The sequence below is a fragment of the Dipteris shenzhenensis genome, chromosome 12 (genome assembly GCF_047967505.1).
Source record: "Dipteris shenzhenensis isolate YYH24624 ecotype China chromosome 12, Dip_SZ_1.0, whole genome shotgun sequence".
NCBI classification, from domain to species: domain Eukaryota; kingdom Viridiplantae; phylum Streptophyta; class Polypodiopsida; order Gleicheniales; family Dipteridaceae; genus Dipteris; species Dipteris shenzhenensis.
In genome coordinates this window covers 22434565-22506653 of record NC_141607.1, presented here as the reverse complement: position 1 = coordinate 22506653, position 72089 = coordinate 22434565, and the positions used below count along the sequence as shown (strand labels likewise).

Sequence of the window (72089 nt, the reverse complement as noted above, 5' to 3'; positions counted from 1 at the left end):
TTCAGCTGCAATTTCTAAAATTATCAAGTTATATGCTTGCTGGCGTGCATCTGAGCATGCGAAGCTAACGAATTTGTGCAGAAAGGGATAAAGCAATCCACATGAACGATGGTGATTTGCTCGCAAACGGGTATGTGTACTTACGAGTGAAGATGTAAAGGAAATTTCCATTGTGGACATCATTATATCTGCTATATTTTGTAACGAATCTTTGTTGTGATGCATTAGGGCAATGCAGCTATTAGCAACTTTGATACAGAAATTCACAAAAAAGATCAAGTACGAAGCCGACAAAAAAACAGCTCAGATTCTTGCTTGTACTACCGAGACCATCCAGAACCGCTATCAGGAAGTTCAGGGGCACATCCAATCAGATGTGTAAGTAGGATAGCATTATACTTCTTCGAATCCAGTCTTGTTCATTCAGTAGGCTATGCCATTAACTGTCTGTGTGCTTGCAGTGAGGAATGCGTAAAGATATTCAAGAAAAGATTTGGACAGCTACAGTCGCAACTACAAGGTGAATGTGAGGGAGAAGAGATGGGGAGGGTTGCTATGAAGAGACGAAGGGAAACAAATGGGGAACCATGGAAGGGATGTAGTTCGTCTTGATTTTGTCCTTACAAGGAACTTGCGGTCATGTCTGTAGACGAACATGAGAAGTTGAAAGGCACACAGCAAAAATGGAGGGACGAGTTCAATCACCACCTTCAGCGTTTCAACGAGATCTCTTCTCAAGTTGAAGCCACCCATAGCCATCTAAAGGGTGTTTCTGATAAGCAGAGTAAGAAAACGCGAACTTGTGACTCGCGCATTCGTTAACTGCGTCTGTCTCATGAAAGGTCTCATGGATTCTATCGATTTTGTAGAACTTGCTCAGCGAAAACTATTCGCCAGTATAAGCGAATTTACAGAGCAGCAACTAGCAGACGCTGAAAACAAGCTCTTTGCTTTGCAAAAGGTCAACTCCCACTCACTCCAGCCCCTTCTTGGTAACTCTATTAACTTATGAAAATTCCTGATCGTACCCCTTTGCGTGCAGGCCGCGAAAGGTGTCCGTAAGGAGGTTAAGGGAGCATTGTTAGAAATTTTATGATTATTAGGTGTAGACACATTACACAGTATTATCAACCTATTTAAGGTCAATTCAGGGGTAAGCTCATCCCCTTAAGTACTCGTCTCCTTTCAAAGACAGTTCTCTCCACGTGGAGAACTCTTTCTATGAATATTGAATCTCCTTTTAAAAATTCTCTTCCCTGCCCCCCTCCCTTCCCGCAAACACACACCATAAACAAAATTTACTGTACTGTTTAGAGCTACGTCAATAGAGTTATACAATAGATGCTTTACACTCCAAATGTGCCCATCATACAAAGATACTTATTAGCATTGCCTTCCAAGGTGCGGTATTGAGATAGAATGGCTCATTCTTTGTGAGAAAGTTAAGGGGTGTTTGCCACATGTTTGGATGTTAATTGTTTTGAAGCTTTTTTTTGTGTGTCTCCCTTGAAAGTTCAAGATAGTGCTAAGGGGGCACCCACGATCCCATACGAACATAAAGAAGCTGGAAGCACTGAACAATACTATCATTGAGAGCCCACAAGGAAGGAGCCAAGGGTCAAGACTAATCACGGAGGGTTGCACATTTGTATATTTAGATTCCTCTCTCTCGCCTTGCCCTTTGCCCTCGATCCCCCTCACCCTTCACTTAATTGTTCTTGTCTGTTTGTTGTCCCTATGAACATTGTGCACATGCATGTATGCATGTGTGTGTGTGTGTGTGTGTGTGTGTGTGTGAGTGTGAGTGTGTAGAGAGAGAGAGAGAGAGAGAATGGCAAGTGGGCAATATCTTGTGAAGGCAAGACTTTAAACTAGCTAGGACACCATTGTAGATGTGCAGACACTCATTTTATAACCAATGTAATACATAAGTCTTTTAAGACATATTCGCCTTGGGTGTCGATGCCCACTTAGTGGCTTCAACTATTCATTATTTTTCTCCTTGTATATGGTTTTTTCAGTCTCATAGACCCTTCAATCTATCAAATGAACTTTCTTTTTCTCTCTTAATGCCAATGTGATTGCAACACCTCCCTCATACATGCAATTGCATGCACTCCCTCATACATGCATTTGCATGCTATTAATTAACATGATCTACGCATAAACTAAGATCATGACACACCCTACTTCAATTTTCAAGTGAAAGATGTATGTGAGAGTACTAACCAAATTACATCCTCACAAATCCAAGAAATAATGAAAATTTAGCAATCTTTGTTTTGCAGTATAATCATACAATAAATCACCTCACTTAACTAGCGTGGCATATTGTTAACCAATCTGTTAACATGCCCCCCTTCTTGATCTTGATCCAGTCCATTGGATTGGGAAACATTCATGGTTGTGGGAGTGTTTTCAATGAAGATCATGCAAAGTAGTCTTTCTTGTGCACTGGGATGAATCTTCTTTTGGTCCATTGCAGCGGGATGTATTGACTCCTTGTTATGGAATGATTGCTTGAAGTATGGATGAGTCATTCTTCTGGAACTAGCACCTCAAGGTTTGAGTGAGCCGAGTTGAGTACTTGTGACCATTCAAAGAAGGAATAAGAAAAAGGAAAAAGAAATCTGAGGGGTAAATTATTAGGAAGAAGGTGTTAGTAGATATTGATGTAAGATCTTAGTGGAAATAGTTTTAGCAGAGCAAGTAAAGTGCATTCTCATGCTCCTCTTAGGTCCCATATTTGATTTGAGTGGGACTTCTAATGGATTCTCATCAGACTACGTTTTTTTCATGCCATGTTTGAACATCCAGTGTTATGCACAACATTTTGTCTTGCTTCTCTAAATTGAAGTTCCTTTAAAATCCATTTCATGGATTCTATTTCATTGAGGCCTTTGCTTGGAAGTATTTGAGCCCAATAAGGTTGTGGCACCATGTGGAGCTTTACTTGTCTGAGTCATCAAATCGAGAGGAGTCTGATAATACACCATGCAAACCCCTAAAATGAGGACTATGGTTGAAGAGGTTTATAGAATATGGATTCTAGGAGAGGCTTCTAAGGTATAACTGAAAATCAAGAAAAGAGGATGAGTAGAAGTTAGATAGTTAATGGTGATGTTAGTAAAGGAATGTGGAAAAAGCTTTGAGGGTCACAAGAAACTCATCCAAACCCATATTGGTGTAATTACCTTCACCCTCGAGTTGAATGCATCCTTGAGAGATGCTAGTGGAGAACTACTTGTCGTTCCATGTGTGAACTCAAATCCAAGACGATGACTTCGGCATAAGTCAGTGCCCTCTTCTATTTTGGCTCTACTAATGGGATTTGTTGTTCATAATTATTGGTGTATTGAATCTCCATAGTGTTTCTAGCTTATCTTCTTGACCGAGGAGCCCTTGGGCTAATGTAGTTGTGATTTGCTGAGTGCACCGTGCTGAGAACCTAAAGAGAACTGACCTCCTATTTTCACCTAGTCCTATTTTCGCCTAGGACTTCGACATGTGACATATTGCCCAATTGTGACCCAGACCTAGCAAGAACATCATTTTGTAGACCACCAGAGGAATACGAATTGTATAGCTATTCGGGACCTCATGTAAGTCTGATAATCACTTCAAAGGAGAATCACTAAGACATCACTAGAGCTCTTTGTTGATGAGCAGTTGTCTGGCAACAATGTTGCTTGACGTTCTTTAAGATCCTTGATTGCACCAGTAGGTTCTTGTGGAGCTACTCCTTTTTTTGGAGTAGGTTATTGTGGATCTACTATTGGCATGTTTCTTGTTGTTACCGTTGCACCATTGAACATTGTGATCTCCCACATGTACCACTTCTATGATACTCATCGTAATAAAGTTAGAAGTTAGATAGTTAATGGTGATGTTAGTAAAGGAATGTGAAAAAAGCTTTGAGGGTCACAAGAAACGCATCCAAACCCATATTGGTGGTGTAATAACCTTCATCCTAGAGTTAAATTCATCCTCGAGAGCTGCTTGTGGAGAATTACTTGTCATTCCATGTCTGAACTCAAATTCAAGACGATGACTTAGGCATAAGTTAGTGCCATGTTCTGTTTTGGCTCTACTAATGGGATTTGTTGTTGATGCTAATGGGTGTATTGACTTTCCATAGTGCTTGTAGCTTATCTTCTTGACCAAGGAGCCCTTGGGCTAATGTAGTTGTGATTTGCTTAGTGCACTGTGCTGAGAACCTAAAGAGGACTAACAGCCTAGTTTCACCTAGTCTTATTTTTGCCTAGGACTTCCACATGTGACATATTGACCAATTGTGACCCAAACCTCGCAAGAACATCATTTTGTACACCAACAGAGGAATAGGAATTGTATAGCTATTCGAGACGTGATGTAAGTCTGATAATCACTTAAGAGGACAATCACTAAGACATCACTAGAGATCTTTGTTGGCGAGCAGTTGTCATCCCGTTGGCAACAATGTTGCTAGACGTTCTTTGAGATCCTTGATTGCAATAGTAGGTTCTTGTGGAGCTACTACTTTTTTAGGAGTAGATTATTATAGATCTACTATTGACATGTTTCTTGTTGTCACTGTTGCACCATTGAACATTGTGATCTCCCACATGTACCACTTCTATGATACTCATCGTAATAAAGTTAGAAGTTAGATAGTTAATGGTGATGTTAGTAAAGCAATGTGAAAAAAGCTTTGAGGGTCACAAGAAATGCATCCAAACCCATATTGGTGTAATCACCTTCACCCTAAAGTTGAATGCATCCTCGAGAGCTGCTTGTGGAGAACCACTTGTCGTTCCATGTGAACTCAAATTCAAGATGATGACTTAAGCATAAGTCAGTGCCCTGTTCTATTTTGGCTTTGCTAATGGGAGTTGTTGTTGATGCTGATTGGTGTATTGACTTTCCATAGTGTTTGTAGCCTATCTTCTTGACCAAGGAGCCCTTGGGCTAATGTAGTTGTGTGATTTGCTGAGTGTGCCGTGCTGAGAACCTGAAGAGGACTGAACGCCTATTTTCACCTAGTCCTATTTTCGCCTAGGACTTCCACATGTGACATATTGACCAATTGTGACCCAAACCTAGCAAGAACATCATTTTGTAAACCATCAGAGGAATAGGAATTGTATAGCTATTAGGGACCTCATGTAAGTCTGATAATCACTTCAAAGGAGAATCACTAAGACATCATTGAAGATCTTTGTTGGCAAGCAGTTGTCATCCCGTTGGCAGCAATGTTGCTTGACGTTCTTTGAGATCCTTGATTGCAGAAGTAGGTTATTGTGGCTCTATTGTTGGCATGTTTCTTGTTGTCACTGTTGCATCATTGAACATTGTGATCTCCCACATGTACCACTTCTATGATACTCATCATAATAAAGTTAGAAGTTAGATAGTTAATGCTGATGTTAGTAAAGGAATGGGAAAAAAGCTTTGAGGGACACAAGAAACTTATCCAAACCCATATTGGTGTAATCACCTTCACCTTGGAGTCGAATGCATCCTCGAGAGCTGCTTGTGGAGAACCACTTGTCATTCCACGTGTGAACTCAAATTCAAGACGATGACTTAGGCATAAGTCAGTGCCTTGTTCTATTTTGGCTCTACTAATGGGATTTGTTGTTGATGCTGTGATTGGTGTATTGACTCTCCATAGTGTTTGTAGCTTATCTTCTTGACCAAGGAGCCCTTGGGCTAAGGTAGTTGTGATTTGCTAAGTGCGTCGTGCTGAGAACCTAAAGAGGACTGACCACCTATTTTCAACTAGTCCTATTTTTGCCTAGGACTTCCACATGTGACATAATGACCAATTGTGACCCAGACCTAGCAAGAACACCAAATTGTAAACCAACAGAGGAATAGGAATTGTATAGCTGTTCGCGACCTCATGTAAGTCTGATAATCACTTCAAAGGAGAATCACTAAGACATCACTGGAGATCTTTGTTGGCGAGTAGTTGTTATCCTGTTGGTAGCAATGTTGCTTGACGTTCTTTGAGATCCTTGATTGCAGCAATAGGTTCTTGTAAAACTAGTCCATTTGTAGGAGTAGGTTCTTGTGGATCTATTGTTGGCATGTTTCTTGTTGTCTATGTTGCAGCATTGAACATTGTGATCTCCCACACGTACCACTTCTATGACACTTATTGTAATAAAGTTAGAAGTTAGATAGTTAATGGTGATGTTAGTAAAGGAATGTGAAAAAAGCTTTGAGGGTCACAGGAAACGCATCCAAACCCATATTGGTGTAATCACCTTCACCTAGGAGTTGAATGCATCCTCCAGAGCTGCTTGTGGAGAACCACATGTGTGAACTCAAATTCAAGACGATGAAGTAGGCACAAGTTAGTGCCATGTTTTGTTTTGGCTCTGCTAATCGGATTTTTTGTTAGTGCTGATTGGTGTATTGACTTTCCATAGTGTTTGTAGCTTATCTTCTTGACCAAGGAGCCCTTGGGCTAAGGTAGTTGTGATTTTCTAAGTGCGCCGTGCTGAGAACTTGGAGAGGACTGGCTGCCCATTTTCACCTAGTCCTATTTTCGCCTAGGACTTCCACATGTGACATATTGACCAATTGTGACCCAAACCTAGCAAGAATATCATTTTGTAGACCAACAGAGGAATAGGAATTGTATAGCTATTCGGGACCTCATGTAAGTTTGATAATCACTTCAAAGGAGAATCACTAAGACATCACTGGAGATCTTTGTTGGCGAGTAGTTTTCATTGCGTTGGCAGCAATGTTGCTTGACGTTCTTTGAGATCCTTGATTGCAATAGTAGGTTCTTGTGGATCTATTGTTGGCATGTTTCTTGTTGTCAGAGTTGCACCATTGAACATTGTGATCCCCCACACATACCACTTCTTTGATACTCGTCGTAATAAAGCTAGAAGTTAGATAGTTAATGGTGATGTTAGTAAAGGAATGTGAAAAAGGCTTTGAGGGTCACAAGAAACTCATCCAAACCCATATTGTTGTAATCACCTTCACCCTGGAGTTGAATGCTCCTCGAGAGCTGCTTGTGGGGAGAACCACTTGTCATTCCATGTGTGAACTCAAATTCAAGACTATGACTTAGGCATAAGTCAGTGCCGTGTTCTATTTTGACTATGCTAATGGGATTTGTTGTTGATGTTGATTGGTGTATTGACTTTCCATACTGTTTGTAACTTATCTTCTTGAATAAAGGGCCCTTGCGCTAATGTAGTTGTGATTTGCAGAGTGCGTCATGCTGAGAACCTGAAAAGGATTGACCGCCTATTTTCACCTAGTCCTATTTTCGCCTAGGACTTCCACATGTGAGTGTTGGAATATGAAGCCAAAGTGAGTCAAAAATGAGTGTTCTAGGTGTCTAGGGGGTGTTTTATAGTCTAGTGAGTCCTAGACATGCCATGCATCATATTGGGAGTTATCCCATATACACTATGGATTTCTAGAGTCTAGTGTCACACTATATAGTGTTGTACTTGTCTTGAGTCTTTTTCATATTAGTAAATGTCATGCTCTTTTGGTATCATGTGAGTACTTGTCCATTGCTTTCATTTTCTTTCCATTTCATTTCCATTATGCTTGTTATCTTTCCTTTCCATTCCTAGTGTTAGCTTGCTTCTCTCCCTATCACTATGATCTTTCATGTGCTATCTGAGCCATGTTCCTAGCCCTGCTCTCTCTTTCCCTTTCCCTTCCAAGAGGTTGAGGTGAGGGAGGCCAATGAAGCTACTCTATCTCATCCTCCTTGGAAGGCTACCCTCTTCTCTTCTCCTCTACCCAAGCCTCATCGATGGGAGCTGATTTACCTCGCCAACAACTACCCCTTTGTAAACCAAAAATGCCTCGCCAACGGTCTCTTCATTTGCCTCACCATCAGCCGTCTTAGTAGCTTCACCTCCAATAGCTCCAACCCACTACAAACAGGCCATACAACTCACTGTAAGCAGGCCGTACAGTCTGTACAATCTGTATGGACTATTTTCGTGCAGTCCAACCTACCCGTACAGCCTGCGTGCTAGACATGCTCCTACCCTTGCCATTTTGCCTTGGGACTACCACCAACAGTAAAACTGCTCCAACCTCGATTGTAGCACCACATTTGCTCCTTTTGCCCAACATTCTCTTGGAGCTGCTACCCTCGCAAGTTGGTGCCTGTATTCTACCCGTCATTCTCTTGGAGCCACTCTGCTAACTTTATAGTTTCTATCCTTCTACTTATGTCTGCCATGAAGAAGTTCTAGACTTGCTCCAACTCATGAAGAACTTATCAAGGTGATCTTTCCATAGTTACTCTTGCATTTCTACTCTTTTCCAGCCATGGAGTCTTCCAAATCAACTACCATTTCGTTCGAGAAGTTTAATGGTAAGAATTTCCCTACATGGCAAACAAAGATGCATCTTGTACTCATGAAAGATGGAGTGTGGAATGTTGTGCATGGCAAGGAGAAAAAGCCACAATCAGATGAAAAGAAAATTGCACACTGGGAGAATCTGAATGACAAAGCTCTTTCTCTCATTGGTTTGGGGCTGGGTGATGATGTTATTCATCATTTTGATTTTGACTCCACTAGTCACGACTTATGAGCTAAGTTTGAAGAATTTTTTGGCAACAAAATCATTAATTCAAAGGTATTCCTCAGACATGAATTCTTCAAGCTGCAAATGAAGCATGAATTCTCTTCTTGCTCACTTGAATCATATGGAATCCCTTGTCACTCAACTTGCTAGTCTAAAGGCCCCTGTAGGGGAAGATGATCAAGCTGTTGTGCTCCTCTCGAGCATTGAGGAAAATTCTAAGTACCAGGAGATCATACCAGCATTGCATGTGACACAAATGGGTTATCATGATATGGTTGCTATGCTTATTGATCATGAAAGATGGTATGCAGACACTTCAGACTCCACTGTACTATACTCCAAGGGCAAAGGCAAAGGCAAAGGCTTGGTCACATCGAGAATCAGTGCTTCCAAAAGCCTGCCAAGCAATAACACAAGGATCATGTCAACTTGGTTGGGGCTACAACAAGTGAAGACGAAGAAGAAGATGATGCTTTGACACCAACTCATGCTCTTATTGCCAACATCAAAGATCTCTCTCTCTATTCAAACATCTATGTACCTGATGATCAGGACTTTTGTTTCTTATCTGTTTCTATGTGTGCTTGGATACTCTGCCCTAGGTAGTCCCCCAAAAATGCTTGTAATAATGAGTCTTGTGTCCTTCAGTCAATAAAGGTTCTCAGCCTTGTCTTGTGGGAACCCATTGGCAATGTACCTTCCTTGTTGGATGGCATCGTCTTCTTCTTTGATGTTGAGGTTTGTTGTTTACATGAGGGGTGGCTAGCAATGGTGAGGCTCTATGTTTAGAGTAGGGGGTGGCTTTATATGTTGAGGTTTCTTTGGAATCCAAAAAAATGATTCACCCTCAAAGTATCCTTGAGCCTTTAGTAGATCCTTTCGGACCCATATTTGCTTAGTTGCCTTTTGTCTTTGTCTTCTTCCTTACTGGCATCATCATCGAGGTGGGAAGTAGTTGTTGATGTCAGTGCTTGAATGTTGGGATGGTTGGTAGTGCTTAGCACATCTTGTTGGGTCGACTCAACACCAAATAATCCTTTGTAAGTGTCTTGGATCCATCTTTTACCAACAATGGCAGCTTTCATTAAGGTACCTTCAGGAGCTACAAAAAACTTGCAAGGCACAATGTAATTGTCATTGGTGGCCCTAATAAAGGGTTCCATGGACTAGATGGATGAGGTTGGGATGGGAGGATCCAGGCCCACTAGGTAATTGCATTGTGACTTGGGTCATGTTGGGCCTAACAAGTTGGACTGGAGGTCCTCTAGGAAATGGTAGATTCCCTGCAGGCATAGTCCTGTAAGGGGCACTTTTTGGGTAGGGAATATCTCCCCATTTTGCTGCCAAGCTTAACTCTATTCCCTAGACCTACTATCCCCATAGGTTGTTGCCATAGCTCTATTCCCATGAGTTGTTACCATAGCCCTATCCCCACGGGTCATCGCCATAGCCCTATCCCCATGGCCATAGGGATAGCTTTGGGAATACAAAAATCAAGAAAAAGGGATTGTCACCCCTTGACCTCGTGTGGAGGTAGACTCAACCTAGAATTGGGGCATTCACTGTGCCAATGAGCACATGATCTTGAGATTAGGAAGAGTCTTACAAGCTCACCTTGAGCCTAAAGACAGTGCCTCAAATACCATCTTGTCAACCTCCACACCTAGCTTGGCATCCTCAGGTGAGCAAGCTCAAAAGTTGGTTCTCAATCATTGCAAGAACCACCACCAGGTGAATTATCCGAGTCCCTGAGTCAGGACGAAGACATGGGTGAACCCTCTAATATTATAGCCTCAGTATCTCTGAACTCCATCCCCACTGATCTCCACTCTCCTACCCCATCTACAGCAGTAGCTACATTAAGGGACACCTTTTCCAATATCATGGGAAGGTTTGGATTGACAGACCTAGTAGAGTGGCTAAACCCATTTGCTGGATAGACTAGGGCAATGTCAGAGGCCAGCCCAACCACCAATGTTAGAAGCAATACTCATGGAGCCAAGTCCCACAGTACCTAATGGCAATCAACCCATGTTGTACCAATTCTTTGATGATAAACAATCCTATGAGGATGGAGTTGGACCCACATTCTAACAAGGGTCCCAAATGCTAGAGCAAAGGGGGCTTAGGAGTAACCTTGAAGGCTCACAAGTAAGACCCTCGTCCTTAGAAGCCCCTATAACAACACATTGGTACATCTGACCTGAATGGGAGGAAATGCAAGACTTAGCTCATGCAACACTCACAGAGATGGAGTTCCATGAGATCCAAGCAAAATTAATGATGCAGAGGTAGGAGAAACATCTGAGGATTGAGAGAAGTATGGCAAACTCATCATCACAGCACCACCTCTATAAACATTGATGAGAGCAAAAGTTCCATCAATATTTGTACAAAGGGTTACAAATGAAAGAGATGCAAAACAAATTGTAAGTTAATGACATTTTATCAATACTGATGATTTAATGACTTTTAAAAAATATTAGTTATCTGCTTATTATAACTTTCAGGATGTTTTTGAAGTTGATGATTTTGCAATGTGACATGGGGTTCAAGGTGATAGCATTGATGTGGCCTCGGGGGATGTTCAATTATCATAGCCCGGTTTGTATGCATTCGTTATTCTCACCTCACAAAAAGGAGGAGTTGATCAAATGTAGGGCACTTTCAAAGTTGTTGTCCATTGTGTCCTTACCCCGATCAGTGCATAAGTGCATTTTGGTGAGGTGAGATCTCGCTCTTTCTACTTTTTGAGAAAGATTAGCAGGAAGACTCTTGGCAGCTACCGCTATGGGGGCTAGGTTAGGTGTTTATGATGCCACTCAAGTCGTGGAGACTTTCACACAACAAACTTTCTTGGCACCCCAGCAAATAGCTAGAATATTGGACAAAGTGGAGGAGGCAAAGTAGGCAGATGTCTTGTAAAGGAAATCATGCTCATTGATATCATGTTGTAATGGCTTCAATATACCAAAAACAGGTGATGCTAATTTGCAATGACATTAAATTTCATTGTGGTAAAATTCTCTTTGCATTATGTGCATTTATTGTAAATAATTTTAATGTGCATTATTAAATTAAAGGTTTTCAAAAAAAGTGTCAATAATTTGTCAAGAACTACAAAGAGTTGCCAAGGACTTTGCATGATAGTGTCTGTTAATTTGCCAAGTACTTTCCTAAAAAGGAAAAGAATTGCTACAAATAAAGCCCACTTAGTCAATTTTGGCAAATTTTCTTAGGGCCAAATGCATACGATTTGAAAAAATGCTAGCTACATGCCTCTAGATGAAAAACCCCCAAAAAAACATTCAAAAATGGACCAAACATTTTGCCAAATTTAGGCAAATTTTTTTGGGGCAAATGCATGCAAGAGATCTGCACGAACATATCTCGATTTGGCAGTTTTTATTGTTTTTTTTAAGGTAACTTTGCTTTTGGAGGTGCAAACACGCACGTTTACCTTCAAATGATCAAAAATACAAACAAAATTGGCCATATGATGAGATTACAATAATTTGAAAAAAGATTGGGAGCAAATGCAAAATTTTTGCACAAAAATTGAAAACAAATTGGGGCAAATGCTCCATGTTGCCACTAAACACTTCCTCAAAGAAAATTTCACAAAATTAGACATTTCATTGGGAAATATCAAATTTTGGAAGCTAATTTGCGGCAAATGAGAAATGTAATTCAATATACACCCTCCATTGTCCCTTTCACTACTTTCCTAAAGTAATTTTGTCAAATTTCACAAATTTGGTCCTATGCTCCATTGGCCAATTTTGGCAAAAATTTTTAGGGAAATTGCAAATTTCTTGGCCAAGCAATGTCTCCATGGTGCCTTGAAGCCATTTCCAAAAAACTTTAATCAAAAAAATTTGCATGAACTGGCCATATCACATGATTTGGCTAGATGGTGACACTATCCAGCCATATACACATGACCATGTGATTTGTCCAGACAATTTTTGTACGCCCATGTGCACATGGCCATGATTTGGCATTTTTGGAAAAAGAAATTAGGGGTTTGCTAGTGCAAACATGCACCTTTAACGTCATTCCCTAAAAACTACGAACACAATTGAGCATATGAGGAGATTTCAAGAATCTAGGAAAAAATTGGGGCAAATGTAAAATGTTTGCACACTCTTATAACTAAATTTGTCTAAGGAAAAAGGCATAAATATGAGTGTGTGTTTGTATATGTGGCAATAGTATAATAAAATATGGTGTGCATAGGGCCCAGGGTTGAGGTGGCAAGGCATGACCATGTGCCACCCTTCCATGTAAGAGGACCCATAAGGTGTGTTGTACATAATCCATGGTAGTAATATTATAAAATGTAAGGTGGCATGGCTCCTCCATGTGCCACCCCTCCACCTAGGCTGCATTTAGTGAGATATGGCTCAAAGTCCATGGGAGAAGTAATATAAAATAGGTGGAGATGGATATTATATTGGGTTATTCCCTCCATATAGGATAGGCCCATGTGGGGGAGGTATAGAAGGTCCAAGAGAGCAAGTTAAATAATGGGGAAAGTAGGATGAGGTGGCAAGATTCCTTGTGCCAACCCTCCACTTGTCCTCCTAGAGGTTTAAACATATTATAAAATTGGGAAGAGACCAAGGGAGTATCATAGACTTGAGATATGGGGCTTGATTTATGTGGAAAATTGAGGCAAAGGGTTGTCGCACACAATTGAGAGTGCGTAACCGCCTAGCCCACATGGGAGACTTTTCCACACACACCATGCATGTGGGAGGATGCATTAATTGGGAGAGACCCCCTCTTTTGGCTATAAAAGGAGGGGGCTATTCCTTGATGAGACACACTCATTCTTGTAAAGCCACCTAGCTAGTACTTTGATATTTCCCTCTCATCCTTTCTTTCAAATAAAGTATGGTCCTCTTCCCTTGATGTCTCCATCTTTACATTCCTCCTCCTATCATGTACATGCTTCTCTTCCCCCTCTCCCTTTCCCCTTGTGTCATAGTCTCCCTCTTCATTCCCTCCCCTTCTAATTCCTTTTCCCCTCCCATGACAACGTTTCGCCCTCACAATCTCCTTTCCTCTATGGCCCTCGAGCATCGCCATGCTTAGCCTCTAGCCTCTGGTCTTGATTTCTTTTCCGGCTAATAGAAATGGTGTGGCTGCTGGGATCGAAATCTCCACGGCTAGTGGCGAATCTTCTGCTTGTACCGGTCGCATCTGCAAAACTGTACCATCTGCACTCCTTCTAAGCTACTGCATGTGCATTCGATTCGCGCGTCTATTGTGTTCACCCGTGCGACAGTTTTCTGGGCTGCTACATCTTCTGGTCATGGACAGTTCTTCTGAGTTTCTGCAAAACTGTAACAGTAGATCCCGCACCCCCCTCTCTCTTTTCTTCCTCTTCTCTTTCTCTTTCTCCTCTCCTTTCCTCTCTTTTTATTAAAGAGTAGGATTTGAACCCAAGACCTCCCCCTTCACAAAAGGGAGACTTATCATTGGGCCAACAAGTTGGAAGTGATGAAAATGTAATGATTTTTGTTTATATATTGAAATCTCGGGAACTGTAACTCTCTAACCGTGGGGAGTTTGCTCTTGCTGTAAAAAGCAAAAGTACTTCATTTCATGAGCTCTATTCACATCTCCTGCTAGATCACCGATTCAGAACTTCTCCAAGTTCACTTCACGGACGCACGCCACACGAGGAGGGTAGATATTTATGTCAGTTTAAGGATTTGGTGCCTGGTCCTCCGTGCCTTACGGCTACCAATGCACGAGATCTCTTCCTTGATCTTCATGTCGACCTTCAACGGCTGATTGTCCAATGCATTTTTCAAGGAGATGATGGGTGGAATGATACACCGTGGATGAATCATGGTGAAGAACTGCTGATACGATGGGAGAACTTTGATTTTACTTCTACTCATTGTGCAGTGATTGAACTACTTGCTGCTTCAGAGGTAATTAAAACGGTGTCCTTCATCGAAGGGTGGGATGCAGCTTGGGGGGAGATTTGGTGCATCTGCTTGTTAATTCCTATGGATAAGCTCGTCCTGAATGGTTTATTCTCAATCTCACTACAAAGGTTTCTAGGCCTCGGCTATGGTTGGTAATGTTTCAACCAAGGAATCCATTTGTACCTAATCAACCTTTTGTGCCTCATTTCAAGCTTCGAGTTGTAATTCTTTTTGGTCTAAAGATAAACTATCAACAAAGGATTGCAAGTTTATTTGGTGCTGAACGTTTGGCTCAAGTGTTGAATTCTCCCCACCCTCTCCTCCTACCTATCTTGGACTACCGAGAAACTTGGGATGTCCGAATTTTAGTCTTGGTGTGATGACATCTTGGATCCTTCAATTTTATGGAGCTTACAAACCTTCGACCAAGGCTGCTGGCGTGGGTGTGAAGCTCACTTCACCAGGTGGTGAGGAGTATTGTTACAGCAAGTCTACACCTGCAAGTACTTGCAATCAAGCTGAGTACTCGACACTCATTTTTGGGCTACAAAAGGCACAAGAACATCACACCAAGCAACTTGAAGTGCAAGGAGATTCTCAACTAGTGTGTGAACAAGTTACTGGAAGGTGGAAGGTCAGGAGCAAAGGCTTGGTTCAATGACATCAACAAGCATTGGAACTTTGCAACCAATTTGAAGAGGCAAAAATTCAGCATATCCCTCGAGCTCGAAATCTAGTTGCTGATTTCTTGGCACGTGAAGCTTTTACTTCAATCACGCATGATGCGAGTAAAAGCACCACCCCAACAAAGCCGCAAGCCATGAAGGAGGGTGATCATTTGTAAGGAATGCAAAGGTTGTGGTCATCATGAAACTAAGTGTTGGGCATACTTGGTACGAGTTCACCAACTTCGGAAGATCATCAGAAAGGTCCTCAAGGACATTGCTCGAAAGAAGGATGCTAGACCGCACACCCCTTGAAGAAATAGCATGGCGACTGTAAGAGCTAGAAGAAGCTGAAGGTGATGTGCAGGCTCTCCAATTGTTGACATTTGTCATGGCATTCTTGTTTGCCTTGATGAACAACCTTATGCAACGCCATGTCTCTAACCCTCGCTTGTAAAGATGGATGTGATATCATGAGGGTTGGTCCTTTTAAGATTTTCTATGTGCTATTTTATGCTGAAGATTCTTCCCGTGTAGTATTTCACAATACACCAGTCACACCCTACCCTACCTATGTATGCTTTGTGGATGTATCTTCACCCGATTTTCAGTTCAAGCTTCCTCTTTCTATTGTTTGTCCATAGACAAGCCTTGTCTTGCCTCTCTTTTCCATCTTCCAAGCATGGCTGACATTCCCATGTTTTGTGGACGAGTGGAAGAAAATCCAAATGAGTATCTTGTGGCCTTCAAGCACCGTTGTGTCTCTCTCAACTTTCTTACTGAAGACAGATGGCTGTTGGTTCTTCCCACATTCCTAGAGGGTTTGGCTCAAGTGTGGTATGAGAAGCAGGCCAAAGACGTTCACCAAAGCTAGCCAAGGTTGACATCAGCAACGATTGAGTATTTTGGCAAAGAAGAGGAGCCGGAGAATGTGTACCTACAGGTGGCAAACTTGAAGTAGTCAGAAGGTGAGATGGCGCATCGATATGTGGATCGAGCGGTCGTGCTCCTGGACCGTTTAATTGCCACACAGGAGGACAATGCCGGATTTTGAGCTGGAATGACTCAGCATGTGCTGGGCTACCTTGTAGCAGGAGCAAGTGATGAATTTCGCCTCAAGCTTAAATGGGAGAATCCAGAAACTATGGTGCTAGCACATGAGATTGCTCAAAAGTTTGATAAAGTTCAGTCTGACCCTGCTTCAAAGAAGACGATTGTCCCTCTGCAACCCCCTCAATTCCTGCAACAACAACCTGGGGGGTCTAACTCAGGGGCATACCCCCACCCCTCATCAGTGATGTATCCACTGCCTCCACCTCAAATGTATGGTCCTCCCTTAGATGCTTACCCTCAACAAGGTATCTGCCTCGAAGATTTCCCCAGCCTCACCCACGAGCCCCCCCCCTTCTACTCCCTCGACCCCTCCACCTAAAGAAGCCCCCCTACAATAGAACCTAGAGTAAATGACCTAGCCAAGGCCCTGAATGATCTTCGGCTTGAGATGGTGGGCATCAGAAATCAAGCCAACCGCCCTCCCAAAGACCGTGCTAATGTTGTATGCTACGAGTGCCACCAGAAGGGTCATTATTACACTGAATGCCCCAATATTCCAAGGGTGAATCTTCTAAGTGAGTCTAGCACTGAGGATTCTGATGTAGAGATCCTTGACCTTGGGAAAAGAAGTCGTACCACCTCGACCCCTCTCCAAACCGTGGACCGGGCCACCCTAGGAAGAAGGTGTCCTTCTCAGAGCCCTCAGATGCTGAAATGGTAGACCCACCAATAGAGAAGACTAAAAGATCCCGTAGGAGTAAGTGGTCGCCCTCGGATTTTCCCATCGGCTTGGGGCAAGAAGACTACTCGGTCATTCAGGACCTTGCTCATCGTTCTTTGAGCATCACGCTCCCTCAACTAATAGCATTAAGCCCTAAGGTGAGACGTGAGCTATAGCAAGGGCTCTCAACAAGGAGGAACAAGAAAAAGGGAAAGGTAAGAGAGGTATCTTCTATCTCTGAAGAAATTGTTCGGCACCCACACACAGTCGATGTCATCATAGATAATTGCCGTCAAAAATGTGTGTGTTGATGGGGGAGTTGCATGTAATATCATGGTGCCTCGAATCATTAAAAAATTGAATTTGAAATGTACAAGGCATTCCTCCACTCGAATCAAGGTAGTAGATGGTCGACAACTCGCCACCCTAGGAGTCATTGAGGATTTTCCCATCACTGTCAATGGGTTGACCACCACCATCAATTTCTATGTAGTGGACATTGAAGATACAGGCAGGAGTTACCCAGCCATACTTGGGAGACCATGGTTGAGAAAGAGTGATGCAATCAGCTATTGGAAGACAGGACATGTGCATGTCTTTTGGTGCTTCTAAGGAGTAGATCCCGGTGCAACCTGGTGCCACGGAACCAGAAGAAGAAGAGGAGCAAGACAGTGATACTCTCTCATCCTTGGTGTCTGAATCAATGGAAGAATTACTCTGTGTACTTATTATCCACCGGTTCCATGGGTTTACACCAATGGGGCATAGGTATCCCCTCGGTATCCCGAGGGTTCCTATTTCTCCATACCTTAACCGTATGTCATCTGCTAATACCTAGCAGGGTATTGGGGGGATTCCCTTTGTTGTCCATGGTCTCCAATAGCTTCCACGTTGTTCATCCTTTTTATCCCTCCCTTAACAAATTGATTATTTCTCTTATCTTCTGAAGAATTATATTCATTTCCTTGCTAGTTCTAGGTCACCCCTGGGTCCTCATATTGCCTCCGCATCTAGGGCCTATAGCATTCAACTTCCTATGTTCATCTCTTAGTGCGCCAATGTTCCAATAATTCAGCGATGGATTTTCAGGGGGTGTATAGGCTAACCTTCCATGTACAGCATCAAAAATTACTCATTAGGGCATTTTTAACCCCGGTAATATTTGTTATACCTATCCTTTGGGGATGAAGGTTGAATCTTCATTACCCCATTAGGTCCCTTTTGCCCACCCATGTTTGCATAAAATGGGGGTTCTTGTGTTTTTCATACATGCTATGCATTAGTCTCGTCAAGGCTCTCCTTGGCCCATTATTTTCTCTATTAACTATTGTTCAAGCATAACATTCTGTCTCCCTATTTCTTTGGGGGCTGGACCTCATGTTTTACTTCCCCCTATTTTTTTCTAGGAGACGAGAAGGGGGTGTGTGCGTGTGTGTGTGTGTGTGTGTGTGTGTGTGTGTGTGTGTGTGTGTGTGTGTGTGTGTGTGTGTGTGTGTGTGTGTTACCTATTATTTCAATAAATCTAAATCTCCACTAATCCATGCTCTTAGTAAATGCTTTGAAAGGCCCCTCACAGCCATTGCTTTATCAAGACTATGTTCACATTTACATTAGTGCTAAAGGGTTCAGTAGAGTCTAGGGATAATCCTCAAGAAAAGAGAAATCCATTTAATTACTCTAGCTGCATTTCAAATCGTGAATCCAAGAGAATAAAGTTTTGTCAATTGTTCCAATGGTGAAAGTCAAAAGAAAATTTCTAAATTAAGCAAGTTGCAAGGTAGTTTACTTTCAAGTTCTTAAATTGCAAACACATATAATTATGTAAGCATGCATAACAGGGTCAAGAGCACTATATCTCTCTCTCAAGTGCATTCTTCAAGGTTGCCAACATCTTCTTCTGCCATATCATGCCCAAGACTCTACTTGCAAATCCAATGGAGATGTGTGCCAACTAACCTAGCACCATCACAACCAAATGAAACTTAGAACAATTCATTCAAGGTGTGGAAGCCAAGCTTTTATTCCAATATATCTTCAGAATATACATATTCTGAATGGCTTAAAACAAGGGCACACCTCAACCATACCCAGATAATGAATGTTCCCCATGTTCCCAAGTATCAAAGTGGAATTTAGTGGACATGTCCTTATTCATGTCCCTCCACATTGGTAAAATTATACCACATGCAAGTCCAATACCAAGATGTACTCCTCTATATAGTATCCCCCATAAAGTAAGCGAGCCTAGTGATTCCTGTATATTTCCATGACCCTGAGTAATCCATCATGGGATAAATCCCTATAGGGGAAAATAAGGAGAATGAGGTACAACACATTAAAATTTCCTCGGTCACGTCCAGGCACCCTTAGAAACAAGGGGCCCCAAGGGGAAGGGAATGTGCACTAAAGCCTTTTAGTGGCCCTCACATTCAATTCGTACTCTCTACAGTACGTGGGCATCTCCATGCATTCCTTTAAGAATTATCATAAGAGACATTGATATAAGTGTATGAGATAATCAAAAGCACAAGTGACTCCTTGCGCATTCCAATGTGGAAAACCATAGTAAGTGAGTCATGTGCTCTTGATATGTACACCCTGGGATCATAGGGGTCCCTAAGGGGAGGAGTGTGTGTGTGTATGTGTGTTACCTACTATTTCAATGAATCTAACTCTCCTACTACTCAACATTCTTAGTCATAGCTTCGAAAGGCCCTGGCAGCCATTGTTTTATCATGACCATTTTTATGTTAATGCTTAAGGGTGCAGCAAAGAGAATCACCAAGCAATACGAATTCTTTCTAATTACTCTAGCTACATTTCTAATCGAGAATCCAAGAGAATAAATTCTAGCTACATCTCTCATCGAGAATCAAAGAGAATAACTCCTTATCAGTTTCCCCAATGGTAAAAACCATAACATAGTTTCTAAATTCAACAAGTTACAAGGTAGTCCAATATTTAGTTCTCATTGCTAATAGATATATTTCTATAAGTGTGCATGATAGGGTCGAGAGTACTATATCTCTCATCATAAGTCACCCAAGTGTATCCTTCAAGGTTGCCAACATCCTTTTCCACAATACCATGCCCAAGACTCTGCTTGCAAATCCGATGGAGAGGTGTGCCAACTCACCTGGCACCATTACAACAAAAATGAAAGTTAGGACAATACATTCTTGATGTGGAAGTCGGGCTTCAACACCGGCACATGGTTGTTATCCTTGTCACTCAATCAAGATTAGCATTAATAAAATCTTGCAATTCTTACAACAATTGGCATGTATAATATTAATGAAGTGCATATAAAATGGTAGATGAATCCCAACAGGCTAAATGAAACTCCATAAGAATGGGATCCAAAATCAAGTCTCCAACGGCATTAATGCCCTTTGCTCCCAAAGAAAGCAATCTCAAACCATAAAGGAAATTGCCCAAGAACATCCCTAGTGTAGCTTATTGTAAACATCCCAAGTAAGAAAGCTCTCAATCCTTGGCATACTTATAACTTCCATAGATCCAAGGTTGGCCTCATAACAATTGTAATCAAAGACTCTTTATACTAAAGGGGTAATACTGCAATTTTCTTAACTCCAACCAAATAATAATCATAGAGACCGTATAGAAAGGATCATAAATCCTCAAATGTTGCAAAAAATTTAACAAATGCAAGTGTCACCCAAGCCCTAGATTAGAGTTAAAAAGACAATTAAGCAATGTCCAATCAATAAAAAGACTTAACATCAACCCTTGAGGGCTCATCCAATTACTTAGCTCAAGATGGCAAGCTTAGGAATCCACCCATGGTCTATTGAAGTATTGCAAGGTTATGCCATGACAAGGGGTTTTCCATTGGACCTCAGCATTTTGCATGGGATCTATTGAAGTATTGCACAGCCCCATAGTGAAACACATTTCCAATATCGTAGTGAGAATTATAACAAAGCATTAAATCTATGAGCCAGGAAGTTCACCAGGCAAGGGCATAGTGTCAAATGAAACAGACAAGAAAGAGACCCACCATGCCCTAGGATTAATGCTAGCAAAGTATGCACACTACCCTGTAGTTCCATACTAAATGCACGTTGTAGCTTCAGAATTCGGAAACCTTCACGTATGTAGGTCCGATTGTAGGAAAGTAAAGCTTTTTCACAATGTAAGAGATGAAATACTAAGGCTTCTAGTAGCGAGGAAGCAATTCTAAATGTATAGAATCTCAGACTAGAGGTCATCGGCCATTTAAACGTAAGTGGAGCCAGCTTTAGAATTGGGTAAATCTCTCTCCGCTTTAGGGACATTACTACGAGTACTTCTGACCAACAATCAGAATCATACGTGAACATAAATCAAGTGCCTAATCAACAGAATATGGAGAGCTTAGCATTGTCTACCACTTAGCAACCACCTTGTTGGATAATCAGTAATCTCTACTTCAACATAGCATGCTTCGATACGGTGTTGGAGGTAAGAATGGTCCAGTTTTGAGGGCTTCCCAACACTCCCAAGAGCCTTGGAGATCTCTCGTGCAGCAATTAGATGTCTCCTGCTTCTCCTCTGGGCTCACAATTGTCCCGCGAGGGAGATGTCATCAGCAATAGCAGAAAGAATGTAGTGTAGTCGGGAGGTCGGAGTGTCCACCTCCTTGCAGCAGCAGGGAATTAAGTCCCTTGTAGCAGGGTTCACAGCAGTAGCTATGGTTCTCTAACTGTGGAGAGAAGTGATGCCACACTACCATTTTTGCAGAGTGTGATGCCACAAATGACTGATTAAGGTGTTAATATGCTAAACCTTCATATCTAACACTGGAAAAAATATTCTCTAACATGGAACAAGTGACACAATGATTTCAGGTCAATAATATAATTCAGAGACAGTGTCTCTCTGCTGGTAGTTTATCAGCATCTTGGGCAACCCGTGCACCTAACTTTCAATGCATTAATTTCATTCACAGTGTAAAATCTCATGGTATTCTCATGGTATCCCTGTCTCTAGAACATGAAAATTGCATGTGTCGTAGTAGTGCAAGAGCTCCATGACCTTGTAGGAAGGGGGGGCGGGAGTCTCTTCTTTGCCTGGTAGCATCAAAGTCCAATAACGTCCATATGTCTCTCGATGGTCCATTGCTCGATGACAATAAGGCATCCACCGTGTGCAAAGAATGTAGCATAAGATTTGACTATTGCCTTCACACCAGACTTTGCTCAATCTTCGTGCAGCTCAGCGTTAAGGGAACACAACATTCGTTCGTATCTACACGCCAAAGAAATTTGTCTGGTCTCGGTTGTTAAAAATGCGTGTGCTAATCTTGAACCAATCTCTCAGGATCTATGAAAATTATTTGAACCTCGAAACTGTCGAAGTTCCGAGGCAACGTAGGAGGGGTGCTCTGAGAACCAATTATGTCAGATATTCCAAGTTTCTCAGAGAAGCTCTGGTGAAGGACCAGAGAGCATATACACAACCATTTCTACCCCCAGTAGCACTCAAAGAGACCCATCGCCATGAGATACTTGGCAAGCCTCCCATGAACGGTGTTGGTAATCTAGACCAACTGTCGTCGAAGCACATCCCAGTGAAAGAAATCACAGTATCCAACCTTGTATATAAGTGTCATTGATTCGAGTGAAGCATGCAGAAGGATGTAGCCGAGATTGGAATGAAGGCGATAAAAAGTACATCCTCCAGTCGCCATTTCCAAGTGAAGAGGGGAGAGCTGCTACCATACACAGTTTAACCCACTAAGCTATTGTATGGCATCACGCAAAATGAACGTAAGTCTACTCCCACAAGGAAAGGGGCACAAAAAGACTTATATTACGAGTCATTACATGACTCTGGAGAATGAACGAATGTAATGGTGTTTCCCTTTCAGCCCAAAAGGTCGACTAATGGGTATGTGTATTCCTACCTTGTGGAGAACAATGCATGCCATTAAGAGCTCCATATAAGAGTCACCAGTACTGTTGCAAGGCTGACTACCAGGAGAAGTGCACATCCAAGGAATCCCACGCAGACGCAATGCGAGTAGCTCATACGACTCGGTAGTGATAAGCTCGCTAGAAGACAACATTGTATTAACAACCATCAAACGCTAAACTGGAAAAGACTGTGAACTACAAAGATGAAGTGTCTCTCCCATCTTATGCTTAGGGAGAGAGAGAGGGGAGGAAGATGTAGTTCCCCATGGAATTACTCCTCAAGGAGATATCCTCAAAACAATATCATCATCAATGCATCATTCTACATGGCAGTTCTCTATACTGGTTCTAGCCAAACTTTCGTAGAGTGATGGGGGAGGAAGTGTAACCCCAATGCAATCAATGGGCCATAATTCTAAAGGCCATAGTGCTCTATCACTCCATAATAACTTGTCCAATGGTCCATTGCAAAGGGTATCCAAGAGCACTGTGGCTCAATCAGTTACTAAAGTAATAGTATCCCTTCCTCAAAATGGATATTCCACATTGTCCCCTCTACCACTCTTCAACTCCTCATAACTATCCAATGTTATGTGGGTATGGTGGTCCAATATCAGTACGTACCCACTAGCATAATATTCTCCACCATTAGATGATCCTAGTGGTCCATGAATAGTCCCACAACTCCTAGTAGTCCATTAGAGTGGTCCTTGAACACCCTATGATAACCGAGGGGTCACAAGGGTTTCCAAGGGGAGGAGTGTGTGTGTGTGTGTGTGTGTGTGTGTGTGTGTTTCCCACCGACTGCATTCTCGAAGCAATAAACATTGATATTACATTCTAATGGAACCCATAGTCCCTTACCATTGTTGTGGGTATGAACGGGTCTTTAGAGTATCGTTAAAGTAAAAGAAAGTGTCAGATCTCTTCAACCAATCGGAGGAAGATGCAAAATTTCCAATAATGGGCCAACAAGGATCCAATAGTAAGGGTATAACAGTGTTAAGGATCAGGGACATCCATAACAAACCACGTAAAGGTCCCTCGGTCGATTGGTCAAGGCCATGAGTAGGGATGACTTCGGATGGTCCCTTTGAATATCACTTGTTTCCATTGAGCATCGTCATGATATTCTGGTATGCTAGTGAGAGGGGGCAGTTGCAAGGTAGTTCACTTTCAAGTTCTTAAATTGCAAACACATAATTATGTAAGCATGCATAATAGGGTCGAGAGCACTATATCACTCTCTCAAGTCCATTCTTCAAGGTTGCCAACGTCTTCTTTCACAATATCATGCCCAAGACTCTACTTGCAACTCCGACGGAGAGGTGTGCCAACTCACCTAGCACCATCACAACCAAATGAAACTTAGAAAAATTCATTCAAGCTGTGGAAGCCAGGGCTTCAATGTAGGCACACAGTTGTTATCCATGTCACTCTATCTAGACTAGCAATATCAAATCCTGGCTTTCTAGTATTTGAAAAAGATCAAAGGTTGGCTTTTAAAGAGTTAATGAAATGCTTATAAAATGTTAAAGTAATTCTCAAGGGAATATATGGACTAATCACAGGCCATGTTGCCCTTTGTTTCCAATTCTTATCCAATCATAATCTTGAATCATCTTAGATTGCAGACCAAGAACCCTGAAAACATGATGCATAGAAACCTACATATAGAACAGAAGGGTAAAATCTGTCTTGACTCAGCTCATATCCAAGACAATTCCATATTTCAATTACCAATCATATCCATGAAGTTCTAGAGGGAAGCTAAAGAAATCTTAGAGGAGCCCATACTTCAAAGATTGCCTCTCATTTTCTTATCAAACGCTCTAAGAGAATTCCCCAAGGAGTACCAATGACAACTTCAAATTTGTATGACTTTAAAACACAAGGAATAGTGACTATGAACAAGGGTTATACAATGTACAAAGTTTCAAAGGCAAATAGGGACATCCCAAGGGAATCCCCATCAAGAATTACCCTTGTCCCTTGATCTATTGGTCCACTACAATAGAACCCTCTTCATGAAAAGGATTAGTGTAAAAGATCATTCTCAACTTTGTGCATATTAGTCCTAATCACTTTCAACTTTCTCATCTACATATAATAAGATCATGTTAGAGTCTTTACCTAGTGGTGGCAAGAGACCATATAATTTTAATGAAGTCTCTTACTGTAATGGTCTGAGTGCATAACATATAATAACCCTATGCAGAATGCAACAGAGCCATAGGGGAATATATGTCTATGTCATTCTTAGCTATGAGTGGCCAACAAAACCTTGATCTCTACATACTACCAACATCGTGTGTCTCTGGCCTAGCCTAGTCGTAGGACAGCTCAAAGTCTCAAAGTTCACTATTTTTAAAGCTAGCAAAAGTTCATGGAAAAAATTAAATCCAAAATTACCTCACGAAATCTGCATCCATAAGGGGGATTAAGATCAAGCATGTCTAAAACTATATACATCTTGAATTAGATAGCATGCTTATTACTATCCCAAGGTAGAGTGTATATGAGATGAGGCCTCTCATACCTCATGGGCAATAAATTGCTTTTCCAAGCGGTTAGAGGACCCAAAAGGTTCCATAAATATATATATATATATCTACAAGATCATGAACATGCAATTCAAGGGGAAATCCTTCTTCTCATAGCTAGCGTTGGCTTGATGATCCTTAATTGGTACATGAATAACCATGGTCATCCTTACTTATGTACGCTAGCATTGGCTTGATGATCCTTATTCATGTACCAATTAAGGATCATCAAGCCAACGCTAGCTATGAGCAGAAGGATTTCCCCTTGAATTGCATGTTCATGATCTTGTAGAACCTCTCTACGTAGTCATGAATTGGGTTCTAGACTCGCATGTTTGTACATGTCTCTCTAACCACGAGTATCTTTCGTAAATAGCTGCCGGCCTTCCTCATGCGCTTTTTGCTAAAACCTCTAACTCCTTTTGTTGTTTCTCCCTGCAAACAGAGCTTAAATCATCTGTAACTAAGAACTTAGCAAAAGTGACTGTAACGAGTTTGTAGGGTCATGCAATCCTCCATCGATTTCAGTTGCTATAATAGAAGGCCATGTGTTTGGATGTCTCTTCAAGTAGACAAGGTTATTGTCATAAGGTCTCTGTATAATAGCTCCTTAATGGAACTATGAGCAAACAAATGCTCCTCTGCACACTCTATGGAACAATCAGTTTACAACAATGAGTAGGCGATTGATCCAACATAGTATTCTCGGTTTGATAAGAGTTGCGCTGCTTAAGAGCACAGAAATACCAACAGGCTATTAAATATGATTGTCTGGATTTCCCAAAGCATCATACCATAGTGTGAGCATGTGAGCAAATCAATGAATCCACAGATGTAAAGAAGGATCCCATAATTGTGATGTAAAGAAGGATCCCATCAAGCAACTACGTCCAAGCTTAAGCACTTGGAATTTTTGCAAGTATTCGGTGTAACCATAGACAGCATCGTAGGCTAGAACACAATGCATCGTAACACCAAACTACAAGCTAGAATGAAGGCAGTGAGCCAGGGCCAAGCAGTCTCGGCTCTTGGAGAATTGCCATTGTTGTCTCCCACAATAGTCGTCTAGGGAGCTCCCATCCATTTGCGGGGGCCTTAGAGGGCTCAAAGAGCTTGAGAAGGCCTTTTTGCATAGTTACTTAGAGGGCGATGAGGAATTTTCCATCATTATATAAGAGCTCAATGGCCGAGCATGGATACAAGTAGCTAGAGTAGCAAGGAAAGGAGACTAAGCATGTGTTGTAGCAAGAGACCTACCAGGAGGCGCAGAAGCCAGCAGAGTCGACAACTTAGAGGTGGAGACCAGCGTGTGAAGGGAGCTCCGATGAAGGTGGAGCTCCATTAGTTGTATAAAATGCAGTATGGAGCATAAAAGCAATAGTCCAGAGAACTTCCAATGGAGGCAAAGCAAGGCAACAACTTCCGAACCTGTGCACGCTCCACCAGCCTTGCAAGTTGAAACCGCTAGCTCGAATGACTCGCTATGAAGACCAAGGTATTGCATTAGTGTGTACCACAGTTTTCTAGGAACTTCGAAGCCTCTATGCCCCTCAGGCTTCATGGAACCAGCTTCTCTTGATTCAAAATATACACTTTCTTTGATATGGCATGCTTCTTACAGTCATGTCTCCTTCTATCCTTGCCTTCTCCTGAATGGTGCATGCCAGATCCATCTCCATCATCCTCCATCCCTTCTACCTTTCAATGCTCCATTCATTTCCATGGACCATATACGTGGAGTTTATGGTCCTCACTCTCCATTTACCATAATAAACACAAAATATTCCAATATATCTTCATAATATACATATTCCGAATGGCTTAAAACAAGGGCACACCTCAACCATACCTAGATAATAAATGTTCCCCATGTTCCCAAGTATCAAAGTGGAATTTAGTTGACATGTCCTTATTCATGTCCCTCCACATTGGTAAAATTATACCACATGCAAGTTCAATACCAACATGCACTCCTCTATATAGTATCCCCCATAAAGTAAGCGAGCCTAGTGATCCATGTATATTTCCATGACCCCGAGTAATCCATCATGGGATAAATCCCTATAGGGGGAAATAAGTAGAATGAAGTACAACATATTAAATTTCCTCGATCATGTCAAGGCACCCCTAGAAACAAGGGGCCTTGAGGGGAAGGGAATGTGCACTAAAGCCTTTTAGTGGCCCTCACATTCAATTTGCACTCTCTAGAGTACGTGGACATCTCCATGCATTCCTCCAAGAATTATCATAAGAGACATCGATATAGTGTGCATAACAGGGTTGAGAGTACTACGTCTGCCATTAGATTTCCCTCAAGTGTATTCTTCAATGCCCACATCCTTTATCGTGATATCCTACTCAAGACTTCACTTGCAAATCCAGCAAAAAAGTGTTCTTGGCACCATCACAACCGAATGAAGGTTAGAACAATTCATTCAAGCTGAGGAAGCCAGGCTTCAAAACCAGCACACAGTTGTTATCCTTGTCACTCTATCTAGATTAGCATCAATCAAATCTTTGCATTCTAATATTCCAAAACAAATTAGTATTTTGACATTCAAAAGTTAATTCCTGAAAGAAAATCCAAGCAATAATTAGGAATCCGAAGTAAATCATACATTTCACAAACATGCATTTCAAGGCATTTTCTTGGCCGTAGCAAAACCAACTTTTGGCTATTTTATAACTTTTTTTATAAATGTCGAAAGGGTTTGCTTCCAAAAGAAAAGTTGTAGCTTATTAGTAGATCTATAACTTTTGAGTCAAGCTCAAACTGCAAATCCTCAAAGATTGATAGATAATTAGGTTGCAAACTAGTTGTCCAAAAAATTTTGCAATTTCAAGGCATTTTCATGGCTATAGCAAAAACATTTTTTTGCTACTTTGACAGCACATAACTATTGTTATAAATCCCGAATGGGTTTTCTTTTGAAAGAAAAGTTGTATATGATTCATATATCTACAACTTCTCAGTTGGACTCAGACTTGGACTCAGACTACAAACCCTCAAGGATTGAGAAATATCCAGGTTGCAAACTAGCTATCTAGAAATTTCTGCAATTTCAGTTCTTCAGGAAATATCAGAGTAAGAGGCTTGGGAAGGCTCAATAACAATATAAAATCCTTGAAAAACCCACTCAACTAATGGATATTCTACCCATTTTTTCCACTTAACTCAAAGCATAATCCACATTCTTTGAGTTAGCTGTTACATTAGAAAGACGTAGACTCAACAAGGAAATGTATATGAACCACATCGAGATTTGCAAGGGAGACAAAATTAAAGGATTTCCAATGTGTTTTCTAATATTTGAAGAATATCAACAAATGGAATCATCTATTAAAGTGGAATCAATATCCATAGGTATTGGGATTCAGTCTAGGATGGAGACACATGGTGATCCACTTTCCAATATCGCTTTGTTCAAGATGCCAAGATATCTTATGGCACAACAAAAAGCATCAAATTATAGCTCTGTCCTTAATGGAGTACTGATTAGCATGTATGGCATTCATGCAAGTCTTTATGGCTTATTTGGATCGTGGAAGACATGAAGGTCTTCCAAATTGATGGGTCAAAAGTATTGAAACTCCTTGATAACTGTGTAATCAAGGTTCTTGTTTGTTGTGATCTCTTGTTTTATAATATGGAACTTATTTCCATATCTGCATCCTCATTCAAGTGTCTCCTTAATCCTCTTTCTTCTGATAAGCTTGAAGGTTTCCTTGGTTGGTCTGGTGGTACAGATTGAGTGTAGGGCTAGAGAGAAACGCTTTCAAGGGTTAAATTCCCTTAAAAAAGAGATCGAATAGCCTTAATCCCTAAGTGATACTTCATTATACAAAGTAGTTCTTGATGTGCTTGTGGGTCAATAGATTGATTATTTTGAGGGCATCTCAATCACACCCTCTTCACATTGTGTACCTTGGTGCATAACAACTCAACTTACATTGTGAAGGAACATCGTTCCTTGGTACATTTAGTATATTACTAGATGTAATTGTGAGGTGTGAACACCCCACGATGAATTGTGTTGACTCAAGGAACCTTAACCCCTCTATTTAACAACTCAAAGTCATGCAAGGCAAAAATTAAGTCAACATGAATTTTTAAAGTTGACATCATATTGCTCATATGTACTTATCCTTCATTGTTGACCCGGGTTCAGACAATGCACAAGAATTGCACTACCTTTCGAGACCTTGTACTATCCTACTAGTGCACCAAAACTCACCAAATTTGTGTTATCCTTACTAAGTGCTACAAGCATTGGTACTTTTTAAAATGATTTTTATCATTTACGAGGGCGCCAAATGTGCGATACAAACCTTCAATTGGTGGGGTGCAATTTACCTCTACTTTACGTTAGGTTTCTATTCAAATTACACTAGGGACATACCAAACTTAAGAGCCTAGTCATAGTGTCCTCACCACCTTTGAGTAGGCTTGTCTCTATTGGACCATCTTTGAATTTCGCTTAAACTTTGTAAAGTGATGGAGGTACATGTTCTATTTATTCAAGCATTATATCACCAACCTTCTTCAACTAAAATGATAAACATATTCATGCATCTACAAGAGAAGTAAGGACTTAATCAAATGATTGGTATCAACTCCCTCCCATAGAAATCAATTGAACTCAACTATCAATGGTGATGAAATGAGCGATTACTTCATCACACTCCTACTGAATAGTGGGCGACAGTCTTGACGTATAGCCCTCCACCCTCGTTTCAAAGATTCCCTAGGCAGAGAGTTGGGTTCTCTATAAATAGGTTGGTTGGACAATAAATTTTTTATTAGCTATTTTCCTCGATCATCAATCCTTGGTTAACTAATTTGTATGGTTTTTCCAAGCATAAATAGAAACTCCTTTTTTATGGGAAATATAATAACAAATTACCCTTGTTTTTAGACAAGGCGACTGGCTTCTTAAGGGATATTCAATCAATAGTCAATGTAAACGAAGAGAACCTTTGCACATTTAACAATTTTTGGATGGAGTTTTCCCTATTTCAAGGGGTAACACAAGAAAAGAGAATAATAAAACATCAACAAATAATTCCTTTAGTCTATCCATTTTTTAAATAGCTTTACACCCTAATCCATGTTGAACTTAAAAGATGGAAACATAGCATGCATTCAATGTAATTATAAGCTCGTTTAGACTTTGTCTGATGCACAAGTTCATATTCATTAATTTCTATCCAATTGGTTATACATACTTGGATGCATGTTAGCCCAATTGAGTTTTTTTCACAAATGGACTCGCACTTCCATACTACAAGCACAAATACATTGTGAAGTATTGGTAAGAATTTGGATGTAATAATTACCCATTAGGCTACCTTATCAAAGGAGTATTTTGTGAAAGGAAAAAACTTTAGTTTATCAACTATTACATGAAGGAACACTTAGAACTAATGAGTTACCCAATTTTGAACCCAAAGTTGTAAACCACGTTAAAGTATACCTAATATAGGTTCATTCTACAATTAGCAACATGGGCAAAAGAGGAAGGAGTGTGTAGTAGAGAGGGTAAGAAAGACAGAGGTCTTATACAAGGGGGGCCTAGCAATTATAGGGCAAGGGTGTTGTAGTAAGGACCTAGAGGTATCAGAGGTTGTTAACAGAGTTCAATTGCCTACCTTCGGACTTGAGAAGTGTTAACTTAGAGAATACTTGCATTGATGCTATTGCTACTCTTGGAGGCCATGCCATCTTTTAATGATAATAGACTCTAATTAGGGATTGTTAAGGGAACTCTAATTCTTTCTATAAGGATTGGCCATTAATGAGGCTCTCGTAACTTTAAACAAGGCTATAACCTAGAGCTAAATTTTGGTGAAGCAATCCAACATGTGATTCTCACTGGTGCATAGTACGTGGGTGCCAACCAAAAAAATGTTTGATTTTCAATCGATCTATCATAGCACATAATTGTCTACACCCATTAGGTCATTTTTGGCAAGGTTGTTGGTATGTTAACCAAGCTTTTCAAAGGCAATTTGAAAAGTACCCATAATGTATGCAAGCGATGCCACAATGTGATATAAGTTTTTTTAACTTAATAAGAACCCAAGCCCCACAACCCTAGCTCGATAAGAACACACAACACGATGCAAGTAAGATAAGGGTGTGATAGTCAAACTATCAAAGGCTGACAACAACTTAGGGTAGATCCCAACCATTAGATTGGAAATTTTTATTTGCCCCTACAAGTTGCTGCCACAATGTTGTTGAGGTGTTGCTATGCTAGGACCTTCCAACTCGTCGTAATTTCCCCAAGTTCGTAGGGATGGCAATTAATCAACACTTAGCTTGTCAATTTCACAATCCTCCACCAACGTTTGATGGATGGTAAAGTGTTAGGATACGCCCGCTCCTTTGATAAGATGAAATGACCTCATAAACAATGAGGTTCCAATCCTTTGGACCACACATTAATACTATGATATATTGTTACTTGGGATGTCTAACCCTTACAACCCACTGACAGTAGGCCCTACTCTACATTTGCCTATACAAACCCTCCTTGCTCTAATACACATTGAGCAAGGTCTTCAACAAGTCCACTCTGAGAGTTCTGGACCTACTACAAAAAGCAAGAATTCATCTTGTGTGCTCTTCTCCCACTTTGTTGAACCTACACATCAACGATCAAGCTCTAAGAGAGAGCATGCCTACATAGGGGTTTTGCATCCAATACATGTATAGCTTCAATTGATTGTAGCACTCCTTCACAATAAATAATTAATATGATACAAGCCTAGGGAATATAGGATTTAGGCATCTTACTTGCAAGGGTGCATCATAGGCATCTACCCTACACAAACATATTCTCATTAGACCCATCTACCCACACAAAACTACACTGGGCAAACCACTCCTACACACAAAACACACAATATATGATATAAACCTAGGGAACATAGGATTTAGGCATCCGTGCTTTGTTAGCTTGGTAGCAATGATTGCTAAGTAGTTGGATTGACCATGACAAGGAGATATCTTTAGGCCACATTTGGAATTGCCAAGATTAAGGGAAATCACCAATTGGACCAAATTCAAATAGCTCCTACCCAAAAAAAAACACATATAGGAAAATACAAGCCTTAGGGATATAGGATTCAAGATCCATACTTGCTTGCCTACTTCGTAATGGTGGCTGGTAAGCAATTGGATGGTTCCAACAAGGGGAATATCAACCCCAAATTTGGGCGACACACATTGGGAACATTAATTCAAACACTTGCAACAAAGATTTGAAACCTCCAATTAACACCAAATTCAAAGGTCTTGCCCAAAAGCCAATATCACATTTGGAATTAGGATTTAGACATCCTTCCTTGCCCACTCTAAGCATGACCAAAAGCATGGCTTCATACCCTATAAAAACGCACCATCATCACCACAAGGGAATATAGAATTTAGGCTTTGATCAAGACTTGCAATGGTTGCTAAGTAGCTAGATTGAACAAGACCTACTATGGTTGCTAAGTAGCTAGATTGATCAAGACAAGGGCCACTCTCAGGCCCACATTCCAAAACACTAATTTGTACACATGCAACAAGAATTTGCAAAGCCAATATCTAAGGAAATGCACAGAACTTTCCCCCTCTCCTACGCCACGTCATTCACACGATATAAAATGCAAGCCTAGAATATACTTTGCCTACTTTGCAATGGTTGCTAAATAGATCCAAGCAAAAGGCATTCTTAACGCCACATTTGAGAGGCCACATTGGAAGCATTAAATCAAGCACTTGCAACAAGAATTTGAAAGAGCCAAGCTTAAGGGACAACTCCACTAAGCAACAAATTCAAATAACTTCTACCCAAAATCAACATCACATGTGGAATTTACCAAACTCTCTTATGTTGCTTGCCCAATTTAAGCCTCACCATGGCAAGCATGTGAGCTATCCTCTCTAAAAGCACCACCTTAATCAACAGCTCAACAAACTTATCGGTATCTCCACATGTCTTACAAGCATCTTCACTTATTCCCCTTGTTGTTTGTAACTTATTTCAAGGCTCTAATTAGTTCAATGTATGTGTGTGACCATAGTAGCTAAAACCAGACAAGCCATGAAGGAGACCGACCCAAGAGCAAACATGTGAATGCAAATTGCCCCACAAAAGTTGTTTTGGGATCATGTTTACTTCAAAAAGGTTAGGGTCACATGAGACCAAGTATAGACTCGGACGAAGCCATGGAAGCCTTTTACATTGGAACATAGAGAATCATGAAGGATGGGAGGACATATACAAAATAAGAGGCCTAACCATGAAGAGAGAAGAAAAATTCTCGAGTCACTGCACTAGCAAGTTGACATAGATAAACCTTCACTTTGCACAATTTGAGACTTAAGGTTGCAAAAATCTATGAGATGAGACACACCTTCTTTGATGATAGCATGCCAAGAGACAATGGAGAGATTCCCAATGACAATCTAGACCTTGTCCTTCAGGTTGCTCAGGGGTTGGAACAAGACACACCTCTCAATCTTAAGTCAAGAATGGTGGGTAAGTTCTATGGAAAGTTGGAGATCCTTCACTAGAACAATGCATATGAGCAATTGGAACTATGATAAAACAAGGCCTTGTGGGTGGTATGAGAGTTCTTGTAGATAAAGGCACTTGAAGTATGTACAAGGCTGAAACTTTGCAAGTTTGGCGAGATCATTTATAACAATACCTAGAGGCTATAAAAAAGCAAGATTGTTCCAACTTTGCCTTCAACATTTCAAGACCTACGTTCCTAGTACAAGGCCTTTAACAAGCACCTTATAGTCAGTCCTAGACATGTAAACCTCACAATTCATTAGAGGCACTTGAGATGGGACTCGACAATGGGATTACCACCTCAAGATGTGACTTAAGACATTCAAAACCCATTTCAAGACAAAGGCTAGGACATATGCCGCAAGAGACTTGCTCGAATATTTGCGGACATCATTCAAAAAAAGAAAAGAGAGTTTCCATACCACAAGGATTTGACCCATCAAATACAAAAGCCCTAAATAAAATATATGGATTTGACACATGAAGACACTTCTCCAACATCTACAATTATGCAATTGTCACTATTTACAGAAAGCAATGATGGACTAGCATGCACACAAAAGCTTCATTGCAAGCTCACTACCTAAGCCCCTTCATCAGCCCTGCTCTTTGCAAGATCTGCTAGCTTAAAACTCTCTACTTCATCAGATGGGCAAGTCTACGCTGAGCTTGGCTTAGAGTCACTTGCAAAAGAACATTTCAATAAGCCCGTCATTGACGCTGACATAGATACTGTCACTCTAATTTGGACCAATTTGGAGGAGTTTCACAAACCCCAAATACTTACGCCAAAAGACTTTTGTCACTTTACTAAGCTTGAAGGCTCATGACAATGGAGGAAATTGCAACCCAAAAAAGGCTAAGGCAAGCTCTTGAAGAAAAGAAAGCATAGAGAGCAATGGCAAGGGCAAGGGGGAACAAGATGGAAACTAAAGCACCTACACAATGAATAGAAAAAGGAGATTGAAGGTGCCTCTGAAAGTTCTGAGAGAAGTTAAAGAGAATGCTGAAAGTGCTCCCAATATGAAAGCACATGCAAGGCTTGATACACCTCCATCACAAGCTGCGGCGAATTTTGGGAGGACAGCATCAACATGAATTACATCCAATGCTCTATTGGGCAGCCAAAGCAAGAGAACCTAAAGAGCATCTCATAATTCAAATGCATCTTGGGTGAAAATAGCTTCTATGATCTGGACTGAGAGTGGGCCAAGGCCAATTTTCATAATAACAATGCCAATGCATGGGTGACTCAAATGTGTGGCCTATAGGGGACCGTAAAGGAGTAGTAGCAGCCGTGAGAGGAGGAGAAAAATGGCTGCTCATGTAGTAATCTATCTGGCTTTCCTTTTTCTAAATTTCAACATTGACACCAAGGGGCTTCATCATTGCCCTTGTCTATTATGGCTTTCGATCTCTCAGCCTTTAGAGATTCTTGTTTACGCTTAAAACATTGTTCTCATAGGACAAAAACCAAGTAGCAATACAATCCAAAAGACCACCTTCGTAGGGTTTTGCAACTCCTCGCTCTGCAGGGATGTTTGTAGGATGTTTTCGACTTGCCTTGCATTGCTACATTGTTCCACATGATTCAGAAAACAACTCGCAATACAGCAATGCAACGGAATATAATAACCTACTTCACTATTATATGATGGGGCTATGAGGTTCACTTTACATTTCTACTGTCCAGTTTTTTGAAAATCACACTGGAAACATAAACAGAAATATTACTACCAGATGAAGTCATGAACAGCTAACACTCAGCACTTCACACGATAATATTTTGTCCTAAATTGTAATGGTACGTTTCGAAAGAAATAATCCTCACTTCACGTAACGAAAGAGCGCTCAGTCTCTTTCGTAATAGTAGCGGAGACAAACATGGAGGGCACAATTGAAAGCATGGAACAAATGAGATCACCGAAGCCTCTGCAAGCATCAATGCTCCAGTACTGCTACGAATTCATCCAAGCCAGTGAAGAAGCACACATCTGAGAGTTAAACCTTCCCAAAAAGACCGCAATTCAACGAAGCATCTGCGAGTATGGTCTACATGCAGAAACCCTTTTGACACTGCTTATATCAACCGATGACTGACACACCTACCCTACACATTTCTGCGGAGAATCCTCAATCGAATCCATAAACAGGACAGCAACCAACAAAAGGCAACTAAGCAACACGCTCAGGACCACTAACACCATCAAATCGAAAGCTCTCAACACTTCAAAAAACCCAGCAATGCGGGACCGATATCGTCAGATAAAAGTTCCTCTCACGCACGGCCTGCTGGCCATGTCAGAAGGTGTCCTAAGATTGTAAGAGTTTATCATCATTCGATGCAATTCCAGGGCTGAGAAGCATATCCTGGATTTGATTGACGATTCAAGGCGGACTCAGAAAGAACGCAGCAATGAATTGACATCACGCAGTCTCAGTCCAAGTGTTGGAGATAAATTGAATCATCATAGTCCGCAAAAATTGAGATGGGAGCACGGGCAAACGATGAAAATAACAGAAAAGACGAACCTGAATCCGACTTGCAAGGACGCCGTCTTGAGGCAAAGGCAAGGGGGAATCATATGAATGAAGATTGATCAGGAAAGCCCTAATATATAACAAACCCTAAATACAAACCCCATCAAACTACCCTAAACGTAACCCTAATCCCAGGTACTCAGCCAACACACACACGAGGCAGTGTTCACACAGCACCGACCCCCTAAAACATTTTTCTTAACAAATCCCAAAACTCGGAATATTACAAGTGTGGGAACTAGGAAGTTTCGATGTGCCACCATGACCGTGCATGCCACCAAATCTCCACTTAGCAATTCCATCTTCTTGAGACAAGGGCCCCGGCTTGTATTAGATTAATTTGTTTCGGCGGGGGAGGGCGCAATGTTTGATTAAGGTAAGAGGGGGGAGGGAGTGGAGAGATAGGAGCAGAGGAAGCAGAAGGAGAGAGCACGAAGACGCAGGACGAAGGGGGAACAAGTGACATAAATTAACATAGGTTGAATTGTGAAAGGGGAGGGGAGAGGGCGAGTTCAGCTAATTAATTAATTAAAAGAATAGGAGATGCAGGCTTCTTCTTAATAGAAGGATGCATCCAAATGGATCCAATGATATTTGAGAGGTGCGATTCATTCGGGAATGGATGGGGGGTTGTATCACCTGTGCAACACACAAATTCCCCAAAGATAAATGTTTCAAAGTTTTGAAGGTTCTTCTTTAGTTTGCAAATTTTCAGCTAAGTTATATTGCCTAAAATTTTGTAGATTTTACAAAATGGAGAAAATATGTTTTACGAGTGAAAATGAAAGCGTTGCAAGTTCATTGTATAGTTTGCAGGTTTTTTGTGAACACTGCCACCATGCATATTCAAGGCTAACAAGAGGCAACCATGGGCTCTAACTAAGTTGTGTGGAAGCCTGTGGGAGCAATTTAAGCATACTAAACTCTATTTTTCTTTCCATCTATTTGAAGGAACTCCAATGCTCTACTCATGCTTGTCTCATTGAAGTTGGCATTCAAGAAGCTCCCACTACTCCAAAGCTGCACCATTTCTTTTTCTAACAACCTAGGGGCATGTTTTGGTTTTGTCGTATTTTATCATCTTTGTCATCTTTCATCCCTACACACCCTAGTTAATAAGTTGCAAACTTTATGGTAGGTAGCATACAACCAAGATTATTTGAGCTATCCTTGAGCCACACAAGCCCTTGATCTAGGATTGATTTAAGGTTCCTTATGGTAGGTAGCATAGAACCAAGTTTTGATTTTTTGAGCTCTCCTTGAGCCACACAATCCCTTGATCTAGGATTGATTTAAGGTTAGAAGATTCACTGTTTTTAAATTTGCAAGTGCTTTTCTAATTTGCTGTGAGGATAGGTGTATTTTTAAACGCTAAACATTGCCCATCGATGTAAATCTACAACATGCTCCTCATCACCAAGCGTCTACTCCCTTTGTAGCTTTTCCCAATCTCAACTCTCTTCCTTTCAGACACCGTCCACCCCCACCGTTCCTCTATGGCGACTCTCACTCCGATCTTCGAGTTCCTTGCATTGATCCTTGTCTATTGTGGTCGCAGCATTGCTCTTTAAAATAACTATTAGTTGCAACGGAGGACATAAACCCTGATAGCTAGCTTTTAGAGCAGTGGTATGGTAGGGAAGAACTTCGGTATCACAATGTGTAGTACATTGGAATGGCAATTGAAGGATGCTTTTAGGATGAAGCAGGAAGAGATTACATGAAAGCCAAGGGTGATGCAAATGTCAGATATGCTTAGCACTAAACCTCCAAACAGGGGGGTCTCTACTATAATATTGCATGGCTTTGGGTAGCCTAAAGTATCTAAGAATGGTGCTAAACACGGTGTTAGTCTACCACCGTTTACTCAGATGTTTACTCAGATGTTGACAAAAATGGGGAACACATGGTGTTTTGCAAAACAATAATGGGGAGCGTGGAATAGGTTCTGAACAATGCCACTCAGTAGTGAGGATTACAATTGCCAATCACTATCTAATGCATCCACCATTTTTCACTCAAGGCTTTTTTAAGACTATAATATACATGAAGTTCTCAAACACAATGCCTAAGGGAAGGGCTGATTCCTCATATTATAATTCATTGGGACTCTTTCCTTCTCTAAGATCTATCTAAATTGTTACAGCATTCACTTTTTTGTCTTGAGGTGCTTTCAATATGTGTACAACATTGTTTGCCAAGCATCCGTGCTATCGCCTCCTGTTCTCCAACTTGCTAATGTCTACTTTTGTTGATGCGTCATAGCCAAGTGCTTTGCTCCTCCAACTTTCTTCTTAGCGATTAAAATCAAGATTTTCTCCTGAGCAAGGTGGTGCTGAGCTTCCAACATAGAACTACCCCCCCTCCTCCTCACCCTCTCCCCTCTATGGATCCTCTACTATGACTCGTCCGCAAATGTAGGGAGGTTGCTAAAGCATCCTCTTTCTCTTCCCTAGCTAAAAGGCCTTTAGGCTACAACAATGGAGCATGTCGTCGCTACCCGTCAACATAACGATTGAGGCTTTTGGTGCATGTTGTGTTTGGTTCGCCTATCCCCTTGATTTAAAGGATTGAGATTACTATTCCACCTCTGTTGTAATCATTATTTAGAGTTTTGAATGGAAAATATCAATGTTACATGGTAAAATCACAATTTTTGCACAATGGAAAGTTCACTCAAATTACAATTCTTAAGAAGAAGCAGATATTGTTGTTATATTGTCTCGTTTTAAGAAGGAACCGTTGACTCGAACTACAATTCTTACAAAATATTTACCAGTTATGCTATTTTACTTTTTGCCTCAATTCATACACTTGTATAGGCACTGAAAGAAGTACATTGGCCAAACTACAGACATCCCCACTGCCAAGTCACCTGTTTTGTTATCAAATGAATAACTGTCATGTTTGCTTGACCAAGTGTTTCTAACATTTGGATTGCCTACTTTACCTAGGAGTGATTGATATAATCGGTTCAATTTGGAAGGCATGGAATGATGACGTGTACCTATCCCCATCTCCGAAATCATGCTATGTGTCCTCTAAAAACTAGTTTGTTTGCACATGGTGAAGAGGGCATGGGATGGGAATACATTAGAATATGGATGGCACCACTTTTTCCCATCCTATTTCTTCACACTTGCTAGGACACCCTGGCCTCTCCCTTTTCAACCCTCCGTCATTCCTCCACACAACTTAACTATCAAAAATTTTTTTGTCAACGAGCACAATGACATACCTCACAAGGAGTGCATACTCACAACACAAGGCTTAACATGAGAGAGATGCACATGCAATGAATCAAGAAAGGAGCAGCTAACCTATCTTAGACAAGGATCCATGCTTAACCCCAAAGCTACATGAATTCATACACATCAATGGCTACAAGAACAAACAAATGTCTCTAGGGGATCAGATTTGGGGTGGCAATTTTGGGTGGCAATTTTGTTTGGATCATGCTTCAAACTATTGCTTGGCAAGGTTAGGGCTAGAAGACAAGACGTGTGGCGACGACTTTGTGACAATCACGCAACAATATACTTTATCTCGACAAGGTGTAGGGGTAGAAACAAACCCATGGGGTACTCCATACGGTTTTTTTAGTGGGATATTCATGTTGTGTGTTGCCAATTCAAGACAGATGTTTTTAGGAGGAGGATTTAATTTCCAACTTCTATGTTTTGTTTGATTCTAAGTTAATTGACATGCAAATATTTTGTGCTTTTATATCGAGTGTGGTGCATCTTGTTAAATGCAACAAAAAATGGCTTCCATATTCATATGCAAGTGCTCACCATAGGATAATCAAAAACTATTTAACCCCATTATTACAAGATGCATTTATTTTGTCTACTTGGTGAGTCTAATTTCAACTATGAGCATAGAAGTCAAATGTAGGGATTGTTCAAGAAGCTTATTTGTGGAAGCAAGGATTATTGATGTGGCTGAAAGCCATGGAGCTTGATTATGCAAATTGTATGAAGGCCACAATCAAGTGACAAGGCCGTAATCGTTTGGAGCTCATTTGAGTGTTTTCAATGAATTATTATAATCCGACTCTCATATTCGGCCACCTTTCTCCTGGAATGTTTCATAATGTTTCAAAGAGGCTATGCTGTATGTCTTTGAGAGTTGTTCGCCATTATAGATGACCTTTCACTTTGGATGCTTCGCAATGATTCAAATACACAATGCCATCTATTTTCAAGAGTGTAATGGAGATAGAAAGTGATGACCCTTTTGTAAGCAAGGAATAATTTCCTCTCAAGCTACTATGCTCAACACGTTTCACCTTTATACATGAAATAGGCTACTCTTAGCACAAAGTGGTTTGGGTATCTTGCACAAGGAGGCATTTTAACAATGATCTTGAATGATGTGAAGGCTATGGATAAGATCAATCCATATAGATGAGCGAACCTCTGAGCCAACACCACAATTCATCTCTACTGCTAAAGAGATGAGCACCAATCAAGTTCATTCTATCAAAGCCCAAAGATGATTGTTGATGCTAGCAACAAAGTAAATAAAGTTGACCTTGATATGGAAGCAAGAATCATGAAGGCTATGGATATATAGACGAGCGAGCCTCTGAGCCAACACCACAATTCATCTCCACTGCTAAAGAGATGAGCACCAATCAAGTTCATTCTATCAAAGCCCAAAGATGCTAGCAACAAAGCAAATAAAGTTGACCTTAATATGGAAGCAAGAATCTAGATTGAAAAATAGAATTATACTAAGAGTTGGGGGGTTGAAAGATAAATTGCCTTCATGCTAATGAGGAGAAAGGAGTAGACGATATTATCATATGCCTTAAGAAGGAAGTTCATATGCCTTTAGAAAGACATACATGATATAATCATATGCCTTAAGAAGGAAGTTCGAGTTGGATGAAAATGATATATTCAATGGTAGCTAAAATCTCACCACAAGCACAAGTCTACTTCAAAGAGAGGGCAGCAAGAACTAACAAGACATCAGATGAAGGGTACAAGGATTTGGATATCTAAGGTCATCATCGCAATCCAACTCAAACAAAGAAATAGTGAAGTCAAGGAAGCACGCAAAGCAAGAAAATGGGTGGTTTATCGAGATGGGAAAGCACTGATTAGGGACCTCAAATCCAAACCCAAAGACAATGAGTCTTAAACTGATGTTATAAAGGCCACCTAGTTATGCCCTACAATAACTTGGGAGAAGTTGGCTTTGTGCACTCCCTTGACTCTCCAGAGGTAGGAAGTCAATTTTTCATTGTTTGTACTAGTCTCATAGACCCGCGAGGTCTTTTGCAGATGTTAATAGACCTTTCTTTCTCTCTTTTCCATGTGGCTGCGAGGCCTTGACATAAATATCCTTGTAGGACAGGTGTATGTAGAATTGATCATCAACTGTTACAGCGGATAAATTGAATCGCCTCTTCTCACACAAATGCTTAATTAACAAACAAGGATAAATTGAATCAAGATAACGTCAATATCTGCCCCTCCACATAAAGGAGATTTTCTTCTGTGCTTCTCCATACCAAATATATATGTGTAACTAATGAGGGGTAACTGGTATGCTCTTACAAGAAAATACTCTGCATGTAGGTCCTTATCTGCTCCTCCATCTCAAAAGTATTCAAGGTGCAACTACTGAGGACTGCTATTGGCAAGAAAGAAGAGATGCACGTAGCTCCCAACCTTGAAATTAGACACAGCTGGACACTGCAAATGACTGATATCACTTTAATAGTTCCAAGAGTGGCAACAGAACTATGCCTCAGCCCATTTGCACCACCTTTAACCTCTGACAGTTAGGCCCTCACAAAGGTAACCTGGCAGGATCCCAACGACATGCTCCTTGTCCAACCATACCGCCGCCGACACCACTGGTCATTTTGCCCCACAAAGAGAGAGAACCACGAAAACATATCATGTAACAACCAGGTCCACCAATACCTTACTACAGTGAGAAAGCCATGCTGCTTCTGACACGCCTGAGAAAATGAAGACAGCCATGTAGCTGTTCCAAAGACGATTAAACAAGCATACCAACCCGTAGCATAGAAGCAAATGGCTTATCATGCTAATCTAATACACAACTACCGTAGTCTCTAGCTAGCACAGGCAAACATAAAACCCACATACTAAACATAAACAAAAGGAAGCTCACACACTAAGCACCAAAACAGCAAACGTATGGCCATACAAGCAGCGCAGAAAGAGGAGGCTAAGAGTGCACAAAATAGGCTCCGCTGCCACAAATTCAGTTGCTCCCTGCCCCACTAGCTTCCTGCAGTGCTGTCGACAATAGAATCAAGTATTACGTGGTTTTCACAAAACCTAGCACAGCTCTGGGACTCGAATGCAAAATCAAATCTTACCTCTACAAATTACTCCACATGTCAATGGCTGCTTTTAGAGGTAGAAGGAGAGCTACTGCCTCTCGCACTAGGACTACTGCTCGCTCTTATCGACCTGACCAAAAAAGAAAATGGCTGTCAGTGAGATATAGTGAGACACTGCAGAATAAACAGAATCTCTGAGCTCCCGAAAATTACTGTATGCAATTAAAAACACGCCACAGAAAGATGAGAGAAAACCTATTAAAAGACGAGGATCATTATAACTACTACCTCTTTGGACTTCGGCTCTTAGAGACCTTCCTGGGAACACGAGGGGATCTCTGCATATGTTGGCAGCAGCCATAATTAGCACCCGAATTTGGTGGAAACAGAAACACGCACAAGGGGAACTAGGCTTCCGTCTGCAAGCTATTCTACGACTCCAACTCTTGTTAAATCATCTTACACCTAGAATTAGAAGAGCTATGGGACAAAGAACCTCAAACATGCAGTTACATATTGCCTGTATAGTCCACCCCCAGAACCTTGTCCTTGGAATCCAACACAATCAATTCAAACTACAGGACCACAACATGAAAACGCAGACATCAGGTAGTTTACCTTTCTGACTGGTGATGGTGATGAATATGAGCTAGACTTCGCACGCCGTCTAGGAGGGGACCTGACTCTACCAAAGAACAGACAAAAGTGAGATCCATTAAACAGGACCCATCAATGATTGTAAAGAGCACATACACCTCAAACTCATCCTCTAAAAACACAACATAGTGCAGTTTCAATCTCATGATAGTCACTCACAAGGTTGAAAACCATAAACTCCATCATGCATAGCAAGGACTAGCTACTATGACATCCCCACTGACGTCATCAAAACTTCAAACACATACCTTCTTGGAGCTGAACGAGACCGAGACCTCAAAGGCCGCCGAATTGGGGATCTTGAGCGCCGTCGCACAGGTGACCTGCGAGGAGTCCGCCCACGGCGTACTGGAGGTGGGGACCTATTCAAAAGGATGCACATCTGCGATGAGATGAGAGTAAAGAGAGTTTGCAGTCATGGTTAAGAACACCTTTTTTTACCCAATTTCCTTAGCCAGACAACAATGGCAACTCTCACTCGAAATTCCATGCGGTCCTGCCACTTCACAGTTAAAACGCCTACCTGAAGTTTCAGGGCCTCTGAAAGTGAAATTCAATGAGGTGAAATTTGCTTCGTAAGACATCTTAGTGGAGTAGAGTATTCCTCAACCATCCAATCACAATCCGCTTTGACTCTCAGCAACAAAGAAATATGAATTGATGCTTGAAAGAGGGATAATTTCTCGTAAAGGTGTCTATATTTGTATGGTGTCTTATCATTTTATGGTGGCAGTATAAACATGGAAAATATCAAGATCTTGCCAACTAACCAAAATCCTCTATGGGTAGCAGGGAAGCCACATGATAACAACCACAAGAAAACGAGTTGAAATCCAAACTGTTAAACCTAAATCGTACCTACACGACAAAATCCACTCAGATATAGAAGTGTCCATGGATGGCAAGTTTCCAACCAACTTTTTGTTTGCAAACTTACAACCCACGTGACAACTGAGCAGACGTCGACTTGTAATTAAAGTCCCCCAATTGATAATACTCTAAACAAATGGCAGCTTGATTATCCGACCTCACTTTAGAAAACACATGTATTCAACTTACAAGAACAAGAAAGTAATTACCTTCGCCGATGAAGGACAGGTGACCTCTGTCGCCCAACAGGACTTCCGCGGACCCTACGGGGTGATCTGCAGGAAACAAGCGTCATTTAAATATCAGCGAATTAGAAATTTGAGTGAGATATGGTACTTTGAAAATCTATAGACTGACAGATCTGTTCGTAACATATTTTGTTTGACCTTATTGGTGACCGTCGCCTTCTTCTCACAGGAGAAGGAGACCGCCTTCGAGGAGAGCTTGGAGGTGGGTGTCGATGGGTGGAGACTTCTGGCCCTCGGCGCCGAGGTGAGCCCCCACGTCGTCGATCAACGGATGAAGACCTTCTGCGTGCTGGAGGTGTAAGAGATTTCCGGCGAGGTGCTGCAATTCATCAGAAAAGGTGATGTCAATATAAAATTCTGAACTCCTAATAGCATCCCCTGGTTCTATTGCATAGATAGAACTAAAGTGTTAAAGAGATGACTGTTGATCGGATACACATCAGCCATAATTTCTGGAGACATTTGTGATACCGCCTCTATTGACAGTTGTTTTAGAAGGACTAGGAAAGTACACAAACTTTTGTGCACCATTTCTTTTTCAAATCCAAGCTTTGCTTTTTAGATTTCATCTAGCAAAAATCCAAGTGCAAGGCTAAGTTTTCAACTCTTAAAACTTTGCATCTATCTTTTTCATATCTATAGTTAAAAACTTGTGAAACAAGCTTTCCTATACGTGACTTCAAATCTTCCAAGTCTATCTTAGTATAGAGTGTAGTAAAATCTAATGTTTCAAGAAAAAATGGAGTACACTTCTCTTCTACACTCCGAGAGGAGTATAAAAACTTTATGACTGGTATAACTTCCACTGAATCCGCTTCATGGGTAGTTGGTAAAATGGCCTTGAAGCAATAACCACTTTAAGACATCCGTTAAAGAAGTCTTACAAGCTGCTGAAGTGAATCTAGGTTTCTTAGGATTTTTATGGAACTTCCAAGCTCCACAAAGATAAGGAAAACTTGGGTTGCAAGTGAACCTAAAAAACTTACAAAAGTTTTGATGTTTCAAAATCTAAATCTTTTTGAGGTATAGAGCAACTGGCATATGTCTTTGCTGCAGAGTTAACTTCTCCTAGTAGGGATTGCAAATAAAACTTTTTAAAGGTGAAGACAAAATTATTTGAGCATTTGTCTACATACGAAATCACAAACTTTTGCGGAAATTTACGCAAGAATATCTCATCCTCTAAAGAGAGAGCTACCACTATCAGAGGTGCGAACCAAAGGAACTTCTCTTAGTTTTGAAGCAACTAGATTCAAAACTATAGATTTCCAATGTGATAAGAGACCTTGGACCCCTAAAGTTTCTTCTACTTCAATAGCACAATTGGAGACTCCTTTCTCTATCGCTTTTACTAGAGAGTCTAAATCTTGTGTAGTAGGAAGGACAAAAGTATCAGCAATGAGTATCCCCCCCCCCCCTGTACACTTTACCAATTAGGCCTAACAAAAATGATGCTTTATGCATCTAATTCCCAGTCTCCTTCAAGGACTTACAGCAGGGTCCATCAAAACAGAAGGCAGGCATTTGTTGTAGCATATTTCCATACAACCCACTTAAGACAATCAAATCATATTCAAAATAAAACGTGTAGCGTGTCCACACATAAGATGTTGCATAAAACAGAAGTTCTCCAAAATAAATTCACAATAGCATACAGATCCGTGCAGTATAGACAACCTGCCCCTTTGTGGCGCTAACAATACTCAAAGCATAATGCTCTTGTCTTAAGGAGTTTAGTACACCGACAAAAACAGAAACTAATAAAAAAGCACACTTAGCCAGTAAACTGTCTCAGCCGTGACAAATGAAACTCTTTTACAAAGATGCTTACATTCACGTCGACGAAGTGAGTTATCCTTGTCACCATCACCATGCACTGCTGTTCTACCTCCTGCGTCCCTTTTTGGGGGAGCTGCAGCTGGTTTAGGTGGCGGAGATGCCTTTTTTCTTGGCGGAAGTGTAAACCTTACAGTGACAAAATTACCATCAATTTGGCCCTGTCCAATAATCACAAGCAGAATACAAGTCAGACGGGGGGCTATGGTATTATTCTTTAAAATGTGAGGATATTGTTGATTGCTCATACCCCATCCATGTACTGCAAGGCCTTCTCTGCATCTACACGAGTCTTGAATACAACATACCCATATCCTCTGGGTAATTGGACCTGGAGCAAATAGACAGATAAGATACTGCCAGAAGCTATTTTCATGCTTGAACCAAATATAATGATACTAAATACTGGTGAACAAATTTACAAGCACCAAATATCACACACTTCCGACAGCTTCTATGATCAACAAACAGTAGATCCACTGGTAAGATAACATGAAACACGTACTGTCCGATCCATTGCAAGTTCCACACTTACAACATCGCCAAAATTGCCTGCAATCAGGAAACAAACATCTCAGAATACCTCTTATCATAAACCCCGCCTTCACGCTTATTCAAGTGATGTACCCAACCATAACCCCAAGAGAACGACGTCTATAATAACAGAAGAACGTACTCAAACCTGAGATAACTAATCCCAACATTAAACAAACCACAACTGCCCTATGCAGCCGTGGACAATACAGAACAACTGAACTACTAATAAACTGACAATGGACTGGAACTCAAAGACTAAGCATAGCTTGACCACACTAATCACCCAAAAGCTGTAAATTTCATTTTTTCGTTTTGAGAGCCAGCTTATGCACCCACCAGACATCTCATGGAGAACTCTATTCCCCCAACTTATGTATTCGGCAAGCATTCTAAATCACGAGACATTGTAATATCCTAAGCTGGCATCACAATCAATAAATGAAACATAAAAGCCTTATTAACAGAACAAACAATCTCACAAAATTAAAGCCATGAAACATGCTCAGTGCCTTGTTAACACACACACACACACACACACACAGAGCTGGCTTTCTGAAAACGGCCTTCAATAAATTAAAGGGCAGGAAAACTGACAAGTAACCAGTCAACACTGTTACAATAATAACCAGTCAACACTGTTACAATAACAATTCAGCAAAAGTATTACCAGCAGACTGGGAGCTAGAGTGCCCCTGCACCAAGACAAAGACACAGATTGGCCCCAAACCTTGGCGCCCTTTTTGGTATTTCTTTATTTAAGTGAGAGGCCCAGAATCCAAGGCTACATAAGGTTACAATCTTCCTTACATCTGAGGCATTCCACATCCCAGTGGGCATCTGCATAACATGCATAGCCTTTACTGTTCACTGCTCTCACCACTCCTGGCAGTAGGTCTTCATCCCTAATCGAAGAAGCTTGCACACAGCTTGGAATTGTCACTAGTAACGACACTTGACCACACAGTTCCCCATAGCTGTCACTAGTGCCCAATTAGCCATCCATCTGCTCAATGCAGAGAAAGAAAGCATACATAAGCTTTCTCCATTGTTCAGGAACGCCACTACCAATAGCCTCTCACCCTATGGGCAGCAAGCATCCTGATATATCAACCTGTTTACCATAGTGAACTTGCATCACAACACAGTAAACACTATGGCAGTCACACCTATACTATCCCTCTCTGGGATCTAGGGATACTTTCCACCTCATGCATGGATTCCCGTGAACCATATATGTGCCATCTGCCTAGCAAGCCAAAGACTGCCTTCATGTGACCCATCTCCTAGGGAAACCAAAAAACATGTTCTTACACAAAACATAAAGCTTTGGAACCTCTTGTGAAGATGCCTTCAGTGCGTTCACCTGCTTCAAAGTTCCTTTCGGCCTCGATTTACTATTTCACAGGAGTGCATACCAAGCTTTATCCCCCGTATTCCTCTTCAAGAGTGCTTATCAAAGCTTTACCCCCTGCACAATCACTTTGATTGGATCTTCCTTACCCGAGGCATCAAGACCACCGAAAGATGAGCCCATAAGGCCACCCTATGCTACAGCCAATTGCCTCTTCGGCCACCTGCCTTATTTTTTACAGGTTCTTCAAAAGCAACTCGCAACATGGGTCCTGCCCCTTGCAACCAGCCACCCTTCAAGAGTGCTTATCGAAGCTTTACCCCCCTGCACAATCACTTTGATTGGATCTTCCTTACCCGAGGCATCAAGACCACCGAAAGATGAGCCCATAAGGCCACCCTATGCTACAGCCAATTGCCTCTTCAGCCACCTGCCTTATTTTTTACAGGTTCTTCAAAAGCAACTCGCAACATGGGTCCTGCCCCTTGCAACCAGCCACCCTTCAAGAGTGCTTATCGAAGCTTTACCCCCCTGCACAATCACTTTGATTGGATCTTCCTTACCCAAGGCATCGAGACCACCGAAAGATGAGCCTAAAAGGCCACCCTATTCTACAGCCACTTGCCTCTTCAGCCACCTGCCTTGGTTTTTACAGTTTCTTCAAAAGCAACTCGCAACATGGGTCTTGCCCCTTGCAACCAGCCACCCTTCCTAAGCTAGATTAGCAAAGTCAAGGTGGCCCTGAGTGACCAGCCAGGCCTCTCTCCACCAATTCAAGACGTCAAACAGTCCTTAGTGACCGGCAAAGTCTTCAAAGACCCAAGTTGTGACGAAGAGTTCTTTCTTGCACAGAGTGTCGCCAAGGCATCCCAAGAACTAGCAAATTCTTCAAGGGCTCAGTGGCAATACCAAGCCTTCGCCTATGTGACCAGCCATGAGCCCAGTACTGGAGGTGTCGTCAAATAGCGCTTCAACAATCTTGCGCCCTCCTCCTATCAATTCGCGACTAAGGGAATGGTCGTCATATGCAACAAGCCTTTCTCAAGTCAATTCGCAAGCAATGAGAAGGGCCTTATCAGCTGCCGCGACTTTCATCAACTCCTCTGTTGATGGCCCGTGCTTCAACCCGACCAGCATCATGAGCTCTCTATAGATTCCATGATGCCCCATGCCTCTCTGCCTTTAGCCCAGCAACTAATGCATGCCCATGCCACATCCAACCAACCTGCAACATGCTCTCACGTGCACCATCTCCCTGTTGTCGAGGGCACCCCATCTCGTCAAGCCTTCCATGGACTTCCTTTCCAAATTCAATTGCATAGGCTAGCCATGTGGCAGCCCACGCTTTATTTCCCCTTTGGACCTTAAATTGCCTCCAGGCCTTCTAGTTGGTCATCACCAATGACCAATCTAATATACCTTTGTAAGACTAGAATATGTCCAATCAGACAAACTTAGCTTTTTTGTCGTTCTAAAGACCAAAAATCTACACAGAAAATAAAAAATAAGAAAAAGGAGGTAAACAAAAACTTTTATGAAAAACAAAAGGAAGACATACTTAGCAAGCAAAGCAACACTTATGATGTCATCAGTGCCAAAGCATGAGCAGCTATACTAGGTTTCTAAAGACCCGCAGAGTCTCTTGGGCAAACCCAGTGCTTACTAAAATACGTCAAATAAACAAAAAAGAAAGAAAACAAGAAATAAAGAAGAAAGGAAGAAGGTGACTAAGCAAAAATAAACAAGCAAGTCAAGAAACAAAATCTTCCCAAAAACAAGAATAATATCTCTCTCCCTCTCTCTCTCTCTCTCTCTCTCTCTCTCTCTCTCTCTGCATTGTGTCGCATAGGCCCACGAGGCCTCCCGCACACGTTAATACATTCCTCTCTCTCCACCCCCCCCGCTGCTAGCTTCTGCACAGCAAGAACTGTAAGTTACTAGTGCGCAGTCCTAAATCTTATGCAGTTCCTAAACAGATCCATATTCAGCTCCTCAAACCTGGCGCGGGTAATAGTAGAATAGAGCCCAATACCTTCACACAATGAGTCGTTCAATAGTCCCCTTTGGCCTTTCACACGCAATTCTCAACCTCCAGAGAGCCATGGCGTTACCGGTAATGTCCCTATTATACTTCCTCTTGAACTCTTGCACGAATTGGTTGACCATCCTATTGCCAAACTCTTCTCCTCCCAAATGGGTGTCTCCTACGACGGTAGCCTCAACTTCAAAGATACCTTCCTCGAATTGGTTGTTTGGTTCAGACCAAAGGATATTTTCAATTGGGTTAATGCCATTGGTTTAAGCCATGTTGAGCCAAGCCTTGGCTGATTTTTGAGTGAGAATTTTGAGATTGCAATGCAGGACTTTTTTGGCAAATTTGAGGTGCATCCTCAAGCCTAGTATAGGCTTTGGTGGTGGTTTCTCTTGCTTGAGCAAAGTGTTCACGACACCTGAGATTTCTTTGCCTCTCTTTCTTTGCTTAAATGGTACAACAAAATCCGAATGATTTATAGAACTATGTCACAAGCGATGGAAGCCAATCAGATTGCCCAAGCCACTCTCCACAGGGAGGGAGAGGTCGCAGTGGTGGCGGTTCTGGACATGCACATGCAGGTATGAAAGATAAAAAGGATGCCGCAGAGCCTTTCAAGCAAGGCAAGTGCCATTATTCCAAAAAGCCTGCTCATCACATTAGTGAATTTCCCAAGAGCTTGCAAAAGATAAGAAAGAGTCCAGTATGACAATTTTAGGCTCACCTCATCCAATAGGTTTGGAGGATACTTATGCTCATGTTGTTGAGCGTGATGGGACCTTTACTACTTACAGCTATGATGTTTCTGGGGAGCCCTGCATTTTCCATGTGAATGAGATAGCTCAGCCAGACATACCATTTGGCAAGTCAGTTTCTTGTGCCAACGATTAAAGGAATTGGATCACAATTGTGGATGGCTTAGATCTTCCCAGCCACGATGTTTTGTATGTCCCTAGAATTAACAAGAATTTACTTATTATCTGTTCTTTCTCTCGAAAAGGTTACCAAATTAGTATTTAGAATGACAGGGGGAGACATTATGCCTTGGTTTTCATCAATACATTATGTCGCGGGTGGTTGTAGCTTAATGCCTATGAGAAAGAGCATATTCAGCTTTTGTGTCTTCTACCTCTGCCATACAAAATGCAGAGTTATAGCATGTCAAGTTTGGGCATGTAAATTATGGCAGCCTTATGTTATTGCAGAAGCTTAATATGGTTAATGTCTTACCTCGTTTTGAGACCCCTCCACATAAAACATGTGTATTTTGCATAAAATGCATCGTTTATCCTTTCTCAAGGATGGTGCAGTACGGTTTACACACAAATTACAGCTCATCCTTACTGATGTTTGTGAACCCATGCGCACTCGTCTCTTGGAGGTCATCTTTATTATTTTACATTCATAGATGACTTCACACCTAGGTCTTTATTCTCTAGCATAACTGTAGCCAAGAATCAATCTGAATGTAGGTTACAGACTCTCCATTCAAATCACAGGGGGGGATATCTATCCAAGGCATTGCAACAATTTTTTGCTGAGAAAGGCATGACAAATCAGCTTGCAATGAGGTACACCCCTCAACAAAATGGGAAGGCTGAAAGGCACATTTCTGTGAGTCTGCGTGGCATACTTGAGGGAAATAAGCTTGACCACACATTTTTTAATTAGTTAGGATTCATTCTAGGGTTTTGTCTCCATGATCGGTAGTTCTTTTTTTTGTTGTTGTGATTTCATTCCAACTTGCTTCAACACCATTCTCCTACGTTCTCTCACTTCCATTTCCAACTACATGCACAGCTAAAACACGTCAAACTGGCTAACTTGAGATGGATAAGAAGGTAGCAAGCTGTGCATGTTGTAGCACAGCTACAACACGTCAAACTGGCTAACTTGAGATGGATAAGAAATGATTTACAACAAGTTGTGAACCTATCCACAAAGAGAGATTGAGAGACATCGCATCATGCATAAGAATATGTAGGCTTAAGCAAAAAGACACACAAGGACGTACAAAAAGAGGGAAAGAGGGAGGGAGGGAGGGAACGTCTTTACAAGACAACACAAAAGAATCAATAAACGGTCTTAAGGACACCTAGAACTATAAAGATCAACAAGAAAAGGACTCATTATGACTTTGGTCTTTCCTAAAGCTTTTCTTATCTGGCTTTTCCTTGACAATCATGCTTTTTAACAAGATAGATTTCCATTCAAACACTTATTTGGCCTTTTCTCCTTTTCATCATAGATTTTTGCTCAAAGTCTCCTTGAATTGAATCCTCGCATCATTCGATCTTTCGCATTTCTCAATCCTCAGTTATATAATCCTCTATGCATCCTTATCTCACTCTAATTTAGCATCTTGAAGTAGAGTTTGAATTAGAGACCCACTCAATATAGGAAGAGGAAATAAGTAAAGCAGCCATTCAAGGTACCGCTTAGGATCCCATGTAAAAATGTCTAATCTCACCTTTCTTTAAAATTTGCCCAATACAACACTAACAACGTGTGAACTATTAATAACGTACAGACATCCACTTAGTCAAACATGAGTATACAGTAGTACAAATACCCTTAACTAACTTTGTGAGAGCTTTGAATCACTCCCCTGGTGAGAAAACTTGTGACACAATGCTGCATCTCTGACTAAAAACAGCATCACCCTATTTTTCACAACGTCAAACATGGACAAATAGAGACAGAGAACATACTAAAAATCTCCTTCAAGTGTGCATCGTTGACATTCCGCGTAAGGTTGCTCACATGTAAGACCTGAGATTCTGAGGCAGGTGGTGAAGCTTTCCTGAGCAGTCAAAGCTCTGAATTAAGACGAGTTCTTATTATTTGTGGCATTATACACTCACATGAAAACGGAACCACCTAGGATACTACGGTAAATACTAAACTAAAACCAGGTATGACTGACCATGCAAGCACAACGAGAACAGGACCCGGTTACTAAAAAAATTGCCGATAAAAGAAGGAATCAAAGATAATGAGCAAATAATCACGACGATCAAGTGCCCGAACAAAGCAAAATCCCTTACCTTGCGGGGGATAGTCGCTTCGGTGGAGGTGGCGGGGGTGTTGTTGCCTTCTCTACAGGCGCAGCGGGAGCACTGGGACCATCAAGGGCAACATTAATGCAAAAAGGTGAAACGCCAGAATTTCACAACAAGAAGTGACATCCCAAAAAAGAAGGAAGTAGTAGCCACGAAGACAAGGTCTCCCAGGACGGGACAAAACGCCTGGGTGAGGATACCGCAATTCACAATCACGACGCAAATGAATTCAGGAAAAGGACCGAAGCGAGCTTACCTTTTCTTGGGAGGGGGACTGCGGCTTCTGGAGCTGTCGGTGTCAGAGGAGGAGGCAGAGGAGGAGTGGGAGAAGGAACGGGAGCGCGAGGAGGATGAACCAGAATAAGAGGAAGAGGCAGAGGCTGAAAGAGAAGGAGAGCGACCTGGTTTCGCCATAGCCAGCAACCGTGCAAAGCTCTCCACCCCCGAGACGATGATCTCATCCACTTTACTATTTTTGCTAGTCTAGCGAATTAGGGTATGTCGCTTCATACATGTCCTAACATAGCTTCTCCCAATGAGATTTTCCCAACACGGGGTTTTCATAACCGTCCCCAACTAGGGTGCGTAGGCCCCCTAAGGTGAAAGAGAGCATTATAAATTCCCGATGAAGAAAGGATTTTGTGAAATAACGGAAAAATATTAAAGTAGAATTCAAAATTGTTTGCAATAACCGTAATGTTAGTTGTAGTATACATGAACACCATAAAGTGGAATTTGAAATTCTATATTTATGAATATGTGATGTAATTTCATGTATATGGGTGCGTAGACAAATTAAAACAATGAATAAAGAAGAAGAAGAATGATATGAATTGTATTCTGAATGTTTGGAAATGAAGTCAGACAAATGGCATTGTTGTTTAAATCAAATTGTTGCGCTTTAAGTAGTAATTTTTTCGTGCTTACAAGGCGTCCTTGTATATTATTGTAACCCTTTGAGCCCAATGTTGTGTCCATTCATGCAATGTATTGATGTTCTAAGTTATTCGCTTCCACTATATTCATGGTTGATGCCAACACCTCCACGTTGAAGTGTTTTTCAAATGGTTTGTACTTGTGGACATCATCGATCATTTCAGATGGTGGGTTAGTTTTATGTCATTTCAAACGTGTTTCAATGTCTGTAGTTTGTCCAATATATTTTTTGCCATTCCATAGACAAGTGATGCAATAGATAAAATTGTTACCGATGTGGTATTGTTGTTTGACATGGCTGGTTTCTTATTTGTGTCTCATGTTCATAAAATTGAATAAAGTATGAGTGAAAGTTGTAATATGTTGTCAACTGCTTGGTTGTCAAGATCGGCAAGCTCTTCAAGTTCAATGTTGAAGGCAAAGTGTAGAATTGTTATGCAAAAGATTGATATTCCCTTGGTATGTTTATCAAGTATCACTTGTGCTTTTGTGCACAGCAACAACTCATCCATTGTCTCCTGGTCATTGGATAGCTTTTGTATAATGTCTTTTATCAATCCATCTGTGAGCTCGTTGCTCCCCCTAGGTCTATCTTGTAGAATCTGCATTACTTTTGCCATCAAGGGATGGTATTTCTCGTATGAATCAATCCAAAGATATATTATTGTGGTTGTATGCCTGCCACGTTTACTATTACTCTTCTCATATGTTTATCGTTGAAGAAAATCTTGCTTTCTTTTTTCTGTTTTTTTAAGGCGTGTTCTTCGTCTTCCTTTGTTTCTATAGCCTTTTGTTTGAACAGTTGGAAAACCTAAAAAATGAGAATGAATGTATGAATAAAAATGTAGATTGATGTTAAATAGAATGGTTTTCTCAAATAAAATAGTTACGCATGCATACGTACCTCTTTCGTAGTAGCCATTTTTTGAAAAAAAAAGAGGCATCCCTTTTGTACGATCTACCAAATAAATAGTGATTGAGTTATACAATGAAGGAATGTAGAATGTTTGATTGGCTTCAAAGTATAGGTTTAAGATTTTATGCTGAACTGTATATTTATCCTTTCAATTATTAATTAATAAAAATGTCATATCGATTAATGGATGGTGAATGGATATTATCTTCTTTAATTACATTGTGGGTATACTATATGAGGCATGGGCATGAAGTCGAAAGGTTTTATGCTACGTAAGATACGAAGATGTCACCAGCTCGTGACTCGAGATAGCATGACGTATGTCAATCCCTGGAGCAAACAATTCACGTATGACGATTAATGTCTTTCCATGTAGTGTCAAGCCTTGTGACTTGTGTCCGGTTATCGCATATGCGAGCGTGAAATGTTGTTTTGTGGTACCAAGTCCCATTCAGGACCTTTCGTGTGTGCTTCGAGCATCTGAGTATAATAGGCTCGCATGTGGAAGAGATGATGGCATGAATCTTTGTCAACATGCCTGTTGTTTCATGCCACTCCACGTTATGAATAGTTGCTATTGCCCCATTGGCAGCTCCTATTATCAAATTAATATTTTCTGTTAGCATGATCCTAGCACCAATCGCTATGTGCTGAAGCTCGTGGAAATCCGGATCAATTATCCAATCTTGTAACTCTAGAATGTTATCTGCATTCGATATGACCTATACTCGGATGATGTCAATTATTGGAAATTGCGATATTGTCGTTATATCGTTGTGCATCCTCTCTATGCGTGCACAAAACAGTGGTCTCTGTGTCGATGAAGGTTTGTGCCTCCTCGTCTGTGATGGTTGTCCCAACGAGGTATTGTTTAATCTGATCTTCTGTTGGTGTTGCAGTGAGAATGATTTTTAAGAAGCTATTGAAATCTGGATCTTCCAAGTGCCCGATCGAGGCATGGATATGGTGAAATGTAGCCATTCTCCAAAAAGGTGAGTTGCTGATGTGACACTTATGACAATATTCCTTGGGGGGACGAGCATTTTCCGAGCGAAATCTTCCGAGCGTCCGAGCGAAGGAAAAAAAAAGCTTCCAACTATGCAAAAATATGACAAAAATGGATCAGAAGAAAACATAGTTTCACTTAGAAATATGAAAAGTATTATAGGAATGCCTATTTTATACACGAATATTTATGTGAATCTTTGGGAATGGTGAGAACATAATGGGATGGCTTTTGAAGAAACCCACATGTAGAGTAGACTTCTCTATGAAAATTCCCTTATGATCCTTCTTACAACTTTTTACTTAATAGGGGGTGACATTGAAAAACCTCTCTCACCTATCTTCATGAAAGGGTTTCTCCAAAGAAAACTCATTGAAGCAAGCCATCAAGGTAGTTTCGCCAGCGAAACCCCTTTGAATAAGGTCTTTCAAGGTAGTTTCGCTGGCGAAACTACCTTGGACAGCACTTTTAAAAGTGACATAACTTTCACATCCAATGTCCAAATATAGTCATTCAGCCACTCAAATTGATCGGAAAACCCCATTTGAGCACATCTATGGGGTTATATTTTGGAAAACTTTGCATATATAGTATTAAATATTACATGTATTTTATGAGAGTGATATATAAGCCCAAGTTAATACTTATTTACAGTAATTTAAACTTTTGTAGAAACATGTCCATAAATATATTGTTATTAATACTATAAAAACACTTGAAAGATATTGCCATATGATATAAATGTGTTTAATAAGTAATTATTTATGTATAATATTATTATGTTGAGAGTGATTATGAGGGACGTTTCTTAAATGAATTATTTTTCAATACTTTTTTAAGGTAATAACAAGGGTATAAAGGGATGTCTATGAATAAGAAGATTTATGTTATGTAAAAATGAATATCGACTAGTTTGTATATTTTTATGATAAAGGGATCTAGTTCTAATGAAAATAAAAGTGTAAAAACCATGTTTCCTAAAGAAATACTATTTTTAAAATCTCTTGAAAAACACGCTCGTATAAACTTGCTCATAGGTTTTTGCTCGTAAAATTGACGCATCCTATTCCTTGGGAGCAACTCTGCATTTGCATACTGACGGGAGCTACTGCATGTCACAAAAAAGAATTAGCTTTTTGGAGTGGAATGGATCTAGAGTATTGCTATTGCAAATCTCACACAGCTACCAGACTACATTTTCATCATTTGACATGTCATCATGCATATCTCATCGATGATGATGGTGTCTACAACGAGCAACACAGAATAGCGATTGTCTGATTTGGAAAGTGCACTATGAAACATCTCGTTCTTATTTGGAAGTGCGAATTGATGATGGACTGTTGTCGCAAGGTGGCTCAAGCGTAGTGCTACAACACCAGTCGTCCCGCTGACAAGACTATGGACTTCTCATGACATGATGATAAGTTATGTACTTGATCATGAATGCCTTTCCTGAGACCCAGGTGTTCCGTAAACAATATGCAGCCCCGTTGTTGTCTCAAAAATGTTATTGTGAATAGCTCTTTGATCTTCGGTCAAGGTCGAGGTCTCCATGTCCTTGAACTCATCTAGTAGTTGCAGGATTCTTATGCAGCTAATTTCTAGTGTGTTGTCACTTGCATCTTTGCAAATGGTGAGGGAAGTATCATCGAGGGCTCGTAAAGAACTCTTCTGCAATATCATGTTAGTCAATTGTCGTCGTTTTTCATCAACTAGCATATGAATCTTACAGTAAGCTGAGACGAGCGTCTCGATGTCCTGCTCTGTTTAGACACTTCCACGAATGTGACATTCGAGAAAGTACGATCCTATTTGATTTGATGGAGAGAGAAGTTCATATTCATTTCTGAAATGGATCCTTTTAAGTAGCTCATTGAAGAAGAAGCCCTCAAAGTGGTGAGCTGGACGGTAGTCAGTGAAGCGGACGAGTCGTGCACTCGGATATACATAGTTGTTGAATCGCCTTCGTTCTTTTTGGGGTGTGAATGACTTCCAATATTCATAAAATGTGAGCTGCTCTAGTACGCTTGGACGCCCACAATATGTATCGATAGAATGGATTGTTGTGACATAGTAGTTTCGCAAGTACCTTTGTCGAAGCTAGGGTGGTGAGGAGTCGACCAAGTATACAGCCTCACTGCGATGAATAGTGGGTACTTGTAAACGCATCAATGTTGCCTCGATTGGTGATGTTGGCTTGGATAGCATGTACGCGGCAATCATCTTCAACTTTAATGGATCAAGTGTCTCAAGGCCCAATCATTTTGCATCTTGAATATTCAAATTTAGATTTCCTACAGGCTCCGTCTTCATGGCATACTTCAGCACAAGTAGTATGAGAGGCTGGTGTTTGTGATTCTCTGAATGTTCATGTGCCCTTGCCATAATAGCAATATTGCAGCATGGTATGGGACCACATTCCGATGTTGTTGGCTAGGTCAGTAATACATCCATCGATGTGTCTGCGGATCTACAGATGCCTTCGTCTCTGGATGGTTGTCGAAAGGAAAACCATACTTGCACTTGGCAGACGTGGATCGCTCTTACAGTGCTGTTGCATCTATGCATCTGCTTTCTTTGGACAAGCCTGCATAACTTCATTTCTAATGAATGGTGTGGAAGCTGTGAAGCCTTGTCTTCTTTGAATGGGACATGATTTCATTCGTTACGTGGTGAATGTCATCGTCATGTAACCATAGCATAATGTGCGCATGGAGCGAGATCCGCGACTTTGCACTTCATATTTGACTAAGTAATGCTTTACTCGTCCCAATAAGCCGTTGTCACTTAAGATGTATTGTTGTAAAAACTTTGTAAAAACTATCGAAGTCTCAGGTGGAAAATCATTGCACACTCGATCGGACAGGACCGGACAATCTTGTTAGGTGAATTGTGGATTAAATTGCTTGACAAGTTCTTCAAGGTCTTCAAACTCTAACCATCGTGTGTCTGTAACCTCATCAGCTGTCAACGTTAAGAATATGTGAGGTAGGCCCCACTCATCAACCATTGTCATTAGATCCTTCAAGTTCCTTTGATGCCAAGAGGGCGAGCCTGGGATTGTCGTCGGGATTTCAAACTTAAAACGTCTCTCATTAACTCGTCATTTATCATGTTTGGTCTTTCGCAGCACTTTCGATCGATATCTCTTTGTAAAATAGTAGTCTGTGTCCCATGCGCTATCACAAATGCTTGGCGGACTTGGTACATGAGCAACAAATATGGTTTGTATAGTGTGAATAGCAAGAAGAATGTTGAAATTCTCATTTTTAAGTACTCATGAAAGAAGAGTCGGCCATCGTGTGCACCATGACCAAAAGGGAATAGGAATGGAAAAAGTGTGTTCTCAAGTGTCAGCTCCTCGCCTTCTATCATGGCATTTTGCATTGCAATCACTTCTCGTTCAATCGAATTTCCCTTTATACGTATCATGATAATTCCGACTTCTCTCGTTTTGCTGGCCTGGAAAATTGTGACTTATTTGGAACGTGGTCAATTTGCTCTAAGACTGACAAATAGTTCCTATCATGAGCACTACCCATTGCCTTAAATGGAGAATCAGCAGAATGTTTTTCTATTATTATCTACTGTGACAACGCTGATTCCTAGCCTAGAATGAGGCCTCTCAAGCATCGTCTTGTATCGTTGTAACATTGTGTTTGAGATGAGATTTAGAGATAGGATGTCTTTAGTATCTGATAATAAATCTTTAGTGCTTTGGCAAAATCACTCTTCGCGATTCCAACATATTAAAAGATTATCCAATAATGACCTTGATGTCAATTGTCCCACTGCCAAAGACTGTATGACTCTTGTTATATTTAGGCTGACATCTAACAATGACAACATTTGCACATGGAAGACGTTTGCTCGAAGGATCGATTGTATGTACTTGGCTTCGTAAGGAACATCTGAGTAGAGCTTCCGAAACGGATGTAATACACATGCCTTGCAAGTCATACATGTTGCAAGTTCTCCGTGAGACTTCTTGGCGTGTATGTGTAGCAAGACATTGGAGAAGCAATAAGGAGGTACTATGTTGGATTGTCATAGACTATTAGATTGTGTAAGTTTCTTGCTTTTCCCAGTCCAAAGCTCACATTTTCCACATGATGCACATAATTGTAGCTTCTTAATGCGTTGCGAGCAGTCACTATTCCATTCACTTAGCAATCTGTCTAGAAACATCCAGGATATTATTGAGGGCTGCAATTTCCTTTTCTTTCTGTCTAACGTCTTGGTTATAGCTAGGCGTCGTTTCTTGATAATCCTGTCTGTTGCCATTATTCTAAATGTAGGTGTCGTGCATCTATCATAAGCGAGTGAGTACAGAATTAGTTTATGTGTTCTATAAATAATGCAACATTAATCAAGACTAAATTTAAAGTAGCGAGTTTCTTCTTTATGAAATTTGCAAAACTATGCAGGATTTCCTTTGTTGTAAAGTTTTTTTTCCCCCATAAATTAAAAAAAGAGAAATACCTGATTATAAATTAAGCTGACAATAGCAGGTCCGTTGAACCGATGTGTGTGGTTGAGCGTTCCCTTCTTGCGAACACCTCGACACAAAAACAAAAAAATAAGAATTTAGAATATGCAAAAGCGATTTATTTAAAAAAATATCAAATGAAAAACATATTTATATGTATATGTGTATATAATTTATATAACCACACATAGTGTGGGCAGGGAGGCGGCGCGCTTCCTTCCCCAAAGAGTTATAATCCAAGGGAATGGGCCCTTCCCCGTGCGCTGAAGTTAAAATCTCCGAGAATATTAGTGCCAAGATTGAGTATCACGGCGTATGTAGGAGACTAATATTTTACCTAGATCTCAATGAGCGTATCTATATTCCAAGTCGAGCGTTGTCCAAGTTCTTGTACAGACCAAGCATATGCATCTGCAATACGTTCAAAAAATAGAAATAATGTCAAAATACGGTATCATTGAACAATAAATTATTAATCTAGCTTGTAACGGGATTTCTTGGATCTTAAAAAAAAAGTAGTTTGCACGGACCAGTCACACACTTGAAATTAGTCAATCCACTATCTTGACTTAAATTACTCACAAGTTGATGATACAGTATACGTTAGTGTATTAGAACTTATTTATCGAAAACTGGGGAATTTGGAACTTCAGATCATAACTTTTTTTGCTTTTTAAATAGTTATGAATTCAATGTAAACATAGAATATAGGATCAGCCAGCATACAATGACTTCATATATTCGATTTGCCTTCATTACATCAAAAAATTAATTTGGGATCATATCGTATCCCATCTCTTGTAATGGTCGCATACATATATCAGGCTTGATTCTTCTCGATGAAAATAGATTGCATGAACTCTTTAGTGATATGCGGTATTTTGGATGTTGTTTAAGCATCCTTTTGGAAATGTATTAGACTAGTTTAACATCTCTTGACCATTATGCTTGGTCTGTGAGAATCTGTAAACTGGGTACATATTTCGCTATGTAAAGGTTGATTTTACGAAGCTCTGAGAATATCCAAGAGAGAAAATGTCCGAAGCAGATGTCCAAGGTTTTTTTGTAGTACCATCATATAGCTCAGGAGCTAGCCAACCCATCTTGCCAAGTCTCTCTCTTTTGAGTTCAATTCTATTCTTGTACTCATTATCTTCGTCACTAGAATGTATGGCTAATAAGTTCTCCTTTGAATTTATTATATATGTAGTGTGTCCCCAAACACAAACACCAATCCGCACTCGCATAGTAGCTGCATAGTCCAAAAGGACATTTCCACTATGCAAATCATTGTGGATCCAACCTTGTTTGTGCAGCTTCTAAAGGCCAAGGCAAAGAGCAAAACAAAGTTATGGTACAAGAGTCACAACATGTTCTATGTTATTTGCAGGGATTTGCTTAGTATCTAACTCAGGTTTGCAATGTATGAACCTTTTTTTGGTTTCTTTGAAAAATGTGTACAGTGTCCCTCCATTAAAATATGGTGTGAAAATCCAAGGTGGTGCATTTATTAACATAGAAATTGGCCAAACCAGGATGCTATGTTTAACTTGCATTGTTGATTCTTTCATGAAAGTAGACTCCCTTTTCTTTGCATTGCCTTTAAAACTCTTGGCTACATAATAAGCAATCGGGTTGATGCTTAATACTCCTTTGATTCTTGCTAGGACCCAGCACTGATTTTTTAATCCTTATATATTTCATATGCATGATCTTGTAGCCAGGCAGTATAGGTTGTTGTAGGAAAAGTCGTAGCAGTACTGTCCACTTCTTGCGTAGGAGCATTGTTTGATGTATTTATTCTGGCATGTGCATATTCCTTGGTTGGATTTGGACCAATCTTCTTCTTAGCTAGTGCGTACAAATTTGCTCGTATACTACGGGCTTTCCTTTGTTTCCACATACTATGCCAAGCCAAACACTTCTCATTCGAAGATAATGATTCATTTACATATTGTGCATGATATGTGAGGTTTCCTATGATGGTCATCACATGCTTTTCCAATTCCTCTAACCAAGCTACATCTGTGAATATGCCTTTTACTGGATCTCGTATCTTTGATGCCTCTTTGATTTTATTTAGCCTTTGCATCACATGTTGTTTGAATACATCTAACAGAGTGTCATCGTCCCCAATTTTTTCAATCATTGTCTTGTCCATGTGTGCGACGAGTAAGAGTACTTCTCTTTGAATATAGGCAAAAAGCCTCTTCAATTCTTTGGAATGTTCCTTGGTTGCCATGTCAATACGTTTAGCACATCCTAAACGAAAGCAAAATACAAAGTTAAGAGATAGAAAATTTAAAATTATGTGACAATATTATAATTGCAAAGTCAAGATCATGCCAATATACCATATGAGCAGATCCTTGCAGAAATACCCCAAGGTACAAAGTTGATATTGTATATTGAACTTAACAAATATTTAAAAAAATTTACATTGGAAACATGGTCAAACAATATACCATTTGAGAAAAACCTTAAGAAAATAATCCAAGGTACAAAGTTGACAACATGTGTAAAAACATTACATGCATCTGTAATCTTTTTTATTCTAGGTTTTAAGGTGATTAAGACAACATCAAACAATATACCATATGAGCAGATCCTTGCGGAAATACCCCAATGTAAAAAGTTGATTTCGTACAATCAATTTAACAAATTTAAAAATTTTATCATGTCAAAAAATGGCAAATTAATATGCCATACGAGCAAAACCTAATGGAAATACTCCAAGGCAGAAAGTTGTGTTAAAACATTTTCTTTCAGATCATGCATCTTTACTCTTTTTTTTTTTGAGTTTCAAGTAAATAGTTAATATTTATTAAGAGCAAGAATGATCTACATTGTTTACCATAGGACGATAGGAGAGGAGGGTCAGTATTTGGGGAAGCCCTAGTGCGTGCGCACACACACATAAGTCTCGACAGTTCTATGGACACCTATATAAACAAGAACTAAACCCCAAATACTTTTGCTCAGAGGTTAAGCTATACATTGTGTCGGTCATCTCATGTAGGCTAATGGTGACGGAGGAGGAGGAGGAGGAGGAGGGCAGCATGAGCCCACCAACGCATCTACAAATGCCCTTCAAAGCACAGGAATGTCTTTACCTGTCAATTTTCATGGCAACCTACGTAGTGCTTGTAGCGTGTAGACTAACATAGCAATAGATTTTTTGGCCTCTCGCATCACCAAATATGGACAAGTCTTCAGGACTTCAGTCCTCTTTAGCCTTGTTGTAGTGCCTAGCTGACGAATCGATTCATATATGCCAATGAAGGCAAGCCTCTCACAGAAAACAAAAATGGAGCCGGAAAAGATCATTCCTGGGCAGAGAAGCATGTCTTACCAAGCACATTGTGTGACGAAGGGTGTGACAAGTGTGTGAGCACCTCTCCAAGCTCTCCTCCTCCTACTCTCCCTCCGGCTTGCTTTACCTGGAAATCTAGTGACAATGTCAGTCCTCCGCCTTCCTTCTCCCTCCATCCACCTTGATTCATGCCTGTGTAGTCTCCATTCATATTCTTAACCTTGAGCTTGCTTCCTTCCTTTCCTCAATGGAATTCCTGATCATGAGAAGAGGAGCAAGCTACCTCTCTCACAGAGCCACGTTTGCAGTCAAGTGATACATCAGTTGGAATACATGAGGTGCATGACCGATTGCAAAGATGGATGACCTCGAAGGAACAACGATGGTCGATAGCTTCCGATGAAGAAGGTCAAAGAAGCTCTTCAACTCCTCTCCCTCCTCCTCCAATCTGCAGAGGATGTTTCAACAGACAATCTCGAAGAGGCTAACACTATCATCCTTGATCTCAATGAGATCTCCTCCCCTGTCTAGCTCTCGCTTGGCCTCCCCCCTCCTCCGCTTCCCCTCCCTCTCCCCTCGCTCCTCCCCCTCTACTCTCTTCGCCTTGCTCTCACCCCCGTTGCACTCCTGCTTTACAACATGTCATGTAATAGAGTAGGGCATATACCCAGCGAGCAATAGCTCTGACTTGCTCAACTACATTCAACGATGGCTTCTCAACCTCCAACGCAGCTACAGCCATTCAATGAGGGGGCTTAATTGACACGTCATTGGACCTCAAGAAAAGAGCTTCTACTTACAGTGGGAGCTGCATGTGATTCTCCTTGTCGTCCAGCCTACAACTCTCTCCATCCAGCAATTTTCATCTCCTCCTCTTCTAGTCTAGAGCTCTTTGTGTCCTACAGTGCTCTCCGAGCAGGAATCTTGATAGTCCAGGGATTGCAGAGGAAATATGAGGGGTGGAAGCAGCAAAAATAAAAGTGAGAGAATCCTGACAGTGCAGTCACCTCTCGCTGAGAGATTCCCACAAGCAAGCCCTTCCGGACGAAGCCTCAAAACTCCAAGCGAGCACGAAACTCTCCAACCTATCATTGGGTTTATCATCGCAAGACTCAAAAGCATGACTCGGCATGGACAAGGCTATGGGAAGCCTTCAAGAGGAGGGAAATTTCAGCGAAGTTCTGGCACTTGAGGGATCTGGAGAAGCTAATCCAAGTGGAATCTTTAGGGGCACTCCAGTTGAGCTTAAGGAAAACGCAACCGCCCAAGGTCCGAATGGCGTGGATGGCAGCTTTAATCCCTGAGAAGGAGGGGGGGCTAGGTTCATCTCATTTTCCTCATCCTCCTCGGTCCAGTGAATGTAATTCTCATTGAGAGACTTACTCTTCACTTTGTTTATAGATTGCGAGGTTGACGACTCCCGCTTTGGGTTGTTGACTTTCACGCTTACATCGAGTTTCCTTTTGTTTTCCTTGCCCCTCACCACGTCTACGGCTGTAGCTTCGAACACCAACTTAATCATCACACAAAATCAGAGAAAAACAGAAGAAAGAGACTAAAGCCACAAGTCAAATACCTTCTACAAGAATGCACTTCCATGAAGAATGGATGAAGATACAACGACAAGTCTGATGCCTTAATTTGAGGCATCCTACTTTTTTTTTATATACTAGTTTGAAAAGCACTTTTTAGACTTTAGAGATTTACAAAGCAAGCTTTTTACGCTTTTACGTTTTGGAGAAAAGCTTAAAATCAAAATCAAAAAATCAAGAAAAGATCAAGGGCTATTATTGATAACATGTGGCTCCGGGAGGTAAAAGAAAACAAAAACACCTCTTTAGACTGCCTACTGTAAACATATGAAGAAGCTAGATACATATAGCCTAGGCACATGTATGACAGAGGTTGAAATTCGATACGCTTCGATGTTATTGGAATCAAGGGCACATGGTTGCTTGAAGGTGTTGGACCTTATTGGAGTTGCGAGCACATGCTCAGATGTGTTTTTATTGGCTATCCAGCTCTTGCCGCAGACCTTGCCTGCCTGTGTAGTTTGATTGTGCCCGTCAAGCAACGGATTGCCTTTTGTCAAGCATTCGACTACATTGGCTGCTTGAACCTTGCAAAATAAGGTACATGTACCCAGGGTGAGACTCCGTCCATCACACCGGTGCACCCAAAAAATACTACAAGTCATACCTATTGATCCTCCCCTTCACTCATGTTCACTTGGTAGCCTGCCCTCGATGTCATACCTGTTGATCGTCCCCATCACTCGGGTTCTCTTGGTAGCCTGCCCTTGACGTCTTCTTAGTCATGTCTCCTAAGAAGACGTCGAGGGTAGGCCACCAAGCAAACGATCAATAGTTATGAATTAGGGTTTGCAAGTACGCAAGCCTTGGTCCTAACACATCTTCTCCCAATGGTGATTTTCACAATACCAATCACTTTTGTGTTAATATTCAAGTACCTTACATGAACGTTAGATTAATAATTAATTCAAGGAGGTGCTGTGAAACTAATACTAATTGATTCTTGAATTTTCTATCGAAGCGAGACATACTAAGTGGACATTCCCACGGTGATGAGATCAAGGTCTTAGGTTTTTCAAGATGCAGTTTTGAGAATAGTGGAAATTTTCTAGGGTAGAACCTTTCTGAGATTAACAACTTCATTTCCGGTTTCATTCGCTTGTATCATTCATTGTTGCAAGGTTCTGACAGAGGAGGAGAAGCAAATCCTATGCTTATTTCTCCTCAAATTCACGATGTTAGCGGGAGTCCCTACAACTATGGAGAAAAAGCTAATTTTAGAAAATCGTAGATTTCAGAACGCTCCTTTTGCCTTGTAAGGGGGATTTCACAAACTGCCCACAAGAGGCACCCATCCATCAATGTTTTCACACCACTCGAGTTCAATTGCTCAACATCTTTTTGGGTGGCATGATGAGGTGCTCGAGTTTTCGCTTCTAACCGTCCATGACTTAGCAATGCAACTAGATGCATGTGAAAGCAAGCAATAGCTGGCACGCATTCTCATTGACATGGGTGAGTTTCACAGATCAGCATCCACCCTAGTGCTTGGGTGTGAAACCCCCCTAAGGGTATTATGTCATGGATGGGAACAAAGAATGGCAAATAGAGGGGTCTAATTCGTCTTACCTCAGATTCCCTTAGTGTAATAATTATACTTGCTAACACAAATGCCTCCCTACTAGGCAGTTTGTGTGAAGCCAACGAGGTACTCCATGAATTTTCCTTCCATTATATCTACCTTCTAAGGACTTGGGAATGGAGTTGTTTATACTCCTCTAATGAATGGTAGCTCAAAGATGAGTAGTGACCTAGGGCTTTATAGAGCTCAATCTAATTGGGGCTCATAGGAGTGTCTTGTGCTTTGAGGGGAGTCTTTCCTTTAAGAGTGGCCATCAATGTGGCCAGTTGTGGTGTAGTTGAGCTCAGAGATCTTGAGTATTGGGGCAGGTGGATCATTGAGCTCAAAGACATCATATGAGTTTTGGTGATCTTCTTTATTGGGACCCTACAGACGTGGTTGTTGCTCTACAATATTTTATTACAACACAAATGGGGTTTTTGGAGTAGGCTAACTAGTGCTGCCCACCTCATAACCTATGGTCTAGCTCCATCATGCAACAACTACTACCTTATCTTTGATGCGCTTGGACATGATATTGTCCCGTTGAGCCATCAATTTGCTCTCGTGTTTGACTAGAATTCCTTTGGCCTTCTGTACCTAGTGGAGAGAGTTGTTCTCTTGCGAGGGCAAAAAGTGCAGAAGGGGCGATTCTCAGTGTCTTTTTGGCGTACTCAAAGTTTCCCATCGGCAACTCCTTCTTTAGCATATGAAATATAATGGGTGTGAATGGCACCAAATTGCCAATTTTTGGGTCATGAGTGGTGCAAGTCACTTTCAGTTTTGTGAAGAAATAATCTACCCAGTTGGATTTGTATGCTAGTGGGTCAGATAGCTAAAGGAGAAGACTAGGTAGGATTGCATTGTGGTGATTGGCAATCTCCACCTTGGTAAGCAATTGGAGTAATTTTGGATCTTTGATATCCTTGAAGTGGATGATGCCCTTGTGCTTCTTGGTGTTAAGTGTACTACCCTCCCCATTCTTGATTCCAATCTGCAATACATGGTAGGGCTCTAAAAGCATTGAAAGATTGATGGCCTAAAGTACAACATCTAAGTTGAGGAAAAAGTGGATTGGTTGGCCTTGCTCATTCTCAAGGAACATGATGTCGATGTTGGGGTGTTGGTCAAGATTTTGGGACACCACTTTGAGATCTAAATAGTAGGGAAGCTTGTTTGCAAAAGATAGAGAGCCTCAAGGTGAGGTACCACCTTTGGATCTTGAAGGAGCCCTAAAGCATGTGGCATTATGATATAACAGCTTGAATCTTCATTAGGCCTATATCTAAATTGAGAATGCACCACCATGACACTCAGCGAGTTTACCCATTGTTGGCCCAAAGAAGAGATATTAGACACTGATGGAGTGTTTAGTATAGAGTGGGGGGCCACAAAAGATTTCGTTCATCTTCTGTTTAGAGGGTTGGTGGTCGACTATTGAGTGGATTCTTGGGGCTGCTGCTATGACTCATGGTTTTGTGGTCTTGACTTTTGTTGGAGTTCCTTTGTGTCCATTTGGATTGGAAGAGTGATAGACAGAGGATGGGATGAGGAGGGGGTGGCAGAGGTAGAGGGATGTGTAGCAATGGATGGGATAATTAGAGTAGAATTGAAAGTAGATACCCCGGTATCAAAATTAAGGATGAGTCAGATTTCATAGAATTGAGTTCATGGAAAAGGCTACTGATGGAATCAAAAAAACCTAAGGACATTTGAGATGTGGTGATAAAGCTTGTTGTGGGCTAGGGAAGGGTTAGAGGCTGAAGTTAGAAGCTGGCAAAAATTTTGATAAATTTTGGTAGATTTTTTATCCTTTTTGCAAATTTAGAGTTTTGGACAAAGGGGGCTTGTTTTTATAGATTTTGGCAATTCAATGCACTGAATTAACATGCAATTCAATGTGCTGAATTACTAAACCAATGCGCTAAATAGCTCTATCCCCACATGCATTGAATTGGAGTTGATTCAATGTGCATCGGATTGTACTTAACCCTTAATGCGATGAATTACTTGTGTTAACCCTATGCATCGAATTACATTAACTTGGTGTATTGAATTAGTTCTAATGCATCTCTACACTGAATTAGGGCTAATTCAATGCTTTTGATAGGCTTAGTCAGTTTTAAGTTTTTGAGATGCACTTCATTGGCTGACTTGGACTGATCCTAGTTGATGATATGGCTTGCACAGGACCACTTAATTGACTGAAAGGTCTCCCCACTCTTGAATAACCTAATGGTCCTAACTTACACACCATGTGGACCTTGTGTAAGGGTTCCTAGTCTAATGAAATGTAAGTGTTGACCTAAAGACCCTATGACTGAAACTGTGGATTGTTAACAACTTAACATGTGTGATTTTGAGAAGTGACACTGTGAGAGGACCAAATGGAGTTTCTCTGATTTATGCCTATCCTTAATACTCACTTAGACATAAGTAGTGATGGGTGCAAGTGACTGTCGGTGAAAGTATGGATCGAATAAAGATCAATTCATTAAGAGGACTAAATGCCACATACGTCGTGGTTAACTATGATGCAAAAGGGTTGGTTAACCCAATTGTCAATAACCATGGGGGATTTCTTGGTATAGATTCCATTTAATTGTTGATGATGACTTTTGTCGGTGCAGCATTTGCTTCCAGCGATAGCAAGGTTGCATCCATATGTGCTAACTCATCCAACACAGTAGATTCTTTTGGTGCTACTTCTTGTTTTCAAGTAGATTCTTGTGTTCCGACATAGTGGGAGTGGGCATGTTGTCGATTTGTCGCCATCCCCTTGGGGTTCCTAATGTAGTAGTCCGGTTCCACCTGGAAAAGATGGAACCCTATGGAGTTGCTAATGGCAAAGACAAGGTCATCCTTGTAGGAGGTTCTTGTGGTGCTAACTCTTTTTTAGGAGTAGGTTCTTGTGTTTCTAATACAAGCACCTTTGTTAATGGGATGATCATTTGGCTTGCATTCTAGTTAGATTGGTACATGATCAATCTTCAAGTAGGTACGAATCAATGGGGCAATGCATGGGTGAGGATTTGGAAGCCAGAGTTGATGGTCACCTTCATAATATCCTTGGGCACATAACAAGGCCTTTGGAACCCAGCATAGCTAACCTTGTTAATTGGTCCATGCCTTGTCATTAGGATGAAACTGTGTCAAAGCAAATTGTTGTGGATCCAAGGGGTAGTGTGCCTCATCCAATAATTGTTTTGGCCTATTCTCCTCTGGATTTGTTTGGTGCATGGTCGCGTTGATTAAGGTGGAACAATAATTGTTGGTCATGTACTTGGTCTTTTCTCCTCTGGATTTGTTTGGTGCATGGTCGCTTTGATTAAGGTGGAACCAGTAATAAGGTGGGAAATGTGGAGTAAATTGGAATAGTGGGGGTAGATGGGGAGGGAATTGCCTTGGTTGTTGGAGTTGGTCTTTCACTTTCAAGCTCTCAACATAAAGATCCTATTGAGTTGGTCGTTTACTTTTAGGCTCTCACCAAAGAGATACTATTGAAGTATGGCCACTGCTTGTCAAGATCACTTTTCTTTCTTCCAAGTCAAGTAACAAGTTGGAAGTTGACCAACATAGCACATGCTCTGCATTATATAACCTGTTTCTCACTTGCACCGTCGGTAGGCATGATAAAGAATTTTGTGTCAATCACATGGTTATTTATGGATATTTTCAAATTAACGTACCCCATAACCTACATAGCTTGACCATTGATAGCTCTAATAGTTGTAGGATTAGTGTAAGGGGTGCTTGAGAAAGATGTTCCCACACATCTCGAGCGAGGAAGTTGTGACTAGCATGGGGTCCACCAATGCATGAGTTGTAGTGACTGATGGTATGGATAGAGCCCTGTAGTAGCTGCACAAGCAACTTGGATGGATCTATCGTTAGTTCATCAATAGCCTTATCACTTTCGAGTGGTGCCTTATAGATTGTCATGGGTGGTTTTTGATAGTGCATTTCTCGCCTTAGCTTCCTCTTGTGCTCGTTTCTTTAAGAGTAATAGCTTCTTCTTTTGTTCCTTTCCCCAATGGATAGCTTTAAGGGTTTATTGGGTTAGTGGCCTGTAGTAGCGTTAATCTTACTACCATTAATATATCCATTGATTCAATTCCATTGAATGTTGCAATTTGACATGACACTTGTGGAGTGCTTTCCACTACTCGATAAGGACCTATTCCTTGATAATTCAACTTTTGTTTAGTATTTCTTACACTATATAATAATGCAAGGTCTCCTTTGCTAAGGTCCCTATTCTTTAGGTTGTGGTCAAACAAGCAAGATTTTCTAGTAGGGCTTCCTCAGATAGTCTTTCCCTCACTACAACCAATAGACTGGGCACCATAAAGTCCATATGCATTACCATTTCCATCCCGAAGGCAAAATTAAATGGGGTGCAAGTAGTTGCAACCTTATATACTGTGAAATATGCCCATAGTAGCAATGAGCTTGTGTTCCTAGTCACTTCTACTAGCCTCTATCATGCATGTCATTGTGTTGCACAAGCTTTTATTCAAGCTTTTGGCTTGGCCATTGGCTCCAAGTTGTATGGTATAGATTTCCTATAAGTTATTAAGAATTAACTCATTAGAATTTTGATTGTTTCATTGATAAACTACAATCTTTGATCGCTCATGATTTCTAGAGGACAACTAAAGCATGATATAATGTTCTCATATATAAATTTTGGGTTGTTGAACTGTTATCAGCTTTTCTTGTTGCCTCCACTTAGTAAAGTAGTCAACTGCAATGATAATGTACCATGCATGTGTGGTTTGGCCGCTTGACTTATAGGTCCAGTGAACTCAATGCCCCACTTGTCAAC

At 40.9% G+C, this 72089-nt stretch overlaps 2 protein-coding genes across 3 annotated transcripts in view; one reads left to right on the top strand and one right to left on the bottom strand.

Annotated features, from left to right (window-relative positions):
* Positions 1-1096, top strand: part of ASY3 (asynaptic protein) — a 7352-nt gene extending 6256 nt beyond the window's left edge. The window contains exons 13-18 of the mRNA XM_087382192.1: positions 82-130; positions 229-378; positions 462-520; positions 650-784; positions 870-961; positions 1043-1096. Of these exons, the coding sequence (XP_087238318.1) occupies positions 82-130; positions 229-378; positions 462-520; positions 650-784; positions 870-961; positions 1043-1096 (539 nt within the window). The remainder of the gene's footprint in view (positions 1-81; positions 131-228; positions 379-461; positions 521-649; positions 785-869; positions 962-1042) is intronic.
* Positions 1097-41928: 40832 nt separating this feature from the next.
* On the bottom strand, positions 41929-53936 carry LOC147895981 (uncharacterized). Of its 2 annotated transcripts, XR_015541919.1 has the most exons (14): positions 53702-53936; positions 53431-53502; positions 53095-53186; positions 46969-47015; positions 46714-46794; positions 46459-46624; positions 44766-44946; positions 44589-44654; positions 43758-43871; positions 43471-43537; positions 43141-43190; positions 42889-42982; positions 42714-42805; positions 41929-42393 (listed from the first exon to the last, which is right to left on the bottom strand). XR_015541919.1 is itself a non-coding variant. In XM_087383133.1 (13 exons), exons 1-12 carry the CDS (start codon positions 53857-53859, stop codon positions 42910-42912), a joined length of 1167 nt encoding a protein of 388 aa, XP_087239259.1. In that variant the 5' UTR covers positions 53860-53936; the 3' UTR covers positions 41929-42805; positions 42889-42909. The 2 variants fall into 2 exon arrangements, 1 of the variants encoding a protein (XP_087239259.1); XM_087383133.1 differs by having other exon boundaries at positions 41929-42805.
* Between the last annotated feature and the right edge of the window lie 18153 nt (positions 53937-72089).

Excerpts from the sequence above, each read along its gene's own strand:
- LOC147895981 (XM_087383133.1), bottom strand. The coding sequence starts at position 53,859 with ATGGCGAAACCAGGTCGCTCTCCTTCTCTTTCAGCCTCTGCCTCTTCC. Across the intron at positions 47,016-53,094 it reads ACACTTGAAGGAGATTTTTA|GCAATTTTGGCGATGTTGTA; the intron begins GTATGTTCTCTG and ends TCCTGATTGCAG. Across the intron at positions 43,191-43,470 it reads CACCATCACCAGTCAGAAAG|AGATCCCCTCGTGTTCCCAG; the intron begins GTAAACTACCTG and ends CAACATATGCAG.